Raw genomic sequence first — 72089 nt, 5'->3', positions numbered from 1 at the left:
TATATGTTGACCCAGGGGGAGGCACAAAGAGATGGATTACTAGCATATCTAAGCAACAATTAGTCGTATTGGTATTCATTATTGTAGATTACAAAATATCAGGATTGTTATCAGTCAGCAAGACCTCATTTACAGTTTTTTTTTTAATTTGTAGCACTATTATGACCTCTCTCTTAGGTAAGCAATGTCCTTTACAGAAAACTCAGAAATATCAATTCTCCCACCAAAGCGGTAATCTTCCATCCACCAACTATTTTGAACAGCAACAATGTAAACACTCATTAGAAAAATGACTCGATGACCCATGATCTAAACAAAATGGTTGTACCAGCATGTTCCATAGAAGTAAACGTCAGTTTTGTTGCTTTTTATTAGGAGCATTTCAGAGGGTTTGATTCAAGTACAGAGGGTAACCAAGCCAAATGATCCTGATTGATATTTAAACTAATTTGAGGCATTTTACTGCCAGGTATCTCGCTATGTTAGTATTGCCACCTTTCAAATGAACTGTGAATGAATCTTAGAGGGGCCTTACACAATATTATTCTGATTTCTTATGAAACTTAGATTCCTGTAAATTCTTACACCTATTCATCTTCATCTCATAATATAACAATGTACAATCAAATCCCATTTTTACCATGTTCCAAAATTACTATGTAGTTTGTTAATGGCACTCACTTAAAATGTAGTCCTTTTGTTAAGATGACCCCCAAAATTCCAAATAGACCCAGAAGATTTAGAGTCAGTCCAATCCAGAATCAATTAAATAGTAGACAAAGTGGAAGGTAAACCTGAGCTTTATTATCGTCAAAACAAAGCCGGGGCAGCATACATGCATTCACATCTCTTTGCTCTCCATATGTTAATAAAAAAACATTGCTTAAGTGCTATCAAAATGTGTCATCGATGATGTCATAACATAATCTCAGTTTACAAAACCTACGAGGAATGGGGATAGGTTAGTGGGTTTGGCTACATACAGATTCCACAGGTGTTAAATATTTCATTGGGTTACACATAGCTGAGGGCTCCACCTGGAAACCCCCTATATTGATGAGACAAAAATGACATCATCTCTACGACCAGTTGTTGGTTGGCATACTACTTGATGGGCAACATGACATTAGCGATTCTGATATGATACGTTGGCTTCCTGCTAAAAAACCTTGGCCACTTGGCAGGTCATCAAGATATGAGCCAGATGGAGAAGGGGGGGGAGAGAGGTCCATGGGCTGTTGTTTATTCAATTAAAAAGCTACCATACCTCCTTCTAAGGCCATGTGACTGGGCAATCCCTTTGTATTTGGAATTATGGGGAAGCTTTCATCTATGTGCACATTTAGGGCATACTGCAGGTGTTTTATCTGTGTCGGCTTTTACTGAATAGTCAGTGCTCTCCAATTATGGTTCATGTGCTACAAAACTGAGTATGAAATTGAATGACCTCCTATTTATTGAGGTTTTAATAAATATCATTGTGTGTGTCCTTGTTTCTGTTGCCACCAGGAACATTTTTGATTTATTCTTCATGGAATCATTTGGCTTACTGTCTTACTGCGCCTGGCTAATAAAGACTGTTTATACTCTTGTAAAACCTTAATTAATCTGGGAGTATACTGCTTACATTTTAGGAATTGTTTATCTCGTGCCTTTGTTTCGCATTTCCAATCCTCCCTTATTCACTGTAATCTTGGCACTAGTTGTCGCATACTGTCTGAGTTCTGCCCGTATTTCAGTAGATTCAGCTTTTCAGGTTGTCTAGACGTCATGAGGCCTTTGCTCATTCAGAACCATGCTGTGGCAGTTTTAAGAAGCTGGCTGCCCAATTACATTCTCCATACTGTGTTAGCGAGCTATATTTGTGTCATTCAAGTTGTATCCACCTTATACATTGCTAATGTTAGTGTTCTTCATGTCTGTGGATGCTAAATTAATATTCTTCATGTGTAAATGCATATATTACCTACTGTACCTGTTCTTCAAGTGGAGTGCATATTTGCTCTGTTACAATGTTAGTTTGGATGCTTTTGCCATCTTTAGCTCACATTGTCCCGAAGTCCTGCTGTACCTGCAGGGGATAAGGGTGGTACAGTTATATCAGTTATATCAGTGAGTAACATCACTCATCTTTGCGATATTGATATGGGGAGGGGCAGAAGCTATGGATGACATATTTATCTGCTGCTCAACACTCCCCCTTCTGATTGAGTCCTTGATCACACTCATTCTTCTGCTCACCCCCAGATAGGGCTCTTTCGGTACCCATATTTTACTCACCCCCTCAAGCTATGACCACGTCTCACATGTTGTTCTGCACTCCACGGCATGTAGAAATATTCCCCAGTGAAGACTCAATGTACCCATTGCTCTGTATGATTATGGGGATCTTGAGGATATGTAAGTTTTGACCCTAGAGGTGCGATAGGGATTTACAATGTTTGGGTATGGGAGAAGTGATTCATTTGTGTATACTTGCAAGTGAGTATCCAGGTGTATTACTATTTTCATCCTTACTGCCTTTTAGCAGTCTTTTTGCATTTGTCTATTGCTATTCTCAAGACACAGAAAGCTAATAGTACTACTACCGATATGGCCACTAGTATTTTAATTGTGTTAGCCAATCAGTTGAGTAACTATGATAACAGGTAGGTAAACCAGTCATCATCTGCAATATCTTCCACCTGTTCCACCATATGTGTGTGCATTTCAGTCAAGGTGGCTATTGCCTCTGTGAGGGTCCCATGTTCCTCATCATGAGCAGATCTGCATGTGCGGCAATATGGGCCAATGTTTGCACACACACCACCTTCCATGGCCATGATAAGGTCAGGGGCATACCTGTTTTGGAGAGTCATGTGCCTGACTGCTCTGAGCTCTTCATTATGGCATTGAAGCCTTTCACAGTTGTATCTATGGACAGCAACAGTTCCCATTAGGTTATTTGCTACTGTTAGGCATTTGCATGTGCATTCAACCCATCAGTAAACGAGATGTAAAGAACATTTCTGTTCTACTGAACAATGTATGCTCATCTGATATGTTGTCATACACCTTTGCTGCTTTTGCCGAGTTATAGTTATCTCTCTTTGTGCGTTTAAGGGTGAGGGACCTTTAATTTCTTAATTGTGCGGTCATCTCGGAAAAATCACCAATCTACACCTCGCTCTGGGGCACTACTAGGGACAGTGCACTTATTACCACTAGGGAGCACAGGCCTCCCCAGTTCAGTGGGAGCTGCTTGTCCGCTCTGGAAGCACAGGCCCAATAATGGTCCATCATTACAGCCAAACCTACTTTCATTCCAGGCACATTGAACATGCATTTGCACGCTTTGTATTCTTCTATTTTTACTGTGCCCATATTTCTAATGCATCAGGTGGCATTCTTCAAGGGTACTATGTGTAGAGGGCCTGATTCATCCTCTACCCACGTTAGCATTTTAGTGTATTTTGTCCATACTGTGAGGCACTCCTTATTTACCTTTTGCACATTCACTTGCAGTTGCCCTACAAGCACCTCTGCTTTACAGCCAATCAGTCCTTCGACCCAGCCTTCTGTGGTGAAAACCTGTCCTTCTATTTGTTACTGGCCCATCTGCCGGCATTCCAGATTTTGTCCCCCCGTTTGTCAGTGTATTGCAGAAATGGGTGGTCTTCTGTTATAATGTCCCCTCTTTTCGGACCTAACAGTATGTAACGTATTACTTCATGCTGTGTGACATAATTGACGCTTCTTTTATGAAATTCTCCTCACATGGAGAACCTTTCTTTGTTACTGAGTGCATGGAGGCACTTCTGCCCTTAAATTGCCCCCTGGTCATGCATGCTGTGAGGTGTGTCAGGCAGTGTGCTACTTGTGCAGATAATTTGGTGGCTATGAATATTCTGGAGGCATTTATGGGGGATGAGGGAACACACAAAACAGCTCTCATCAGACGTCGCTCTCCCCACTCTGCTCATATGTCTTGACCACATGATATTCGAGACATGCACAGTATTATCAAAATGTTGTTCCATAAAGCATTGATCATTAAGGACATGTCTTTTTTCCCTCCTCCCTGTAGAGATATGTTCAGGATACTTCCCAGGGGTTGTTACATTTGGTATTGCTGTACGTATTATACTAGCATTAACATCATAGAGAACATGAAAGGTTTTTACTGCCAGGATGTTTGTGCTGTAGTGCTGCACCTCAAAACAGTAAATAAAATATAAACACACAAATTAGGATAATATTGCTCCATTCACAATAGCTATTGATTCAGAGTTCAGAGTTAACGTTGGTTGGGGCATTCATCTGGGCAATACAAGGTAAACTTTTACATTACTAAACAGTAAACCAAAACACATAAATAAAAAGTCTCTTCTTATACACTCTGAATGCTTTTCCCAAAAATATTTAGTAAGATGAACCATTCATATATGTTTAGACATATAAGGACCAAGGCATAAGGCACTTATTTTAAAGAAAAATGTTTTTGGATGTTTTGCGAACACAGTTTCTGGGACAACACTAGTACAGAATAGTTTCTATGCTTATGTTCCTTCAGACTGCTAATCTGATCTGTAATCAATCTTTTCTGGGGTCTTTGCACATCTTCTTATTAGTGGACAGGAAGATCTCACCTCTATGTAGTTTGATGTCACTGAGAGGGAGCCACGTTTGTCTGCCTTCAACCGTGACCCCAGATGGAGTGGCAGCTTCCTTGATGGAAGGTCCTTGAAAATGGGGCTTGGGTCAATTTTTCGAACAATGTTAGGGCACAGCACCTAGTTACAGGGGTACAACAAACAGGGTTTCAACAAATTTTCTGGGTCCGTTTGTTCATGAGCTTAATCTGTGTTTTTGTTAGCCCCCTACCGTGTCTGCACCTGTCGAGACATACATCTGAGAGAGTCCGTCATAGCTGTCAAATAATCATGCATTTCCTTCCCTTACACAGCTGCAGCATTCTCAGTGCAAGAGCAAGCCGTGTCAGAAGAGCAATGGGAGTATGCATTCTGCATACCGTCACTAGCTCATGTGGAGTCAGGTGATGGTCAGAGCCTGGCTGGTTATATAAGGCAAATATGGCTAAAGTAAGACAATCTAACCAACTCTTTTTCAGGGTGTCTTTTAGTTTGGCAACCCATTCTTTTAAGAGTATGTTTAGGAGCTCATAAATGCCATTTGCTTGTAGATAATAGGTCAATGAGAATGTGTGCTTTATCCCCAAGAGGATAGTGATGTGCTCAAACACCCATTTACAAAATGTGGTCCATTGTCAGAAAGAAGCACTTTGCACACTTCTCCCTTTGGAAATACCCCAAGTTACCAGGACATTTGTGCAGATGTGGCATCTGTATGTGTACATGGACTGACTTTGATACAGTGAAAATCAAGGCCTGCAACTACTATCATATGTCTGTAGCCATTACAAATTTGGATCATATCCATGCAGTCAATATGCAAATGCTGAAATGGTCCAGTAGGAAGGGGTTTTGCTCCTCTCACCATTCTCAAACTATGGGCAGAAGTGACTATTAGAGAGACTAGACAGTTTATAACAAAATGTGCAATGTGCTCATTTAAATAAGGGACACACCACTCCTCTGAAATCAGTACTGCAAGACATTCCCCAGTCATGTGTGCTGAATAATGCAACTGTTCTAGTGCTATAGTAAGCAGCCCTAGGGGCATAACATGTTTCCCAGTGCTGTCCTGTGAACACATTGCTTCTGTGGGGCAGAATGAGCACCCTCTCCTCTTCCAAAACTCCGGCTCTTCTAGTGGTGCTCTCCCCAGCAACTCAGTAATTTGCTCTTTGCGTAGCGCATTAAACCTCCGTTCATCACTATTTTGCATGTGTGTGTATATTTATTATGCACAGTTGCAATGTCTGATACTTCTGGGAAATATGCTTCCCTTTTTGCTTCTAGTTCAGTGGCCTCATTGCCACAGGAGATCATGTCTGCACCTCTGGCGTGCGCCACGCACTTCACTGCGGCGATAGCTGATGGAAGTCAAGTGCATCTATGACCCTGTCTAGTGTTGGTGCATGCTGTACTGGTGTGCTGTCTACATGCAGGAAGCCCCTCCTTTCCCATTGTGACAGTCCTGCGTGTACTGTTGAGGTCACACAGGTGGAGTCAGAATACACTGTTTCCGCCACATCCTCATGCACCTCAAGCACCAAAATCAATGCTACCAACTCTGCTGCTTGTGCTTAAAAATGTACTGGCAATTGTGTGTGTGTTACTATCTCAAAGCTGTCATTCTCTCCTGCCTTTAACACTGCTGTTCCACTATGTCTCTTGCCCTTGCTCTGATCTATTGATGATGAGCCATCAATGGAGTGAATTACCCCCCCCCCCCAGGGCATCTTCCATGGGGTACACCATCATAATAATTAGTATAGGTAATACACTCATGTACATAATCTCCCACATAATCTCCCTCCTTCACTGGTTCTGCTGTGAATTTGGCTGGGTTTACTACTAGACACCTAACAATTTTGATCAATGGATTTGTTATAATCACATCATGGCCTGAAGCTCTCTGTATAGTCAATGTACTTTTGTGTTTTTCAAGGATGGTGAAAAGAGCATGTTCAATATATAATGTACAGCCCATAGTTTTGCTTGTAGATTTCTTAATTGCAAATGCCGCTGCAGCCAATGCTTGCTCACATGGGTAATGACATCTCAGTACTGGATCTAAGATCCCACTGAATATTGCTAATGGTTTGTATCCCATAGTAGTTTCCTGTGCATGGACAGCCATCATCACTACTTTGTTAGAATCAGAAAACAGAAAGTCTTCATTGTAATCAGTTATCCCTAACACTGGTGCTGTGCTAATTGCTAGCTTCAACTCATCAAAGGCATCTATCATCTCACCTGTCCTTACTAAGTCACTTTTGTCTTTCTGTGCTTCGTTCAGTCCTTTTAAGAGCAGCTTGTGACTGTTACAATGATAGTTTGAATGCTTTTGCCATCTTCAGTCTCATTGTCTCCAAGTCCTACTGTACCTGCGGGCGATAAGGGTGGTACGGTTGTCTCCATGACTATTGTCTCTCGCCTTTGCAGTATTTGGAGGATGGGAGGGACAGAAGCTATGGATGACATATTCATCTGCCCCCCAACACTTTGCTTATTGTTTTATAATATGTCAAAAATTGCCATGTCATCTGTGTATATTTAATACAACTGAGGAACCATGTGAAACAAATCCAGTATTTTAGATCCATTAAATATAATGGTTGTGTCAATAATGCTGAATATTTTAATAATTAAACTATCAACAAAATCATTTTGCATATATAACACATGTTCATTGCTTTGTTGTGCAGAATTGACAGTTAAATCCTCAAGGGCTGCAACTACATTAAGTTTGGTATCCACAAATTCAGGTTCCTAATTGAACTCCAATACCTGTGACCTTTCATCCTGCTCTTGAAAGAAGGATTATTCACATTGTGTTTCAAGCTGTGCACTACATTCATATAGACCTACTGCTTCCAAAACATGTGTTTGGTTCTACTTCATATCATCCGTTGCCTGCACGACTCAAAGATCACTTGATACAATCTTGGGATGACCCCTATTTTCAAAAGTACGCTACACGTTTTCTTGTTCTTCTTCACGCCAGGTGCTCATTGTATAAGATCACATTTACCTTCTTTGTTTAAATGAGCACAACATTGGGGATGTCTTTTAGGACCTGTAGAAAAAGAACAAAATCCGGGACTCAGCGCCACCAGTTTAACAGTCATTTAATTGTGTTGTATTGTGACACATTAAATGATGAGGTAAAGCCCATGAATGATAACATGTTTCGGCTCGCTCAGAGCCTTTTTCAAATCTGGGCCGAATTTCGATTAAACAATCCGAAAGACTAAACGTCAATGTGGTAGTACCGGGGTCAGATCCCCACAACTAAATCTTAGATAAGCGAGCAAAGACAATCACACGCTTGCCGACACGATTGTCTTTGCTCGCTGATCTAAGATTTAGTTGTGGGGATCTGACCCCGTTACTACCACATTGACATTTAGTCTTTCTGAATGTCTAATCAAAATTCGGCCCAGATTTGAAAAAGGCTCTGAGCAAGCCGAAACATGTTATCATTCATGGGCTTTACCTCATCATTTAATGTGTGACAATACAACACAATTAAATGACTGTTAAACTGGTGGCGCTGAGTCCCGGATTTTTTCTTTTTCTACACTACATGTGGTGACGGTTAGGCTTTATTACCGTCTGAGTCCAGAGACCTGCGACACCCATTTACTCACAGATGCAATTGTATCAACATCAGTTTCTCTATTGTCTAAAATTGGGATTGTAAGGTTTCGCCCCACAGAGCAGCTTTCTCTAAAGCCAGACTTCCCTTTTTCGTCTTTTAGGACCTGTCTTTTGTGCATTTGATTCACATGTTTTCTACATCCTTTGCTTTTAAACTGCCTGTATTTCCTTTGAAAAAACTATTTTTTGAGTGTTCCCAACATATAGTTTTGTCTAATTGGTTGTTTCCATTTGAGCTAAATTGGACCTAACAATAGTAATAAAACGTGTTATCACACCCTTGCCAATGGATGCTTTGACAAAGTGATATACCCAATCAAAGCACCTGGTGCTCTGGCCACATTAATGTGGTCAAAGTGAGACCTTGTTATTGAAGATGATTTAGACAAGTCCACATTCACTTTATTTTCTACCTCTACAACAGAGTTCTTGCTTTTGTCTAGATATTTTTTTTTGTCAATATACTGGGCTAAACATTACTAAGGATTTCCTCTAGGTAAGTAGTGTGCTTCATAAAAAAGGTAGAGACTGCTTTACAATATTCTATCAAAGTGGTAAACACAAAGTCCAAAGCTCTCAGCTGTGAAAGTGTGTTGTAATTTTCTCCTTCTTTACAACCTACTTTTGGGTGTAGTTTGCCATCAGCCACCAAGCTTGAATATACTAAGCCCTCGAGTGTTCAGCAGTAAGAGAGAAATAGAGTCAATATGAGTAGCATTCATTTGTGCTAAGTGATGTTTAGTTACTACATTTTTCCTACCAATGTCACCTTCTGAGTGGTGTATTCAGATGTTGAGTGCTTAATTTTGACACCTCCACCTCCTCTCTCTTGTTTTGGCTTTTCTCTTTATTGTGCATCCTGTTTACAAGCCAATTTAGTCCATGCTAGATGTATAAGTGGGAGATCTTGTCCTTACATTGCTTTTGACTAACATAAATACAAGAGGCAATCACCTGGTCTGTTATGGTAGAAATGTCCTGCCCTTTGTCGGGGAATGTAGACATTTCTAGAGTGGAATTATCAGTGGCAATTAGGTATTGATTGATTTGAACTACCATTTTAGTTCTTGAACACGTAATTGCAGAAATGTTTGTTTTCATCATGCCGCAGTTGGGCAACACAGTCAATTTTTCTTTAATGTAGTTGGTAATTGTCCCAGGCATGATGCCCCCAAGATTATCAGGGAATTGATTGTTCATGCTTGTCCCCAGTTACACTTGTTGACTTCATAAAGTATGTGATGGTGCTTGAAGTATCAGAGATGTAGTGCCAGCAACCTCAGAGCCATGTGGATCTTCAGGTTCATTCAAAGAAGAGGTATGCATGATCTTCTTAACCTTATCATCACACAAAGACATGCCTGCATCCTGTTGATCCTCGCAGCAGGGGTGCTCTCTGCCCATCAATGGTGTTTCAGCAACATGTTTTGTTCAATGCGCACACCGCTACTGCATGCCTACTGCATCCCAGCCTCACCAATTCAATGTACCATGCAAATATGTAGGTTGGTTGGCTAAGCCATCGGACAAAGCAGACAAACGGTCACGTGTCTACCCCACAGTCTCTGGTAGTCAGCAGCCTCAATGTTCATGTCATCCGAATTCAGTTCAAAAAGCCTTATTAAGAGGATATTTTCCACAAGATTAGCAATCCATTCCCCTATGTATATTCACTGACAATGGAAGCAGGAGCTTACACCAGGTACATCAAAATAATATAGGCAACTCCTTGAAAGGTTCAGCTATAAAAGGAAGGTGCTTATACTACAGGGATGCGGTCAGACTTTCCTTTAGATGTGAGGTCCCCTGGACAAGCTTCGTGGATCTCTTCTGATGTCTAAAGACCACATTGTCTTTCCATTCTATTCTTTCCGTGATTTCCGGATTCTTCAAATCCACTTTCTGCTTAGTAATGTCTATTGTTTGGAGTCTGTGATCAGTACAGATAAATGTGTTACTATTCGGAATGTCGCTTTTCTGCACTCAAACCACCCTGTGTTCTCACTTTTTAACATTAACATTTGGGAATGTATCTTTATAACTGAATTGAGATGACCACCATAGAAAGTTTACTTTAATTGGCTCTTTTTCACTGATGGACAACCATGTTTTGGAAATTCTATTAAGAAAATATTTTAAAATCCTCTTTGGCAAGCACTCAGCGCTTGACATTGTAAGGTGTTTAATCTCTAGAGTTTTATGGTAACTTATCTTTTTAGCTTTGGCTGCTGTGGTGTTTTTGCAGCACTTAGAGCACATCAATGCAGTGAGATAAATAAGTGCTGTTAGACATACAGACTGAATGTATTTCTCTTTGAATTAATTTCGATGCATGTAGGGCGATTAAATGTTAGAGCATTAGCAAAGGCCATGATGCCATATAGTTGGTGAAAAATGTTAAGAGGGTCCATGTCCAGCAAAAAAAGTCTATGATTGAGACACGCACTTGTATTTACACAAGTGCATCATCTATTTTCGGATTATGCCCTGTTGCTGACATCAACTACGGCCACCATGGACTGCATGCAGGCGATGGAATTTAGATGAAGATGCCTATTGCCCATTTTGTTCAGGATTGATTGGCACTCCAGACCAAATAAACATGACTAATAGTGTGCACGATGTTGCACACTTCCCAAAGTCAAGTGTTCATCATGCAATCCACACAATAGGATTTTTAAATGTGTTTTAAGTATCCAGGTTCTGCAATTGTGGGAGAAACAGTGCAGAGAAAATATTGCATTTCTCACTGCAACTGCAGTCACCACAAAGAAGGTGGGCTAGCTTAATGGTTAGTAATTTAACTTTCCCACCTTTGAAGTTTGTGCCGAGAACAATTCCCAAAAAACCCTTATTACTAACATTTTATTCTTGAAAATCATGAACAGTTACCTCCGTATCTAAAGAATAAAAGAGACGACCATGCCATGAACTGCAGTCAGTCAAGTAGGGGCCGGCGAGACAGGACACAACTTTCACTTCCTGTTTTTCTCTTGTGACTGCTTGGCTAGGGAATGATGGCCTGAAGTGCATCACTGTGACTGGTTGAATTTAAATGCAACCCTTGATCTGCTGTCTGATCCCCCAATGTTTTTCTGCTAAAAACAAACAATGAATTACTAATTCGTTTTTGGAGAATAGTTTTTTCTGTTTTTTGGAGGTTGGAGTGAGGCAGGCACCACAGAAATGTTTCTGTGATCGGGGTTATATGTATTTTTATTCTCAACACAACTGTCTTTTTGTGAACTTCACACACATGATTGTGACGATTTTTTTATTTTAAAAAAAGGCCATTTACAGGAAATCAAATAGGCTAAATCAATGACTCGGCCATACACCTTTGCTGTTGGCATTACTTGAACATTAGTGGAAACTTTGCAGCTTCACTGTAACCGTGTAGTTGGGAACTTGGCATCATTACATGGGCTGAAAAAAGCAAACTTTTGCACACCTCAAATAGAAATTGCTTTAGTTTAAAGTGTTGGAATGGATTCTGGTTCAGTGCTTAACTATTAAAATGAAAAAAAGACAGATAATAGAAACTGGGCCACTCTAATACATAGCACAATAGCAGAATCGAGAGACATCAAATGTAGTCTAGATGCACAGATGTTTGGTGTTGGCAGTGGTATTAGTGTAGCTTGCTCCATACCACTTCAAACTGTTCGCAAAATAGAACTCTTCATGATATTGCTGCGGTCGAATCAGCAGAAGTCTGCATCACAATCAGAGTTTTGCCTCTCACCACTGTGCATAGTTGTGTATCTCACCACTGCTTAGTGCTCCAACCCGGTGCTGTGGTGCTGTACATCATTCACATGCAGAGCAAAACAAGAAACAGTGCCTTGCATATATCACTTCAGAGCGCTGTTCAAAAGAGAGACACCGTTTTTCAGAAGTCTGTGGAATACAAATGCATCACTTATCCTGTGCTCCTGCCAGCTGCTGAGAGCGATGCACAGCAATGAAAGGCAGGTGCTGGGGGAAAGGCAGAGTCTAGCCATTTGTTTTGAGAATATATAGGTATGTTTGCTATATTAAGATTGCTTGGCCAAATTATGGAAATATAGTATGTTATGTCTGCTAGATTTGAAAAGTGAACATTCACCCAAGGGCACCATGGCACTACAAACACACACAGGAAAGCTGCACAGCATCCAGACCTAAAAGAGCAACGTCTTCAATAGGTGTCTAAAATCCGGGTGCTTTTGAATATGACTAAGAGTGAGGGGCAGAGTATTCACAATTTGCCAGCAGCAATTGAGAATGCATGCCAACACCCACCCTAGAAAGGCAGAATTTGGCAACCAGTACTGGGCAAGCACTGCCAGATAAAAGAGTCTGACCTAGGAGAATAGTCAACAAATATATCTTGAAGATACTCCGCCCCCTGGCGATAAGAAGCCATATGAACCAGGCAAAGAGCTTTAAACTTAACTCATCTCGTCACTGGCAACCAGTGGTGAGAGTGCAGGACAGGAGTAATATGGGTGCTGCAATGTGACTTCGTAGCCAACCGGGCAGCAAGATTTTGCAAAACCTGTAGCTAATGGATGAGACCCCCAGGTTGGGCCAAGACCAGGATGCTGCAGTAATCTATTCAGCCTAGAGCTAGTGAGGCCACTACTATAGGTCGCAGGTGACTAGGTAGAAATTGTAAGACCTTGCGCAGTATCCTAAGGTGAAAGTGACCCCTTTTACAAACCGCACAGACCTGAGTCTGTTAGGCAGAATCATATGCAGTAACCACACACATTAGGACTGCAAGTGACAGTTCAAATTCACCTTTTGTACAAGCCTGTACTACACAGTAAAGTGGTAGCGATGGCTGAGCAGCCATACTTATCTCAAGGGTAAAGTGAGCAGTATCAGAAGTTACACAAATGACAGCAATTGCTATGGTTCAAACAAACACTGACTCAAGGTTTCTGAGTAAAAGAATATACATTTATTTACACAATCATTTGTAAAACAGTTCACTAATGTAAAGCAGCGAAAAATCACAATCTTAATACACTACACACCATCCAATGAATTCTGGACAAGTTAGGCTCAAAATGAAGTGTGAGCAAAATGGCACTCCAGCAATTTAAAAAGGGAGGGAAAGACAAGGTTATTCAAAATCAAGCAGCACCAACAAGTAAGTAGGTAGGGCAAACTAGAAAAGGCTTACTACAATGAGGATTCAAATCAATAGGCATGGGCCAATGTTAATGGTTCAGAGTCTTTGCAGAGGATCACACAGTTCAGAGTAGTTCACGGTTAAGTCTTTGCCAAGAATTCGAAACGAAGTTGGTTGGAAGAAAAGTTACTTAAAAGAGTAGAGAAGGACAAGCCCTCGGATTGGCGAAAGATTTAAAACACTTTCCCCGCGGTCGGACAAAACAAACAACCGGGTTTGAACAGTACCTTTAGAAGAAGAAGAATGCTGTAGCTGAGGCAGAAGTTCCTGGCAGATCCTGCAGGCTCACGGTTCCTGAAGCGATTGTTGGACTGACACGAAGGAGGAAGACTGGAGGGTCCTGCACTGTCGAGGGAAGAAACCAGCAGCAGAGCAAAGCAACAAATACAATGTGCTCTCCTTAAAACCCAAACAGGGTCCAGTCCTCCAAGCTATCTGGTTCACTGCAGCGATGCACAGCAAATTTGACCAGGGGACGGAGGCCTTGCTTGGTGTTTGGCAAACTGGTTGGTCCCACCAGCTCAAGGGAAGAAGATTCCTTGCAGATCTTCTCTGTCGTCAAAGTTTAGGAGATTCGGACCCGCAGCAAGGCTTCACCGGGAGGTTCAGTAGTTTCAGCAGTCCTCTTCCTTCAGCTTATCTTCGGTTCTCTCGATCCAGTGGCGACTCTGCTTTCCAAGTCTCAGAGACCTGCTTTTTATGCAGTTTTCCCCCATTCACACAGCCTGACTGTCAATCACACAGCAGGGTGGCTTGCCTGGTAGGACAGTCACCTAGCCAATCAAACAAGAGTGTAACTTGGGTCTCCAAGGAGACCGTGTGCAGGGGGCCTAAAACCCCTCCCTCACATCCTGTCAACCTAGACTCTCAGGCGCCTAAGGAGGGCTTCTCGGCAGAAGCCCGCCAAAGGACGGCAAAGAAACGAACCAAAACCTTGTTTAGCGCACACAAAAAAACACGAGAAAGACCTTTACAAAAAGAAATGACGAATAAACACAGCCGGAACCAAATAAAATTGAATGGGGTACAGCGGATTAAAGTTCGAGGCTATTTACTAGCCTAAAACAATACCAAGGCTACGGTACAAAAAATAACAGTAGATACCACTGCCACCTGCCAAATCTTAAAGAAAGGGGAACAAAATAATGTTCCATGAGAAACAGACAAAAAGGGATAACTATTAACCCTTTCCAGTACTCTATGGATAATAGTTTGTATTGGGTGTGTGAATTTTAAAAGAATTATATAGTCAATGGCAACTTTACATGGTCTGGGAGACAGTAGTCAGTCCCAGAAAATTGAGTTTAGAGTAGGAAGTCTGACAAAGACAACCCTGTGTCACTGCACTAAAGGTGACACACAGTAAAACGATGATGCCTATGGAGTAGGTGAGGCTCCACAGTCTATGAACACAAAAATGTAAAACACACAGCAGTAAGAGTAGGAAAAAAAAGGCTCAAACTCTTACCAGGTGAAAAAAGAAACCCTAGAAATCCAGCAAAGCTGCTGAGGGACTCAGTAGGTAAGGGAAATTAGCCATTCTGGAGAAATTCTCCCTAACACTCGCACCCCTCACCCCCAGACTAAGGGACAGGAGGATTTAATCCACTCCTGGATAAATCTCTTCACTCACTCTAGTTGGTTATAAACATCCTAGAGAGACCATCAGCATTTTGGTGGTGACTTCCTGACATGTGTTCAATGGTGAAATCAAACCCTTGCAGGCAGATTGACCGTTTTAGTAGTTTTGGGTTCTCCCCTTTCATTTGCATTAACCATCTCAAGGGTTGGTGGTCTGTCTGAATTACAAAAGTAGATCCATACAAGTATGGTCTAAACTTCTTCAGAGACCACAAAATGGCAAAACGCTCACGCTCGATGGTTGCCCACCTTGTTTCTGGTTCCTTCAGCTTCCTGCTGATGAAGCAAATGGGGTGCATCCTACCTTTCTCATCCAGTTGAGTAAGGACAGCACCTATACCTGTATTGGATGCATCTGTCTACACAATGTAGGGTTGATGATAATCAGGAGCTCTAAGGACTGGAGCTTGACAAAGGGCTTTCTTCAGGTTTTCAAAGGCTTGAGTGCACTCCTCATGCCATCTAACCTTTTTAGGGAATTCTGGAGAGGAGATTACATTCAAAGGAGAAGCTATGGTCCCATACTTCTCAATGAAATTCCTGTAGGACCCAGTGAGACCTAGGAAGGCTCTCACTTGGGTTTGAGCAGTAGGGGTGGCCCAGTTTTGTACAGCTTGTACTTTGCTAGGCAATTGCCTTATTTCATTCCTCCTAACTCATGACCAAGGTAGACCACTTTGCTCTGACCAATTTGACATTTGCTTACCTTTATGGTCAGGTGGACCTACTCAAGAACCTGCAAAACATATCCTAAGTGATCAACATCTTCTTTCCAAGTAGGGCTGAACACTGCAATGTCATCCAAGTATGCAATGCAGAAGTCCTCCATCCCATTCAGAACTTGATTGACCAACCTTTGGAATGTAGCAGGCGCATTCTTTAATCCGAAAGGCATAACCTTAAACTGGTAGAGACCTACTGGGATTGAAAATGCAGTTTTTCTCCTTGGCATGGTCTGTCAGGGCTATTAGCCAATAGCCTGACATCAGATCAAATGTACTGAGGTACTTGGCTGCACCACGTTTATCCACCAGTTCATCTGTGCTTGGTAAAGGATGGCCATCAGTCTTAGTGACTGCATTTAGAGCTCTATAGTCCACACAGAATCTCAACTCCTTGGATCCTACCTTTGGTACTAGAACAACTGGACTAGACCATGGACTTGTAGATGGCTCTATAACCCAGAGAACAAGCATATTTTTGACCTCTTCCTTTATTTGGGATCTTACATGTTCTGACATTCTGTAACCTCTGATTTTCACAGGTAAACAGTCACCAGTTAGAATATCATGCTGGCCCCAAGGGGTCAAACCTGTTGAAAGTGAAAACAGGGAGGCAAACTGATTTAAAAGAAACATGCCTTCATCCTGTTGTTCAAGTGTCAGATGAGAAGAGAGATGAACTCCTTCTATGTTCTCATCCAAAGGTTGGCCTCTGAGTAGGTCAGGTAGAGGTTCACTCTCCTCCTCCTCTTGAGCTGAATCTAGAAGCAAAGCTCCCACTTTTGGTATGGAGACATATACCTTCAAACGGTTGGTGTGAAAGACTCTGGGAGCCTCCTTAGGTCTGCCTAAGTCCACCAGATAGTTCACCTCTCCAAGTTTGCCCACAACCTAGAATGGTCCTATCCATTTGTCCTGCAAGGCCCTCTGCCTTGTTGGTACCATAACTAGTACAAGCTGGTCTTGAGTAAACTCAACCATGTTGGCCTTCTGGTCATGCCAATGTTTGACCAGAGCCAGACCTGCGTTCAAGTTATGACTAGCTTCTGCCCTCATGTGTGATATTCTCCTCTGGAGGCCTATCACATAGTCAGTCACTCTAACTGGCTTGAGGAAAGGAGCAATCTCGAAACCCTCCTTAATCAGAGCCAAAGGACCTCTGACTGGATGGCCATAAAGAAGTTCAAAGAGACTATATCCAACTCCCTCCTGAGGGACTTCTCTTTAAGCAAAGAGAAGGCATGGCTGTAGAAGTTCCCACTTTCTTTTAAGGGGTTCTTCTAAAGCACCTATCATGCTCTTCATAGTATGATTAAACCTCTCTACCAGTCCATTTGTCTGTGGATGGTAGGCTGTAGAGAACTTGTCAGTGACACCACCATTTTTCCACATGGCTTGTATGTAGTGGGACATAAAATTGGATCCCCCGTCGGATATCACTTCCTTATGAAACCCTACTCTGCTAAAAATACCAAGTAGAGCCTTAACCACAGGCTGAACCGCAACAGTCCTCATAGGTATTGCTTTAGGCTACCTAGTTGTGTAGTCTACTACAACCAGGATGAACCTGTTTCCTGAAGATGTGGGAGGGTCAAGGGGACCAACAATGTTGATGCCCACCCTCTCAAAAGGAACTCCCACCACTGGGAGAGGCACCAAGTTTGAACATTCCTGACTCCACTCTTGCCAGAGGTTTGGCAAGAATGACAGCTCCTACAGAATGTGTCAACTTCTGAACCCATTTTAGGGCAGTAGATGTATAAGGAGTGCCTTTCCTTCATCTTTTTGGAACTCAAATGACCAGCCAAAGGTAGCTCATGTGCCAACTGTAGGAATTGGAGTCTGTATTCTAGGGGCACTACAAGTCTTTTGCAGTGCCCAGGGATAGACTCAGTCGGTTCACTGTAGAAGAGGCCATCTTCCCAGTGCAACCTATGCTTCCCAGGTGCTTGTCCATCAAGCTGAGAAGCTGCCTGTAGGCGAAGACCTTCAAGAGTAGGACACTCTCTTTGTCCTCTGCTGAAGTCTGCCCTGTTGGGTCCACCTTCTGCCGGTAAACACTGCAGCTAAGGATGGTCAACAGGATCCAGATCTCCAGCTAGAGTTATATATTCTTCCAGATCTGACTCTTCAGAAGCTGGCTCAACCACACAGGGCTGTACCTCACACTCAGCCTCAGCAGGTGGAGGAGTCACAGGTGTGACTTTGGACAATCTTGTGGATGTCCTCATTGGTAGCACAGGGGTGCTATCTGCTTTCTTCTTGGAGGTCTTAGGTTTCCCCTTTGCCTCTTTTTTTCCTGAAATAGTAGTGAGCAATTCCTGTGGACTGGAGTGATAGTTTCCTTTATCAATTCCTCTGGAGAGCCTCTCAAGGTCCTCTCCCTTGCAGACCTAGTGAGCTCCTATTTCCTTTTTTTCCCCGCGAGGCCTGAGGGTAGTGGACACAACTCCAAGAGTTTTCAGATAATTACCCAACAGGACTCTCCAAGGCACTTCACTCTGCACACTAACAGGTGTCTTGAAAGTCATGTCATTGAACTGGATGAGAGCTGGTAACTTTGGAAGTGTTTGCACAGAGCCTCCAGTTAACTTGGTTAGTTGTTTGGGTGCCTTAGCAACATCCTCTACCTTGAAAAATAATTCATCAACCACAGTTATGCTGGCTCCAGTGTCTCTGATGGCAGGGGTCTCCTGTCCATTCACAAAAACCCTATCTTTATAATAATATTTAGTATTATCTGGGATGAAATTATAGACATCTAAATTATGTTGTTCCCACAAACCCAGGGACACTAAAGAAACACTGGCTGAGACTCTCATGGGTTCATCAGCCAGTAGGTTAAAGTTTCCACTTGCCATAGGTACTTGTTCCTCTGGGGAGAAGGCTAAGGAAACAGTGTGGACCCCTGAAGGTTTACCCTTACATCTGGGATCTCCTTTCATAGGGTCAGTTGACCCACAAAAATAACATTTCCCAAAGGTTTTGATGAATGGGGGTTTGTTCTGACCTCCATCTGGTTTGGGTCCAGATGGTGCACTAGCCGTATTCGGTTTCCCTTCTGGTTTACCCTTATGTTGCTCTTTGGGGCCCTTTTTGGATTGGAGGTATTAGAATTCTCATTGCTATCTTTCTTTGGCTGCTTTCCCTCATCATTCTTCTGAGTTGCCCCAAAATCCTTGTGAGTAGCCCTGCTGGCAACCCACAAGTCAGCCGCCTTAGCTAACTTCTTTGGATCTATCTCCTTAGAATCAGCCAAGTGCTGTCTGAGCTCAGGAGAGCAGGAATCATAAATTGACTCCAACATAACAAGATTTCTCATACCTTCATAAGTGTTTACTCTGTAACCCTTAACCCAACCATCTAAGTTTTTCAAACATTCACATACCCAGGTAGCCCAAGGGGGTACCGTCATGCTTTTTGAGGTTCCTAAACCTCTTAAGGTACTGGGAAGGGGTCTTCCCAAACTAACAATTAAAGCTAGTTTCACACATTCATAATCCATCCTATCCACCTCCCCCAACTCCATTACAACATCAGATGCAACAGTAGTTAGCCTAGAGAAGAGCCAAGGAAGCAACTGATTCCCTGTAATGTCTTGAATCCCATGGTTATACTCAAACATTGCCACACAATCCAAAATATCAAGCTTAGCCTCACACATACCAACAATTTCTTTAGGCATACAGGATATCTTAGGAATGGAAGACCTAGAAGATTCTGGGAGAGAAGCATTTTCAATAGACAACTTTTTCATTTCTAAGGCATGGTTCATCTCCATTTCTCTGAGCTTAAGTTCTTGATGCTTTTGTTCAGTTTGAGCATTAATACATTTGAATTCCAATTCAAGCCTCATCTTTTCTAGAGCAATGAATTCAAGAATGAGTGTAGGACCTGCTGGGGTCCAAGTGGACAAAGGTTGACCGTGTTGAGCAGGTAGAGGAGCAATAAGGCCTATATTGTGAGACACATCTGCTTCATCTAACTCATCCATAATAACTGACACATTATCATCCTCATCATTTTCCACATTTGCTGGAGGGTTAGGTATTTCAGACCCACTCTCCAGACTTTCTTTCTCTAACAACCTTTCAATTAATTCTGACTTTTAGCCTTTAACAGTGAGATTCCTTTCTCTACACAGATCTTTCAGATAATCAACAGTGTAACTGAGGAGGGTCTCCCGACTGTAGCTTTCCATATCAGCCATGTTTAAATTTTGCTTTTTAGTGATGTTTAGCCTTGTGGTTAGTTGATCCAAGGTAATAGCAACACTCTAAGTGTAATCATTGTACTTGATCCTCACCGATGTATACCAGTATTAGGCAGAATCATATGCAGTACCCTTTGGGAACATCATACACAATTAAGACAAGTGACAGTACACATTCACCTTTGGTACAAGCCTGTACTACACAGTAAAGCGGTAGTGATGGCTGAGCACCCAGACGTATCTCAAGAGTAAAGTGAGCAGTATCAGAAGTTACTCAAAGGACAGCAATTGCTATGTTTCAAACATACACTGACTCAAGGTTTCTGAGTAAAAGAATATACATTTATTTACACAATCATTTGTAAAACAGTTCACTAAAGTAAAGCAGCAGAAAATCACAATCTTAATACACTAGTTAAGCTCAAAATGAAGTGTGAGCAAAATGGCACTCCAGCAATTTAAAAAGGGAGGAAAGGACAAGGTTATTCAAAATCAAGCAGCACCAACAAGTAAGTAGGCAGGGCAATCTAGAAAAGGCTTTCTACAATGAGGATTCAGATCAATAGGCCTGGGCCAATGTTAATGGTTCAGAGTCTTTGCAACTGATTACACAGTTCAGAGTAGTTCACGGTTAAGTCTCTGACAAGAGTTTGAAATGAAGTTGGTCAGAAGAAAAAATACTTAAAAGAGTAGAGAAGGACAAGCCCTCGGACTGGCGAAAGATTTAAAACACTTTCCCCGCGGTCGGATGAAACGAACAACCAGGTTTGAACAGTACCTTTAGAAGGAGAAGAATGCTGTAGCTGAGGCAGAGGTTCCTGGCAGATACTGCAGGCTCACGGTTCCTGAAGCGACTGTCGGACTGACACAAAAGAGGAAGACTAGAGGGTCCTGCACTGCCCAGGGAAGAAGCCAGCAGTAGAGCAAAGCAATGAATAAAAGGTGCGCTCTTTAAAACCCAAATAGGGTCTGGTCCTCCTGGCTATCCGGTTCACTGCAGCGATGCACAGCAAATTCAACCAGGGGAAGGACGCCTTGCTTGGTGTTTGGTGAACTGGTTGGTCCCACCAGCGCAAGGGAACAAGATTTCTTGCAGATCTTCTCTGTCATCGAAGTTTAGGAGTTTCGGACGTGCAGCAGGGCTTCACCGGGAGGTTCAGTAGTTGCAGCAGTCCTCTTCCTTCAACTTCTCTTCGGTTCTCTCGATCCAGTGGCGACTCTGCCTTCCAAGTCCCAGAGACCTGCTTTTTATACAGTTTTCTCCCATTCACACAGCCTGCTGTCAATCACACAGCAGGGTGGCTGTCCTGGCAGGACAGTCACCTAACCAATCAATTAAGAGTGTGAAGTGGGTCTCCAAGGAGACCCTGTGTAGGGGGCCTAAAACCCCTCCCTCACATTCTGTCTACCTAGACTCTCAGGCGCCTAAGGAGGGCTTCTGGGCAGAAGCCCGCCAAAGGACGGCAAACAAAGGAACCAAACCTGGTTTGGTGCACAGAGTAAAACACTTGAAAGACCTTTACAAAAAGAAATGGCGAATAAACCCAGCTAGCACCAAATAAAATTAAATGAGGTCCAGCGGATTAAAGTTCGAGCCTACTAACTTAGCCTAAAACAGTAGCACGGCTATTTTCATAGACTGCGGTAGGAAAAATACCGTAGATACTACTGCCACCAGCCAAATCTTAAAGAAAGGGGAACAAAATAATGTTCCATGAGAAACAGACAAAAAGGGATAAGTATTAACCCTTTCCAGTACTCTATGGAAGATAGTTTGTACTGGGTCTGTGAATTTTAAAAGACTAACAAAGTCAATGGCAACTTTACATGGTCTGGGAGAGAGTAGTCAGTCCCAGAAAATGGAGTTTAGAGTGGGAAGTCTGAAAAAAGACAACCCTGTGTCACTGCACTAAAGGTGCTGTGTGACACATAGTAAAACGATGATGCCTATGGAGGAGGAGAGGCTCCACAGTCTATGAACACAAAAATGTAAAGCACACAGCAAAACACATGTAAGATCGGAAAAAAGGCTCACACTTTTACCAGGTGAAAAAATAAACCCTAGAAATCCAGCAAAGCTGCTGGGAGACTCCGCAGGTAAGGGACATTAGACATTCTGGAGAATTCTCCTTAACAGAGGCCATAGAAAGTATCGAAGATAAGGCAACCCTTCTTAACCACTGTCACTGTTATAGGAAAGTCACCTAGTGCAGAAGGCTAACAAGTAGGGGTCCAACGTGTAGTATTGGGAGGAGAATCCACCACCAAAACCTTTGTCTTGTCCCCATTCAGCTCCAGCCAGTTGCTGTTCATCCACCTTCCCACGGCTGTCAGGCACCAACACAGACACAACAACACCTACACCTGGTTAAGATCTAAATAGACCAGGATGTCATTGGCATATGAATAGCACCGGAGGAAGAAGGAGCAGACGAGACAAACAAGAGGCAGGGTATAGCTGTTACAAAGCATAGGCGACAAGGCGAGAGCCCTGTGGAACCCTACTAGACAGTGAATGAGATGGAGAAGGAAAGAGGGGATGAGAGAGAGGTTGGCCCCTATCAGCCAAGAAGGAATTAAACCAAGCCAGGGCGGGCCCAGAGAGACTTGCCGAGGCCAGGCGGACAGCAGGATAGAGTGGTGAGCATTGTTGAAAAATGCTGAACTGTCAAGCAATATTAGGGCTCCCACTTGCCCATTGTCCACAGGCTTGGCCATGTCATCAACAACAGGCACAAGGACACTCTCCGTGCCATGCCCCAGATGAAAGCCTGACTGAAAGGGGTGAAACTGAAAGGGGTCAAATAACTCTGGAGACTCCAGAAAAGAGGAAGGAAGAGGGGATACCAACATTCCTAACCGTTTCATAAAGAACAGCAAGAGGGAGATACAGTGAAAATTAGCAATGACACATGAGTCCAGTGGCATATTTTTAAGAAGGGGGATAACAATGGCCTGTTTAAGCTCCACTGGAATGCAGCATGAATGACATTACAGGTTAACTGACTTGGATATCCATATAATTATGCCAGGCATGATATCTTTAAGAACATCCAAAGGGACTGAATCAAGAGGAGCAGCCAATTTAAGCTACATAAAAGTATTACCTATGGCTTCTAAAGAGAATAAAGGGAGATCTGCTTTTACCTCAACAGTATCCGCACTGACAGTACACTGGTGTGCCAGGTGAATATTGGCATGCATATTGTATATTTTAGTAATACAATATTTAGCCACTGAGTTGCAGAGCAGTTGCATAGGGGCAACAGTGGGTATGATATGATATGATATGATATGGTATTTGTAACGCGCCTATACACAAGTGTTTCAAGGCGCGACGAGGCAGGGCGGGAGGGAAACAAGGGGAAAGACAGACAAACGATCCTACTAGGCCAGGTGTCATTCAGATCGCGCAAGTGCAGAGGTAAGGGGAAAAGGAGAAAGTGCAGGGGGAGGAGGTGGGGGGGAAAGTGCAGTACACGGTAAGTAGCGTAATAAAATAGTAATTAATAAATAATAAATAAAAGGGCCAGCTGGTGGCAAGTACGAGGTAAGTGCAGAGCAAGTGCTGGGAAGGGGGGCTGTAGGGATACAGTGACAGTCCCACAGTGCAGGGGGAGCCAGGGAGGCAGTGCAAGTGGAGAGTGGCTGGGCCCTGGACCGAGGTCGCTGAGAGTGGCCAAGATGCAGGTTTAGTGCAGAATTCAGAGGGGAGTTAAGCAGGTTTAGCAGGGGAGAGGGAGAGAGCAGGCAGAAGCGAAGAGGAAGGTTTTGAGGTGCTTCCGGAACCGGAGATGGTTCTCCTCCAGTTTCAGGGAGGCAGGAAGGCTGTTCCAGAGGGAGGCCCCTGCTGCGGAGAGAGATCTACCCCCAGCTCGTTGCTTCGAGAAGCGGCTGACCATGAGGGAGTTGGAGACGGATGAGCGAAGGGCTCGTGAAGGAAGATATTTAGGAAGAGAGAGTTGAAGGTATTTAGGCCCCAGGCCCCAGAAGGTTGATGGTAGAAGAAAGATTTAACCACCGAAAACAGCTCCCTAGGCTGATTCAAGACATTGTCAATATTATGAGCAAAGTGTTGCTTGGTTTCATGAATGGCTGCATGGTAATAATGAGTTAGTTGATGGTAGACAGCCTTCTCAACCTCCTCCCCCCCCCAAAGGAGGGGCGCCACTTGTGGTCAGCCTGTCTCAAATTGAGGTGGGCCACTTTGAACTCGTCCGAGAACCAAGGCTCTGAATGATACCTCTGAAGTTGAATGAGCTTCGAGGGTGCAACTACATCTGCCACAACCATCAGCCACTCAGACAATGAGGACAGATCAACTGTAGTACTAGTAGTACACTGTTTTTTAATTATAGACAGTAGGGTGCTACGGTCCGATGAGCACTAGTTCTGCCACACAGACATAGGAGGGGAAATTGTAGGGAGAGGTGCAGGGAGCAGCAGTACAAAAGGTACAAAGTGATGGTCTGGTCATCCACTTGCTTTACAGGAAGAACACTGATCCGGGAATCACCAGAAAACATAAAATCAAGAATGCTACCTAGGACATGCTTAGGGTCAGAAACAAATTGGTGCAAGCCCAAGTCAGATAGAACTTTAAAGAATTGGGTTAAAATAGGGGTAAAGGGAAGGTTAAACTTAATATTAAAATCACCCAGAACAACCAGATGTGAATACTACACTTGAAGTTCTGCAACAAATCTAAAAAAGGATTGAAAAACCTGGTATGTGGGCTAGGTGGCCTATACACAATCAGGAAATATAGAGTAAATGTTGCCAATACAGTAAAATACGCTAATATAGCTTCCATATCTACATTATGTGGTAGTGGAATGTATGACAGTTGAAATTTGGATTTCAAAATAATTGCAACCCCTCCTCCTGGATGAAGCAACGCCCGATCAAGATGGATTATTTTACAGTGGCCTGAAAGCACCTGTATAAACACGGGCACAGATACATCCATGAGCCACGTCTTGGGAAGGCAGATAGAGGTATAAAAGACGAATCTACCTCCTTCACATGGACCAAGAGGTTCCCGGGGGCAGGTTTCCAAATGGTAGCGAATACTGTATCAGGAGGAGCTAAATCCAGTATTGCTTTCCAGGTGAGAATCGTGCCAATAGCCAACTCAAACACGGCCTCGGCCTGGACAGGCACTGAAAGGCTCACCTTTAGCGTGCCTTTGACGCACTGCAGGCGTGCCCGCTGTACTCGTCCGTTGCGCCCGTTGGCTGCCCAGGCAGTCCCTCCAGTACATACATGCTGTGAATAGGATGCTGCCACGCCGAGGGGCATGTTACAGTAAAAACAATAGACAGACCACCCTGCTCATACGGTATATGAGCAGGACAGATTGCTACAAACAAACTGACCCTCAATAAAGAAACTTTCCCTGCATCAAACGTACACAGCAAATTATGTAAAACCAAATGGTTACCTTTTTTAAAAGCACACCAAATGCAGTTTAAACTACGGTTCAAGTATATTTTAAATGTATATGAACAAAAGCAATCAGGTTAGGAGTAAATGTGGTCTCACTGCTGCTTCAGTGGCGGGTAATCCCTCCGGCGCATAAATGCTGTGAAGGGGGTGATGCTGTCGCTGCGTCGAGGGGCATGTTACAGTAAAAACAAAACACAGGCCATCCTGCTCATAAGGTATCTGAGCAGGACAGATCCCTACAGATACTTTGACCCTCAATAAAGAAACTTTCCCTCCATCAAACGTGCACAGCAAATTATGTAACACCAACTGCCCGACTCATGGAATTGTGCGCAGAGATCTTACAAATCCTGTGCGTCGAGAATGACTCTGTGCGAGTCTGCATGCAGAAGTTTTTCTGGGCACTCTGCGTATTCATGGAATTGTTCACACAAAGTAACTGTATATGCAAGTAGGGTCCAGAATGCCCCAGACACCCCCCCACACAAAGTAAAAATAGACAGAAAGAGCTAACTTTGTTTGCTGCCCAGGTGCATATACATGCACCCTTAAAACTGGGCGGTGGTTCTCCCGCAAGCAGGCTTTCTTCTTGGGGACCATGCGCAGGGTCCCCGCAACTGTTACCGGCACCCCAACAACATGCGTAAGATTTATCGTAACTCGGATGAAACTATTAAAATCTGTGTGCGAACCCGCGTAAACCGTTCCTGCACCCCACTACACTGCATACGTGCTCCCCTAAGTTACATCGTGCCCCCGGCCGTGTTCACTCACCCTTAAATCCAACACCCGATCTTACCTCTGCACAGTGAATATTATGTGCAAGTGTCTGTACACCTGCCTTCGGGTGGCAGATCGAATAAGAGCTTTACGTGGCCATTTCCCTGCCGAGAGGTTGCACGGTCAGATCCATGAATACATATCGTTCTACATAATAGTGGGCATGTGATGAACTGCCTGCAGGCCGTCCTTCGTAACGCCCACATTTTCCCTTGTTCTTCCTCATTTTTCTGAGTTCCACCCCTTCCCTCTGTGAAAGCCACGCCCATGCTGTGTGTGGTGGCTTGTACAAGGCACTCGGCTACTCGTAGAGACATGCGCAAAGTCCCTGCAAAGTATGAAAAAGTTCTGCACAGTTGATTCCATGAATTGACCAACAGGATTTTGCATGCAGTTTGGAGTGCAAAATCCCTATTTACCCGGCAAGTAATTCCATGAATTGTGCTCCAAATAGTTACTTTTTTGAAAAGCACACCAACTGCAGTTTAAATTACAGTTCAGGTATATTTAACATTTATAAGAACAAAAGCAATCAGGCTAGGAGTAAATGCGGTCTCACCACTGTTTCAGTCGTGGCCGATCCATTCGGCACATAAATGATGTGAAGGGAATGACGCTGCCGCCGTGCCAAAGGACATGTTACAATAAAAACAAAATTCTACCCTCACATACAATGTAATGGGTTATTTATAACGCGCTCAATACCCAGAGGTTTCTAAGCGCAGACTTGGGGATTGAACCTGTGTTGCTCAGCGCCGTCTTTGCTTCCAAGGCGAGCACGTTGTCCCTGAGCTATCCTCCCGGAATTGTGCTTTATTTGAATAGGACATATCCCTACAAACACACTGACCCTCAATAATGAGACGTTTCCTCCATCAAATGTACACAGAAAATTATGTATAACCAAATGGTTACATTTTTTTCAAAACCGCGCCAAATGCATTTTATTCTATGGTTCAAGTATATTTCCAATGTATAGGAACAAAAGCAATCAGGCTAGGAATGAATGCGGTCTCATATAGCACATGATTATTTGGCAAAATATTACTATGCTGTGCGTTTTTTTTGTTTACATGACTGTATCAGGGTATTTTATTTGTGGGTGTCTGCATGCTTGCTTTTTGAGAGTCCAGGGGTTACAAGGTGCATGTAGCCTTTGTGTGCATGAGGTCCTGTTTCTTTGTTGTATGTGAGTGTGCACTGGTGCCTGGATTGCTGTTGTCTATGTCTGCATTGAAGCTTTGATATCAATTATTTGTAGTTTCCTGTAAACTGATGTTAGGCCTTTGTCATCTAACCCATCCTCACTCTTTCTAGCACCATTTCAGTGTACCTCACACTAGTGTTCCAACATCTAATTATTGGTCCAGCATTTCTGATTGTGCAATATGAAAAGGAGAAAACAGTTTCGTCCCATACTCCCAAAATAAGACACAACTATTTTTGCACTAAGGCAAACAGTGCCCAGTCTGATTTGTAGGTCCTTCTAGATTGAGCTTTGTTCCTCCCAGAGCTCATGACGATACATATTAAAGAGGGACTGGGGTGGCAGTAAGCTGCTCCATCATGCATAACAAGGGCATCTTTGTGCAATCTCTGTTACAGCACTGGCCATTTTGTAGGGCCAAGCAGGCCTGTCTATGTTGGGCAGCGATGTGTTTAACATTGCCTAAATTGTATCTCGACTGCTTGGTAAATGTTTATGTTCTTCACTTGTGTGCTGCATTTCATTGATATTTTTATATTTAGGTTTAAGGCACATATATCCCAGGACAGAAGGGTGCACCTCAGACGGATTGAAATTCAAAATAGTACAGCAAATTGCCAGGAGCCTTGTCCATGGAACACACTTCCTGTTTGTTTATATCAGTCTGACCTGAACTCTAAATGTGTTATTAATTAGGTTCTTCCAACATAGGAATATTTCAAACTGTTATATCCTTTACTAGATTCCCAGCAAAGACACAGCTATAAGTGTGAGGAACGGATGCTGCTTTAAACATGAGCCAAAGAGAGGGGGTACAGAAATTGAAGGTATCAACGTGTCACAACATTGTGTTGCTCCCACTGCTGTGGCAGGAACCTTCAGAGCCCTGAGCATTGTTTTAGACCGAAAATTGCACGACAGGGGCGGTTTGCCTAATCAAGATATGGCAGGTTATATAACTATATGACACTAAATAAAATGTAAAAAAAATAAAAAAGATGTGGCAGCTCTTTTTCTTTGGTCCATCCCAAGGTGCTCTTTTAACGGGGGTTCTGTTCTTTACAACGGAGAGAGCTTATTACAGGAGTTTGGCATTGGTGTATGCCTGGCTTTGTTCTGTATTGTGTTAGGTTAACGTTGTGTAGTTGGCGACCACAACTACTAAAGGTGGCTCAGCACTGAAACCAGCATGATTTGGTGATTTTGCCGTACTTCTGTGTCTATGGCTGTTTTAAGACCAACCTCCCAGGTATGTATTGCGCTGAACTCGGCCCTAAGTACCCACAGTGCCCCTTATAAGTAGTGGAGTGGTTGATATTGCATTTGCTGTCTTTGAAATGTCAGTGTCCAAGAGCTTTGTTTGAGTTATTGCAGAGTGTGAAAAATCCTTACATTCAAAATTTCAAACAGCCCCTCCTTTCTGAACTCGATGAGGATACCCCAGTAGCAGTATAGTTGTTTTTATTGTGACTGGATGTCTGTAATGGTTTTTTTTAGCTCTCTGTTGGAGCTCTTGAAGGTAGATAAAAGGAGTGTCGTCACCTGCTCTGTTATGCATAATGAGATCAGACTGTTGAAAGCTCTACTATAGCAGCAGCCATTTTGTAGGAGAAAGATATTTGTTATAATGGTTCGTATGTTTTTCACTTTTGTACTACTAGATGACATTGTTATTGTTATGTCTCTTGTTCTAAAGCCTCCCCTGCACTAAAAGACAAAGAGAATCTACGTTTACAAAGCTAGACCTACTGGCTTTACCAATGCTTGCTGTAATGTGCTTGATGTGTGACATAACCAGAAACAGAGTTCGCCTCAAGATCTCATCTGACAAATTTGTAAAGTGTAGAAAACGTTATTTTTGTTTCTTATTCCATTAACAGAAAAATGAAAACTCGTTGTATGTGCCTAGTCTTCTTTCCTTGGTTCAAAAAGGTATGTCCTGTAGTTTTAGCTAAATTTGCAGCAACCCATAGTGTCTCGATTCACGCTGGCAGACAAAATAAGCAAAAACAATTTACAACATTCCAAAAAATCTTATGTAATAATGTGCTAAATGCATTTGCAATTTCAGCACAGGTGCAAACCTTGTGTAATCTTACCCCATTATGGGTTTAGGGACACTCTTCGCCCCATTGGCCGAGGATCGCCCTTCTTCACTCCTGCACGGCTTACTATAAGCGCGATATCCCCTTCATTTTTTAAAAAATAAATGTATCGATGAATTCGCAAATTAGAAGTGGCAGGCGCGTGTTTATGGGGTAATTTTACTGTGCTTCAAATTAACCCCTCTCGGTAGTTTAAATAAATGAAACCAAGAGAGAAGGTGAAGACTTCAAATCATCGTAAAAACAATACACAAACATGTCGCCTTCAAATCTTTGATCTGGTGCTGCTCGCTCGCAGCAGCTAGACAGTGCACAAATAGACAAAACACAATATTAGGGTGGGTTTGTGTCAAGGCTCATATGTGAACACTCCCAAAACTCCCACGTTGCCTTTGAGGTGCACCGGCGCAATCTTGGGAGGCAGACATGACGTAAGCATTGGGGCACGAGACTTCTTCACATGTCCCTTTCTCAACTCGCGCCATGACCGGATTTCTATTTTATTATTACTTTACATATAATACAAAGCTGTACTTAATTTTAAAATATGCCAATCACACAAATACTAAAAGGCCCTGCAAAGAAAGACTGCTGCTGGAAACGTCAGATCGCAGCTGAAATTGGCGCGCAGTGCGTGGTGATCATTCTCTAGAGTAATTATCGTTTTCCCACATGAAACGCTGTCAAAAATATAACGTATTGTTTTCCTCTGATAAGGAGCTTTTGAAATCTAAAGCTCAATCATACGTTTAGCTTGGACCTGTTACCACAGGAGAAAGCTGTACAACAGCCGCAGCCGCAGCACAATGGCGCAGCTTGCCGGTTTTCTTCCTTTCCCGAGGCTCATTTTTCAGCCCTTATTGTTAAGCGTCGTCGCCGCCATTGATTCCGTAGTAATGGTTCCCACACAGCGGTGCTGTCCAGTGAGAGGCTCATTAGAGGAGCTCGTTTTACCGTCCTCCCCACCCTGCTAGGTAACGGACTCCAGTGGCACGCAGTCATTTTCTCTGCAGGTTTATTGCTTGTCTAATAAAGTGTCTGCCACTGAAAGTCTCCATAATAACCACGATGATAACGATAATTGCAATAATTAGGCAAGCTCACAGCAACTTTATTCCAAGTGCCCCACAGACATTTACATGCTGCCGCTCCTATTGCTCGGCTACAGCTGACAGCCTTTTTGTTGTGCTGTTTTGGACCTGAACTTTCAACGTGGAGGTGGGTGTTTAATTGAAGTCATTGTGGAGCAATATCTTCGGGATCAATGATGTAATGCATATATGCCACTCTGGTCATACAAGTGCAGAGTTGCTGAAGCGAAGTGGCGGGCATCAGTCACATCCTCTGACAGACTGGCCTGCTGCCTGCTCCAAAGGCAATATCGCCTCTCCAGCCGCTTGAAGAAGAGGGCCCATATCTGAGCCAGCATCTCAGGGTCCACAAAAAACGGGGGCAAACTGTTTAAAATCTGCAAGGAACTCGCCAATCCTACTGCAGTCTCCACTTCTCCCCTGTCATCGCTGACTCCCTGTACTTCATTGACCTCCCATTTCGTAACCAAAACTCAGGCCATCCTCTTCTCACTCTCCTCTACTCCCCTCCGTCCTCCCTCCAAAACTATCAGGCCTCCCTTGGCCCACATCTCCCCTTCCCTCCTACTCTCCTCTTTCTCACCCATAGCACTGGATAAGATCTGTAGATAATTCCTCCCTATAAAAGTCTCCTCAAAACAGATGCTTCCCTGCTCTCCAGAACTATCAAGGACAGCATTGCCTCCCTTGGCCGATTGCTGTAATCACACCTTTGCCACTAGTTCCTTCCCACAGCCCCTCAAGTACTCCCTTGTACATCCTCTCGTCAAAAAGTCCTGTGCCGACCCATCCTGCTCTGCTAACTACCGCCCTATCTCCATTACCCCCTTCCTAGGCAAACCCGTGTAGAAGCTGTCATCTCCCAACTGTTCCAACACAATGAATCTGTTAGTTGTCTCCACAACCACCAGTCTGGCTTCATAGCAGCCAGAGGCATAGAAACTGCTCTACTGAACACCCGTGAAGACTTACTCTCAAATCTCGATTACAACTCTCCATCCGTTCTTATCCTTCTGGATCTTTCCTCTGCCTTCAACATAGTCAATCATGCCACACTGACAAATCGTCTCTGTGACACCCTTGGGTTCACAGGCCTGGCACTGGACTCTTCCCAAAAGTCAGTTTTTGCCTTTGGTGCACAAATCATGTTTTAGACGTTTTTCAGAAAAAAAACATTGAGTGAATTTGAGAAGCACTCATTTAAGAACAAAAGTAGAGGCAACTTCACAAAACATGAAAGAGAATTATTATCTTGCTTGTGGGAAAATACTGACATTATACTGTAAGCAGCAAACAAGGGCTGTGCCCTAGTAATAATGGATTGTGTGAAATACAAGAATGAAGTGGAGCTTCAATTACTAGACCAAGAAACATACTTGTAAGTCTTTCAAGACCCGACTGATCAAGTCAAACAAGTAATGCATTCATTTCTGAATGAAGCAGAGCAGAACGAGTGGATATGAGACAAAACAAAATTATTTTTGTCTATACATCATCCAGTTATGCTGGTACTATACAGTTTGCCTTAAGTCCACAAAAATGTATTAGATCCCCCTGGAAGACCGATTATAGCAGCATCAGATAATCTTTTGGAACCCCTTGCTCAATATATTGATAAAGTAATTCAACCTTTGGTACAATCCACACAAACGTATTTGAAGCACACAACAGACTTTCTATTGAAGATTTACAGATTTATTGATGACGTGTTTGGGGTGTGGCGAGGCACTCAAGGAGAATTGTTGGACTTTTTCAACACATGACCATTTAGCAACAAGGATCACATTCAAGACTCAAAGTAGTACTACTCGAATTCAATTCCTGGATGTTGAAGTGTATGTCAAAATGGACAAACTGGAGACAACAATTTACAACAAACCAACTGACAAAACAGTATTTTATTAGCATCTAGCTTTCATTCGAAGACAATAATAGAAAGCATAACCTACAGTCAATTTCTTCGATATAAGAGAATTATATCAGAAGGCAGGGAGTTTGGAGAACAATCATTGAAATTGCAGGACAAATTCTTAAAGGGAGGGTACTCTAAAGAGGCAGTGGCTGTGGCACAGATGAAAGCATCAGCGTTACCGAGATCACAGACTTTGCAATAATCGACAAAAACCAAGTTAGATACATTAGTATATGTTATTACTGATTCGGAGCAAAGCTTTAGAATAAAAAAAAAATCATAAAAAAGAACTGGGAAATGTTATAAATTAATCCAATCCCTGCTCAATTGTTTGTAAATACTCAAACCTTTGCTTACAGAAAGAGCAAATCTGTGAAGGATCACCTGGCTCGAGCTGACTACTTTCAAACTAAACAAGAGAACATTTTATATAAAGGAACTCTTCTGTGTAACAACTGTCAGCATCGCAACAATGTCATTAAAGGAATCAGCATCAATCACCCACACACATAAAAAGCAATTAAATTACGGCATACTAGCACTTGTGACTCCACCAATGTGATTTATGGGATTAGATGCCCTTGTGGTATGTTCTACGTTGGATTGACAACCAGGAAAGCAAAAACAAGATGGACAAAGCACAAGTCAAATATCCATACAGGATCAGTGCATTCACCGGTAGCGCAATACTTTAAGTCACATAGACATGCAATAGCCCAAATGAAACTGATTTTACTAGAACAGGTGAAATGTCCAAACAGAGGGGGTGACATAAATGTTCTATTGAGAAAAAAGGAAATCCAATGGATTGACAGGTTGGACTCTCTGGACCCCAAGGGAATGAACATTGAATTCGATTTGAGTTGCTTTATTTGAATATACTTTTTTATGAGAAGAAAACACTGTTAACTGTATGCATTACAACAGCAAGTGAGATTAAGGTGTTGGACTGAATTTGCTAATAATGTGCTTCATCTTAATATCAAGTATACAACAAATGCAAATGCATTATGATTGAATATGTGTGTACCATTGTAGCTGTTACCACACCATCAAAACTGAATATAATTGACCAGTATATAATACTCATCAGAATCGTGACTCCTTTGTTGCCGTAAAATGTAATGTAGTAGTATACACATATAACATCAATTTCAGTTATCCGCAAGGATTTATTGGTGAATAATTAGAGTATGATGGTCAGACCATACATGCAGTAGTGATCATTACAATATGGCTGATCGATTTTCAATAAAATAACACAACATAGCTAGATCATTTCTCTTACATTGGTGAGTATAGTAACGAGAGATGGTTTATAACATCATCATCATCATAGTTATTGCCTTGATTATTAACAACTAAGTACTAAGTTAGCAACTATATTAACAAAATACATTGTACCGCAACACTGGCGGTCACGTGACCATTTCTCTTACATTGGCAAGTATAGTATTGAGAGACAGTTGAGAGTATTATCAGCATCATAGTCATTGCTGCGATTATAAACAACCAAGTACTAAGTTAGTTACTAAAATAACAAAATACATTGTACCACCGTACTGGCGGTCACGTGATCAGGAGGTGATCACAAGGTAAGCAAATATATAATAGATAGTGTATAGTGTCACTAACATTACAGCAACCTTTTTAAATGATTGACATATCAAACAATAAGTAAGCAATTAGCCATTAGAAAATGTGACGCAGTATAAATATTTAGGGTTAAATGTTAATACATACAAGGCTGATTGCCCCTACTGGGAGGAACTAAAAAATAAAGTCAATACGTCAATCTCCCAGGCTTCCATTATTAAATACAAATACTGTTCTTTCTCCATGAAACCTACCATCTTGTTTTATTCTCAGAAAGTAGTACCGACAATTCTTTACGGTGCTGAAACTAGATCGTGGAGAAATGAACTGGCCTGGTCAAAAATGGAAGGCAAATTTTGGAAAAAGATCTTGAATGTTCCCAAATCTTTGCAGATATGCCTGTTGAGATATAAACTGGGATTATCTTCTCTTTACTGCATGTACATGTGGAAACTATGTAGTCTATATCGTAAATGTTTAATGACTCATCAAGACAATTCTCTTTTGCATGTCCTGTCTGTTTATATGGAAAAAAGCGATCACAAAGTAATGGCCAAATGGCGTCTGCAAGTTGAGCAATTTTTATTAATAACTGAGCTTTCTGAGGAAATGTTGACATCTAACCCATGCAGAGCGAAACAGAAGATCATAATGTGAGACTGGACATATACTAATACTAATGAACAGTGCCAAAAGACCAAACATGCATTTACTCATAGGATAATTGTTAAAAAAATCAGAACAACTGAGAGTTATTTGTTGAAGTTCCCTGATGCTAAAGCTAGACTTTCCTTTTTAAGATTCAGAATGAATTGCTGGCATACAAGGAATATTTTGGCCAAACAGAACCTTATATCTAAGGAAGAGGACGTTTGTCGATTTTGCAAAATTCCTAATGTATCTGAAACCTTATTTCACTTAGTCGCTGAGTGTCCCTCGTTACTGTACATGAGAATTGAACACTTTAGGAAACACTTTTGTACCTATACATATGTATCTACTGAACTCTTTTGGTATAGAATTTTCAATACTCAGCTAACTACTGTGAGAATAGCAATTTTAAATTACATGAAGGCTTTGAAGTTGAAGGAAAATATGTGCGAATCTGACTTGAATTGAGTATACGATACTAAAAGACATTGGGCCTCATTACGACCCTGGCGGAGGACCATGGTGCAATTTGCACCATGGTCCATGGCGCAAAGCTGCCAACTCCGCCATGGGGTTGGCGGACTTACCGCCCCATTCCGACCTTGGCGGGGCGGTAAGTCCCCAATCCCCATTTACCCTTCCCCATTCCCATTTTTGCCCCATAGGGTATAATGGGAGTGGGGAAGGCGTTAATTACGCCACCGTAAATTACGGTGGCGTAATTAACAACAAGTCCCGTAGCGCCATGGAGTTTTCCGCCTGCAAAAAGCAGGCGTAAAAATCACCATGGCGCTACGGGATCTCGTAGTCGGGCGGAAAGGTACGCCATGGTTTACGCCGGCGTAAACCCCTTTCCGCCAGGGTCGTAATGAGGGCCATTGTTTCATTTTATCTTTATTTATTGCAATTATTATGTTTTAGTATGTTTTAGTGTTTATATATATTTTTTGGAGTATTGTCTTAAATGTGTTAAAACAAAATTGTGATACTTTTATAGATGCGAAAATGCTGTTAATCTTGTGTTTTATATTTCTTGTTTTTTTTTAAAAAGTTGATTTTTTCAACTGTCAATAAAAAAAAATAAAAAAAAAAATAAGTAAGCAATAGGATTGTAATATACTGTATCGTCGCACTGGCAGTCACGTGATCGGATAGTGATCACATGACCGCACCTGGAAGATATTTACATACGTGATGTGGGACAGGAGGCTGTTTCAGCAGCCGTGCCTTTGTTGCTGCATCGCCGTGCCTTTGTTGCTGCATCGCGTCTTAATAAACAGAACAAGAGGTAAGATATAGAGGTAACGGGCTCAGAGACTAGCTGTAATCAGCGTTATAGAACATACTCAACATGGGACAGAAATGCCTTTAGACATGAGTTTTCTATTTCTTTCAGATTGCAAAGGGGAAACGTTAATGAAGTACATTCAGACCGGAGCGTTACCTTCTGTTTCTACTTCCATCAATATACAAGCAGCCATTTTTTGACTACTACTTGAATGTTTTGTTCACATCTCGCTTTAACTCATTATAATTAAATATTTTTTTTTAAACTGAAAGAAAAACATTAGACGTAGGTTTTGTTTTCGTTGCAGTTTGCAAAGGGGAAACATTAACGAAGCACATACAGACACAGAGTGTTACCTTCTGTTTCTACTTACATCGATATACAAGTAGGCACATTTGACTACTACTTGAATGTCTTATTCACACCTCGATCTAACTTATTAGAATTAAATTATTATTTAATATTTAAAGAAAAACCTTATACTTTTTATAGACCTGACCACGAGGGTCAATTAAGATAACACCAAAGGAAGATGTAGAGACAACCAGACCACACAGGTTGAAATATATATTTACATAATATTTAGTATTGATTCAGGAACATATCAATCAGTTTATTGATGGACTTTTTTTCATTTTCTTGATAGCCCACAGAACGGCAGCAGTTTAATGTGAAGAAGTTGCTTTCAGCACCAAAACGTGCAGTGTGGTGTTGACTTTGACCACTGCACTTAAACAAAACCTTGTTTTGCTGTTGTGGTGTAGCCATCAACACAAAACTGTGACTGTATTATGTATAGTGTGATTATGAACTAGTCTCTTCTGTGGAGGATAACAAAGGAGAGTACTAAGAACCCTTTTTTCTTGGGTCATGATAACAAAAATGTTTTTAAAATATGCTGATTTAAAAGTTTTCTTTGAACTGTGAATATATAACACGAATGAATGGTATCAAATACGTTGTTTTGACTTAAACAATTCTAATGAATGAATAAAAAACATATATATTTTTGTTAACAAATGAAGAGGTTATCGTGATACCTCAATAGGAGTAGAGTACGTTCATCAGTGGTTCTGATGGATCAAGTTGATACTGGACTAGTTGGCCTCATTCCCCTCCGACCAGCCTTTCCAGGTTCAACTGGGCCATTATCTTTCCCCTATCTCACTCTCCACCTGCAATGTCCCTCAAGGTTCTATCCTCTCGCTGTGGCTCTTCAACATCTACATTTCCCCTCTGGCCAACCTGATCGCCTTTATACTCACTTTTAGTGTTATGCAGACAACATGCAGCAATGGTGTGCTGCCAATGATCTCTGACATAATGCCAGTAAAACTGAGATCCTTCTCATTGCAACCCCCAGCTCCCTCCTCCCCTCCAACCCTCTGACGTTACTCCATGGATCCACTCCCCACACCGTCTTGTGAGGCAAAATAACTCTGTGTCATCTTTGACTCCTCTCTCCTCTTCTCTCCTCACATTACGGACCTTGCATAGAAGTCCCACTATCAGCTGCACCTCCTCAGAGGCATTCTCCCTTTCCTCACCTTCCCCTAGAACCTCAATGTCTCCAGTGCTCTGGTCCCCTCTTGGCTGGACTACTGTAACAGTCTCTTCCTCAATCTTACCTTAATCCTCCCTTCGCCACCCTTCAACTAATCCAGAATAGGACTGCAAAACTTACCTTTCACCTCAAGCACAGGAACCACATCTCTCCAGCCCTTAAATCTCTCCACTGGCTCCCAGTTGCTGCTAGGATCAAGTTCAAGACTCTCTGCATCACCCACAAGGCTTTCTGTGGCCTGGGACCCCGCTACATCCAACTCTCTCTGCCTAAATACCTCCCGGCTAGAGCCCTTCAGTCTTGTAGCTCCAACTCTCTCCAGGTCAGATGCTTCTCTAAGGAGAGAGTGGGTGTACATCTCTCTCCTCTGCAGGAGCTTCCCTCTGGAATGGTCTCCCTGTCCCTCTCAGGCTTCAGTTGGATTTCATTTAGTTCCGGAAGCTCCTCAAAACCCTCCTTTTCTCTCCTTTCTTCCCTCTCCCCTCCCCTGCTAATACCCCATCTCCCTCAGTGCCTGGCTGCCTGGATCCCTCTGAATTCTACCTTGCACCAGGCCCCCACACTGAGTTCACACCCCTCCTCACCCTTAGCACGTGGACCCTCACCTGCAACTCATACATTCCCTGGCACTCTCCCTCCTGGCCTGCCCTTAGCACTCACCTAGCCCCTGTACCTCCCCTCCTCCACCCCCTCCTTTCACCTGCACTCTCTGCTCTTTACCCTAAACTTCCCTTCCCACCCTAGCACTTTACATTTCATGCAGACAAGCACTCCTCCCTCACCCTTCTTGTTACTGCACTTGCACGATCCGAATGTCACAAGGCCTAGTAGGACCGTTGTTGTTATCTTTCTCCCTTGTTTTCCCCCTTTTTTTGTCTTGTGGCACCTTGAAAAACCATTTGTTGTATAGGCATGATACACATATCCAATAAATAAAAAAATAACAAAATAACACTGTGGGTCTTTTCTTCCCACACAGGCTTCGACAAGAACATGAAATGTCTGCCCGGGCTACCAAAGCGAAATTGGCAACAACAATAGGCAACCGGGGCTAACAGCAGACTGCATAATACTGTAGAGAGGCAGATGTACATGTCATTTATAGAGCCCATCCCCTCACCTCTGCCATACAGGAAGAACAACAAGAAAATACTCTGCCTGACAACTGGTATAATCCCAATACCACATTGAAGATATGAGAGACGCTATGCGCTCAGACAACTGTATCGTATGCAGCCCTGAACTGATATGGGAGACATAAGCCTGTCGGCACCACTAGACATAGAAGAGCGATAAGTAAAATCTAACAAATGTAAGGTAACACCACTAATGAGAGAAGATACATGGACGCACTGAAAACCAATTATGGATATCTAAAGAATGAAGATATGACTGAAGTGACAAGTTAAACATACATGAAAACATGAATAGAATCATATGCACTGAGAAGATGAATAATAAGAGACATAATAGATGTATATACGTAGACGCGCAAGGCAGATAAGACATATAAAAGATTGAATTGAATTGAATTGAATTGAATTGATGTTTTATAGTATTTCAGAGCGCGATTCTTGAAGTTGGAAATAGAACATGAGTAAAGCAGCCATGTTGAGAAAATGGATGTCTGCATCGTATAATAGTACACGAGAAGCCTTGAGAAGCGAAACCAATGATGCACTGCGGACAGGCTCTAGAAACAAATTCATGCAAGAAAAAAGAATACTTTGTTGGCTTTGAACTGAGGATGCCACAGCAAGAGCAACTACATTGTTCAACTGGGAGTCGAAGCGCATAAGCTATGTGCGTAGGACACATTTCTCTTAGATTAGGTAAAGGAGTGAACCGTTGTGAATGCCAAGTATTCTACAGTTAAAGACAGGGAAAACACATGCAGGACGCATGCACATGCATTTTAAGATGTTATATTCCTGCGCCGGCATGCACAGGGCTCATTTAAAGACACAGGGAGCAAGTTGGATTCAGTATCAGCACTAGGTGAGATAATTCCCCAAATTAGAGCATGCGTGTATTACCTAATGCCTTAGATACATGCCAGACATTAATGCTCATAATAATCCCTCTATATCTTTCTACGTAGCTCTCGTGACATAACCAGTGAAGTAACTGTGGAAAGGCAAGTCTGCCACATTTGAATACAGCGCAATGACAGTACCAGTTAACCGGCCAGGTGATTTACCAAACCTCTGATGATATATATTGTGTACAGAACATGACAACACTGCTAATTGTTGAAATAATGTAACAGCATGTCTATATGTTCTTTGATATATTACACGTTTTTAAAAATTGTTTTTCTATCATTATATTACAGTTTGTAGTCAACACATAAGATCAGACCCCCTGATGAAGAGTGTTCTGTTTTGAAATGCGTCGGGTCTCCAATTAAAAGAAAAATTGTTTGAAGAACAAAGGAATCTAAAACTTAAGTTTATCTATGAATACCTACCCTGTTGAAAACTTGATGCGTTGCATTCATTAACTATCATTATTTAGATACACTTCCCACATCTAGGAAACTTTACCTTTTTGCACTACACACATTTTCGGCCCATGTGCCAGGGTCGTTGTCAGGTGTATCGACCCACGTTCAAGTTATTATGCTGCAACATTTGGTGGTGTGGGCTTAGAAAATCCAAGATGGCCGAAAAACCCACAATTGCGCAAGAATCCAGGAAAACCGCACAGTTTTTGCGCACACCAAAATGGTCGCCTGACCCGCCACCCACCAGTGCGAGCGTGATGGGCCAGAAGCGCCATGAGTGAAACGTGGTGCCAAAGAAAAAACAGCAGTACCTGTTAGCTCAAAAAGCGCTTTGAAATCACCTTTGTTTCTCTGAATGCAAGCTCAAAATGCCTATTTGAAACATTGCAAGATATTCAAAAATCATACTGAATACCAGCAGACGTCTGGTAGAAGGAAGTCTTGTGTGCATGCCAAATCTGGAAAGATGAAGAGCCTCAAATAATGTTCACAACAAAACTGGCTGAGCTGTGGATGTCAACAGCTTAAGTGGAATGGGATTTAAGTCCACTAAAATAGAAATGTTTAAAATAAATGAGTGACCTACTTTTGAGTGTCACATAGGTTGCAACTGCTTAAATGTCTTGGTTTTGAACTTAGAATCAGCGTTCTAGCTGCAGGTGTCAAAATTGTAAGTTTGATTTGAATGAAGAAAAATGGGAACAAAAGTGACCTTTGGCTGAAGCCTGGCTTAAGGAGATTGAATTCTGCCCGGCAACTACCCCCGACAGGAGTTGAAACTTGCCCAGCAACTGCATTCACAGGCCTGGCCTGGCCAAAAGGAGATTACACCTCTCTGATTGAATCAGGGGAGGGGTACCTGGGACTGCAGGGAAACAGAACAATGAGCTTCCCTTTGCTCCAAGCAATTGCTAAATCAGGGGGTCGTAAATGGCTTCCTCTTGGAAGGAACTGGGAGGGGCAATGTCTCTGTGAGCCAGCTGAGCTTGGAGGAAGTGGACAAACCAGAAATTCCCCATGTGCTTTGGGCACTTAACCACACCATTTGGACCAGAGCATAATTTTAAAAAGATGGATAATTCATAGTACAAAGTTGTCAAACTCATATCAATAATATCATTATTCCTGTGATTTTTCTGTGCACATTTTAAGAGGTGTTAGGACTCTGTGGTATGTTCTGGGGGGTAGTAGCGGAAAATAGGGTATTACTCCAAATGTCTGTGGCCCTCATTACGACCCTGGCGGAAAGTGACTGACCGGACCGCCACAGAGTAAATAGCGTTTCCGCTATTGCACGATGGAGCAAAGTGCGGCCCATTCCGACCCATCGGGCACGAGCACCACGGCATGGCGGAAGTGCAAAGTCCGCGATGGCGGAAATGACCCCAAAACGGCCCACACCGCCGCCGTACGGCGCCCTAGGTGCAATACCGCCACCCATCATAGCGGACACTGCAGTGAGCGCCAACCGGAAAGTACGGTGACCGTAAATATACGGAAACGGAAGTAAAAACATGGGCCCGGAACGGGAAACAACACGCCGTACACCTATAAAACCACAAAATACACACAACCACTAAAAACACCACCCTGAGACACATCCCAACCCGTCATCCACCCTAGTGAAACCAAGAAAAATGGGAAAAGTAGCGAAGAAAGCGTGCGACCGCAAGCGGCAAGTCCACTTCTCCCGTGAGGAACTCACCGTGCTAACAGAGACCCTCCAGGAGAATGCCGCCGCCGTCTTCTCCACGCAAATGACCAGGACGGCACTTGCGAACAAGAAGGCCATATGGGCCCTGGTGGCACAGCGGGTAAGTGCGGTGGGGACCGCACCCCGCAACCCACAGCAATGCAGGAAGCGGTGGGACGACCTGCGGATACGCGTCCGTAGCATACTTTCTGCCAACCGCAACATTGCCACAGCCACCGGGGGAGGATCGGAATCACCCATCAAGTTGACCCCCTGGGAAGAAATCTGTGCCTCCATTGGAATGGAGAGCATAGAGGGAGTCGGAGGGATGGAGAAAGGAGTGCAGACATCCGGAGAATCAGGTAGGTGGCCCAAATAAAACCATGCCAAATCCACAATGTCCAATCATGTGATCCACATATGTCCACATAGCGCAACAGCAACACATGGCCAGGAGAACGTCCACACACATTGGCCTGATAGCGCACTTTAAAACCACAATAAATACATAAATAAGTAAAAACCCCAAAAACACCCACTACACGTGCAGCAGGCACACCCTAACTGCAGGCTGCCAAACAACTGCACCCTCACTCCACACACAAATGAAACCACCTCCAAGGCCCCGACCCAAATCACCCACAGGTACCACCCCAATGCATGTGATACATTGCCATTCCAATTCCCACAGACCCATTAATAACGCTCGCCCTCCTTTACTCCACCACAGGGTCCAATCCAAACGACGAGCTCCAGGACACCCCTACCAGCAAACCTGCAAAGAGGGCCAAGACCGACGGCCAAAGACCCTCCACCTCAGCTGCACGCATCAAGACACGGCAGCAGCACATATCAAGTGGCAGCACACAGGAGGGAACATCAACAGGCACCCCAGCAGCCAGCATGCCCACAACAGCACCACCACAGGTCCCCCCAATGGATGCCACAGAAGGTACTGCCTCTGGTGGCAGCAGCACCATAGGTGACACCCCATTAATGGCAGCATGCTCCGACACAGAAGACGGGGATGTCGAAGTCAGATCCATCCATGACCTGTCCCAATCCCCCTGTCTGTTCCATCCCGTACACCATGAGGATACCACGCAGGGGCACCCACAAGACGACGACTGGCCATCCCCCACAAGCACTGTGGCAGGGCAACATGAGGCGAACAGCCCCTCTGTGACACCACCGCAAATGGCCATTGCACAGCACAGGCAACAGTCCCTCGACCAGTTAATCGTGCAACAGCAGCAACTGGCCACGCTCCTCAAGGACCATGCCGATGGATGTGGGGGCACTAAGGCAGACATAGAAACATCAACTGAGACACTTAGGGCACAAATGGAGAGTAGCACCGAGAGCCTGAGAGTCCAAATGGAGAGTAGCACCGAGAGACTGAGAGTCCAAATGGAGAGTAGCACTGAGAGCCTGAGAGTCCAAATGGAGAGAAGCACCGAGAGCCTGAGGGGGGAACTGCATGCGACGTCCAAAGACGTATGTGCCGAACTTGCCGCAGTGCGCCGTGTGCTCACTGAGCTCTCACAAACCCTTAGGGACATGCATGGACGTGAGCAGGCAGAGACATCATCCGTTGCAAGTTCCGTCCAGGGCAGCCCCCAACGTAGATCTGGGAGGAACCTGCGCTCCACAGGCAGGGGTGCCCCTGATACCCGCAGAGGGGGCTTGCAATAGCGACTGCCCACTGACAATGAGCATCTTTGGACACTGGTGTTCGGGGGGGAGGTAGGAGGGTGGAGGGGGTGTGTTGGGCTCACTTGGGTGGCGGGTCGATAGGGTGTTCAACATGATATCACATATGCCATAAACAATGCACGATCAACCAATGAGATGTGTGGACAATGATCTTTGTGTACTAGGCCATCATAGGCGTACAGTCCATATTGTGCATGTACCAGACACACACAGTGCCACGAGTCCCGTGTCCATGTATCAGCCACCAGGCGTGAGTGCTAGAAGCATGCATCTATGAGATGCTGATGAATTTCACGGCCCTCCTGTGCCTCGCAGACTCCTTGAGGTGCTGCCACATCCCCACCCTCATCATGACCATCTTCAGGTGCTTGCAGTTCTGCGTCAGGGGGCATGGGCACATTTCTACGTACGCACATGTTGTGTAGCATGACACATGCCATCACCATCTTTGCAACCTTCTCATGGCGGTACAGGAGTGCCCCGCCAGACCTGCTGAGGCACCGGAAACGGGTCTTCAGTAGGCCGAATGCCTGTTCAATGACTACACGGGTACGTGAGTGGGCATGGTTGTAGTCCTCCTCATGCTGGTCCCGTGGGTTCCGGACTGGTGTGAGGAGCCATCTCTTCAGTGGATATCCGGCATCACCTGTATGTGGACGATAAACGAATAATGTGGAATGCCATTGCTACGTACGCACCCCCCCCTTCCTGCCAGGTCATTGCCGCATCACATACCCCACATCATCATGCATGAAATGAGACTCACCGAGTAGCCAGGATCTGTTCCCTGCGTGTCGCTCCATGTAGCGTGGTATTGTTGAGTTCCTCAAGACCATAGAATCATGGGTTGATCCAGGGAATCGGGCACAACAATGTGTAATGATCCTGTTGGAGTCACACACCATTTGTACATTCAGAGAATGAAATTGTTTTCGGTTGCGGTACTGGGCCTCCATGGCATGTGGGACGACCAATTCCACATGGGTGCAGTCGATGGCACCAATGCAACCCGGTATGCCGCCAAGTGCATGGAATCCCACTTTTGTGTTGGTAATTTCCTGCTCCGAGCGTGGTAGAGAGATGTAGTCGTCTGCGTGCTGCAGGAGGGCATCGAGCACTTGCAATAGTGTCCATGAGAACAGTGGCTGAGAAATGCCATGCAACTGTCCGACTGTGTGCTGGTAGGTGCCTGTGGCCAGGAAGTGGAGTACAGACACCACCTTCAGTAGGGGTGGGATGGCGGTTGGGCTATCTATCATGCTGACAAGGTCAGCCTGTGTCATGTCCACAATGGCGGCTATGGTGTCCCGGTCCAAACGGTAGAGGGTGTGGATCTGCTCATCAGTGAGGTTGAACGGATGTGCTCGGAGGCGTGGGATTGCGGGCTGCCTGCGTGGTGGTAGTGGCTGTGCTGGCAGCCCTTGCTGGCCCTGCCTTGCCCTCCTCCTCCTCCTGCGTCTCCTCCGTGCGGCCGGTTGTAGTTGGTGTTTGTCTTCTTCTTGGAGTTGGAGTACTTGCAGTGCTATCAGGTCCCCCAGGGCCAACATCGCGAGTCCTGCCGGTAGCATTTTGGAGTGGGTGTGGTTGTGGGAGGAGACTGGGTGTGCAATTTATGTGTTTCCAGGCTGTATGGCCTCCACCTGTGGTGATTCATTCCACCTGTGCAAGCTGCTCTCCCCTTTGGGCGAGCACGTCCCGCACACAACGCTGCAATTCGAGGAATGGCATCTTGCTATTACAATCATGTATTAGTACCCGATGGCCGTGTGACATTGGTTGATATGTTCATTCGGCTATGGTCCCATTGTTTCACATGCATTCTTTGCAGTCGCGAACAGACTTGTGAAGGGTCAGTGGAACGTAGTACTCGAGTAACGGTGGACCCTCATGCATCACTGTACCGAGGTTCACCGACGGGCGGGGCATGCCATTTGTGAGTGAAGGCTGTTGCCATTTTCACACACAGCCGCACTAGATGGATTAATTTGTGATTTCAAGCGGCCACAGATGCCTTTTCGACGTGATGTTGCAAATGAGGAATTCGAAGGGCGGCGCTTTCGGTCTTCAGCTAGCGGCGAGGAGATGCCCACAGGTCTGACTGCAAATATAACGTTCTATTGTTCAGTGTCCTTGGGACAGGGGCCATGGCGAGGATGCAATGATTGATATGAATAGTTTGGGATGCGCAATAGCGAAGTGGATGATGAGGCCGGACGTTCCCAAATACATGTTACTTCACAACACTGGAATTACGGGCTGGGGCACAGTGGATTTTGCAGGCTGCATAACGCACAGACTCAATGGAATTCTCACATGTTATGTGAGTATGGAAACAGGCGTTATCATTACGGGATGAGGGTATGATGAATGGATGCATGGACAGATGATTTGATACGGTGTTTGCCATGTACAGGTCTTCTTGGAATCTGTCCGCCTCCCCTGCGCTATGTGATGCAGGGCTGCCATAGTGGGACCATCGTCTATCTGGCCTTGTTGAGCCCTCCCTGTCTCGACGCGCCTTCAGACACTTGTGTCCATGCACGTTACCAATCCCATCTGATGGATTCTGTTTTCACAGACGCATGCACAGGTACACTCGTTTGTGATGGTGTTTTCACCTCGATATGGATAGTTATGAGTCGCAAGTGGTTTTGGGGTGGTGATGATCCTTTGGAGTGGGCTAGCATGCATATGGCTGTGGATTTAGTGTGATCATTGAAGTGAGTTGTTCGAATGTAGTTCTGATGGCCATTCTATTCTTTTTCTTTTCTTTTGGTTGACAGGTATCTCCTCCCCTTTTGCCACTGCCATCTGTATGCCACTCCTGCAGATGGGTTTTACTCCCGACACCTGCTGCTTCGTGTTAATCAGTGGAGCAGCATTACGATCTTATGGGACGATCGCCAATGGGCCACATGCCCTTACGCAGTACTAGTGGCTCAGAGCAACATTTCGGCCTTTCAGCTGGACTAGTGCCTCCCTATTGGGACGGCCCTGCGGTTCTAGGCGCTTCCATGTTTCCTTTTCGTACGGGAATGTAGCCCCTGTGTACCATGAAGGAACAGGGCGTCACACAAGAAGTAGCTGGTCATTTATTGCGGATGCAGCCCACAATGGTGAAATGTGTTTTGGAGTTCATGGCCTAATGGCTGTATGGGCTTGGTGAATTTGTTGTGCATTAAATTTCTATTCTGATATGGGCCGTGTAGCGTTCTTCTTTGCAAGTGATGTGGCATATTCCTATTTGGGGGGCGATGTATTGTGAGGAGATCTGCATTGGGTTCCAGCTTCGGAGTATAGTTGCGTGGTACTGTGCTGGGCGCGTTTGCCTTCGAAGCCCAGTGAGGTCAGGGGTGAGGGCTGCCAATATGACTGTTTGAATGATGTCATGCTCAGGGGCAGGGGATTAGGTTTTGTGTAACAGATGCCGGTCAGCCAGGTGGATTGGTGGAATGATGTGATTATCGGAATATTGCTGGTCACAGGTGCCTGTGTTTGCGTGCGTTTCTTGGTGGGAGACTGAGGTCATGTCCATTGGTATGGCTTCTGTATTCGTGCCATCTGTGCCCTGCAGCTCCCATTGGCCCCTCTTGTGATTCTTTTGTTCGTTGGCATGCATGGGTGACTTGTACATTTCACTGGTTGCATTGTGACTTCGTTGCACCTACGGGGAGTTGTACTATGTGGCCAGGGAGCGGTGTACAGGCACTCAGTGGGGCCGTTTACGGTTGATTCGCGATGCCGTACTTCTCACCATGGCGGAATGGTACTTTCCGCCGTGCTTGATGGCGTTAAGTACATGTCCGCTAGGGTCGGAATTCGCGTACCCTTGCGCCATGGTGCTAATTACGGTTTGGCATGGCGCGCGCGCGCGTACTTGGTGCAGTTAGCGTTGGCGTTCACTACGGTGTCGCTAATGGCATCTTACTTTACGGTGACGGGTCATAATCGCACCGAGCGCTATTCGATGGCGGTATTGCATTTCCGCCATCGTTTTTCGATTTCCGCCAGGGTCGTAATGAGGCCCTGTATGTTAAAAATCTGACACTTCATCATCTGATGCCCATATCCCTTGCGCACATTTGTGTAAATTCTGGAAAAGTTTAGCAGTTGTGTTCTGGATGAAAAGGGCAGAATTCTGTCAGAAGTGAACACAATATCTTACAAAGACAGGGATTGGATGTTTTGGCGCTACAGAAAATATGTTAACTGGACATATAATATTAGAAATATTGTACATAGATAAATATGCATTGGAATCAAAAATAGATGTGTGTGCAAAGTGACAAGGGGAGTGTTATTTCTGTATGCCATAAAAATGATGCCTGATGACACAGGATGACTCACAATTCAGTTCCCCAGTCAGGCGACAGAGAATCCTCTAGCCTATCAGGATCCTTAGAGGGTTGGGCATAGAAAGTCAGCCTTCCCACCATTTTCAAAAGATATAAAAAGAGCCACTGAGACCCAGGTAGAGACATTCACTTTCCATTTTCTTGCGAAGCACTTTGACGGACGACTTCCAAATTCGGGCAATATCCAGAGACCAGAACTTAGAAAACCAGACTCCAGACTCCAGAACTTTGACGCAAAAGGCCTACTGCAAGCTAAAAGTATTCTCAGCTGGCCTTACAATTTTGCAAACTGATTTACCCCAGATTTCCAAGGGGCACATCAGAATAAAACAGCCGGGCTGTGCTGTTTGATTCTAGCCAAGAACTTTTGCCAGAACCAGACCCAGAGAGCAGTGCTGTATCCAGAACCGCAAACCAGAGACCAGACCAGACCACTGTACAGTGCCAGAACTTTTGCCAGAACCAGAGATCCAGACCAGCAGAGCAGAGAGAACCGCAGCTAAACCTGTTGACCAGATCTGTGACGAGGCCCATTACTTCCAAAATTAGGAGTGAGTATCCAGCCAGAGCTGTGCAAAACCAACCTCTTAGTTTAAAATAATCTAATCCAAACCATTTTTCACCTATTTAGAACTGCATAGAAATCGTGTGTCCATTCTGTGATTTTTAATTTGAGAAATTACCTCCACTAAATCGTCCGTATCTTTTGAACCATACGTGCTGGGAACGAGATTTAACTTTCATCTGCTCCTTATAGTTTTTCCGTAATCGCGATCGACGCACTCGGAAAAAAGTGCTGCGAATTGCAATTTGACTCAACTTCTTCACCTGTCAGAAATAGCTGTCTTTTGCTTCCATTGCTGAAATTCGTTTTCAACCTGATAATCCCTCATGAATCATTGCTAGTGTTGACCTGAACTAATTCAAGGTAGCTGTCACCCACTCCGAATCTCCTATAGGGAATTAAAATCATTTTTAGCATATTTTCACTTCATTGCAAATCACATTAAAAGTATTTCTGCATGTTTTAAAAGCATACCAGTTGCTCTAAGCTTGCTAGGGGGGACTAGAATTTGTATTGCATTTGATTATATTCCTGAAAATTGTGTGCACCCCCCCCATCTCTTTATATTGCATAGGGGGAGTGAATTGCCACAAGGGGAAAAGTGATTATATTATCTCTTGTTTAAACCATATCAGTTTATCCCTGTGCTGCATTCTTTTCCATCATTGCATTTCCTTGAAATCATAAAGTATTCTCAGCTACCTTATCCTTTCTATACCAACTCCTAAGTGATTAAAACAAGTGTGCTAGTGTAATATTATCCATTGTTGATCACTGTCATATTTATAAGTGTGCTATCAAATATTAATTTATTTATAAAAGTGTGATATATATATATATTGTTTAATTTGTAAAATAAATCTTTTAATTTGCAAAACAAACCTACTTCTTGGCTCAGTGAGGTCAAAGAGAGGGGCGTTATACAAGGGTTTATCATCCAGATCTATGAACTTGTCATAAAAATATATAAATAAGGGCTTCCCTTGGGCATCCCAGACTAGGCATTGACTTAGTTGGAGTGCTGAATTGAAGTCACTTAACATCGTCATTCCTCCCCTGAACCTCGAATCACAATATGCATGATTAAAGGCCTTTTCTAGTCCCAATTATCTCCATTAGCTTCAGGAGTTCAGGGCACACCCCAACTTTAGATTATGTATTTACCCCTCGGGTTTGGCACAAAACCCACAACGGCACCCACCTACACAAGTAAGTCATTTTCAAAAATGTGCTCCTTTACCAACAAAGCAGCTACTACCTTGGCATTTAGTGAAAAAAACCGACTTGAATATTAGCTTTAATATCAGATGGTGAATTAGAGAATACCTCAATGGAGAATCCAGATAGACTTGCCCAATATTATAAAAGGAGAGTCTACTTAAAACCCACACTTTGTAAAGAGAGCCAAGAGTTTGTTAAGGGGTGGGATAAGATTTTGAATAAATGCTCATTGGACCTCATACTCCTCACCATTGAAGAGCTGTCCAAATCACTAACAACTACACTTCAAGAAATAGTAGAAGTCAAAGAACAACTACTCACACTCCAGTCTGAAGCAGAACTCAACAAATCATTAGAGGATGTGAATAGGAAGCATGATGGATACAAGAATGACATTGACCAAAGAGAAATCCGTAAGTTCTGGAGGGATACAATAGACAACACCAGATACATTGTTTATACCTGGCAGGAATTTTAAAATTCCTCCAGACAGGTACCTCCAAAATCACAACAACCACTGACACCTAACAGTGACACAACGGAGAGCAGTGAAGTGAACAGTGGAGAGGGTGAACATCGACACAAGGCACCAACTGTTCAAGAAAATCACAACAGAGATCAAGTCCCCACGCAACCGGGTACAAGTGCAAGCACACCATCAGTTCCTTTTTTAGAAGAAGCAAGACCAGAAGAGGGCAGAAGAAAACCAAGGACGCAGAACAAATAAAAGAATCCCTTGTGGTAAACATTTAGTCTAAGGCATTCAGTAAATCCCAGATCCTTCAACTTGGGTATATCATATATTCCAGGAGGGAATAGCTCCTGCTTCAAAGAAGAAATTCAACTCTTCAGATTAGTCAGAAAAATGGTACTGAAATTTTTTTTGACTCCTTACCTGAACTAGAGATACAACGAGACAAGAGTGAGTTCTTGGAAAAAAAACCTAATAGTTCCTTCCATCTACTAGTCAATAATCCCATTATTTACATGTTTAAGCTCACAACGATTAAGGACTGGTGGAAAATTGCATACAAACCACAGGTGCGCATCAAGTTACGTAGACATCAAATTTGCCTATTTAGAGAACTAACAGAAGACCCCTCAATTATTCTGAAACCTGCGGATAAAGGCCGAGCTCTTGTGATAATGGGCACCAACTTTTACAACCAAAGTTGTCTAGAACTACTACAAGACTCTAGAACCTATCTTGAACTAACCATAACGATAATGTCCTTGATCTCGGACACCATTGAAAAAGCAGAGGATATGGAGTAGATAACACCACGCACGGGAGACTATCTAACTAACAAACACCCTATTATACTTGTCTTCTATGCACTGCCAAAGATTCACAAGAATCTGAGTGCCCCACCTTTCAGAACAATAGTGGCAGAGACAGACAGCACCTTTTATCTACTAGCAACATATCTTGATGCTGCACTGCAACCATTGGTCCAATCGACCTCCACATACCTAAAGGATACCTCCCACTTCCTACAATTACTTGGCGACCTAAAAATATCAGGACCAGAGCTGATTCTATTCTCATTAGATGTCACCAGTCAATACACCCCAATCCCACATGCAGAGGGCATCAAAGCATTCGAGTGGTTTTTGCCCATCCATGAAGATGTTAGTATCAACAAAATACTTGCCATCAAATTTATCAACATCATCCTCTATAAGAACTACTTTCAATATGTGGGCAAATATTTCTTTCAGAACGCAGGAACTTCCATGGGCTCACCTGTGGCAGCAGCGTACGCCAACATCTACATGTCCCACTTCGAGACAACCCACATCCTTAACAACGCACTCTGGGGTCCCAGGATATTTTTCTGGAAATGTTATATTGACGATATCTTTGCCATTTGCAAAGGCACCAAAGAAGAATTGCAGCAGTTTTTCTAATACCTCAACCTGTGTCATGAGCGGATCAAGTTCAAATTAGAAGTCATCGAACCATCCCTACACTTTCTGGACATGATAGTATCCTGCACCAACAGTGAACTGAGTACCATCATGTATCGTAAACCAACAGATGTGAATAACACCTTACACTTGAGGGCTTCCATCCGAAACACCATAAGAAGAGTCTCCCGTACAGCCAATTCCTGAGACTCAAGAGAATAGTATCCAACACGGATACATTACAAGGAGAGTACGAAATGATATGATATATGATATGATATGATAGTTTATTTATATTGCACTCATACACCAATGTTTCAGGGCGTGATGGCTGACAGATTCAAGAAAAGATGTTACCCTCGAGACATCTTAGAGAAGGCCATCGAAAGAGTGGAGAACCATTTGAGAGCAGAAATTTTGCAAATCAAACCTAAGAGGGAGAATAAGAGATTGATCCATACACTGAAATGTTCAGCACAGAGTCATCAGGTAGCACGGGTCATTTCTTAACAAACTATTTCCAGAACCACTCATACTAGCATACAAAAGAGGGAGGAACCTTAGAGATTCACTCGTAAAGGCAGAAACAGGAAAGAAACCAATAAAAACTGTACTACACAAACAGAAATGGGGCACATTCCCATGTGTCAACTGTAAGCATTGTTCCAGCATCATAAAGGGGACAGCATTTGCCATCCCCACACAGGCAAAAAAATAAGATTACGTCACTATGCCACATGCAATACTAAAAACATGATTTACGCTCTAAATTGCCCATGTGGCTTATACTATGTGGGACAGACCAGCAGACGAGCAAATAATTGATGGACAGAGCACAAGTCCAACATCAGAACAACAAATCCTAAATCAGAGGTCTTCAAAAACTTTAAGGAGGCTAGGCACATAGTGGGTCAGATGAGATACGTGATCCTTGAGGTGCTTCACCCTCTACGAAAGGGAGGGGATGTTATGAAAAAGCTCACTCAGAGAGTCATATATTGGATCTACAATTTAAACTCTATTAACCCATTGGGATGAATGAAGCATTTTACTTAGGCCCTTACCTCTAAGGTTTATTTTTTGCCAACAAGTGGCCCTCTTAATAGACAGTTAGTAGTAGACAGAGACAGAATTTGACTCAGACAACACATAGCGCATTACAAGGTGACTATAAACTATGTAATTCCATTAGGTACATTGCAGGACATACCCTTCAGAAACAACGTTAGGCGACACCATTGTTTTGATTCATCGTTAACATGTATACATCCAGTCTTCTAGATAGGCTGCACACTTCAGCGACTATTTATACTCCATGTGAATGCATAACTAGTATTTCAAGATGTACTGACAGTATGCAATTTGATGCTCTGTAATCTCATAAGCTTGGTCAATCTGTCTCCTCATTGAGGAGGTGGGAAGATGTTCTAGATCAGCTGTGACGTGGTTTTGATCATTCCTGGGCCCCTGGAGATCAAGGGTTGTTTGGTGGGATTTTAAGTCTAGGGAATCTATTCTCGACTGTGGAGTTCCTCAGGGCTCCAGTACTTTCCCTCTGCTCTACAACCTGTACTCAAAGATCTGCTTTGATGTGTTGGACGATCTGGGTATCAGTTTTGCTTACTATGCAGATGACACCCAGATCATCCTGGAATGTACGGGCTCATATGAGGCAGATGCACTCTTGGTCACTACATTTTTTGACTCCATAAAAATCTGGATGCAGGACAATTTCCTGGGCTTTAATGAAAAAAAAATTCAATCTTGCCTGTCGGTAGCACAGTTAAACTGAAGGCTCTCGACTCACAATATGAGTCCTTTGTAGTGGGGGGAGCTACTATTCTGGTTGCTAGCTCTGTTAAAACCTTGGGGGGGGTGTTTTTGGCAAGTATTTAAACTTTGATAAACAAGTTGCCAGTATTAGTGCAAGTTGTAATTATACTACGCATCTCCTCTGGAAAATCCGTCCTTACCTTTCAGAAGAAAACAGAGCCATGATAGCGACAATGACCATCAATTCAAAAATTGACTATTGTAATAGTCTATTGGTTGGTACCACAGAAGCTAATATAAAAAAGTTCCAGACCGCACAAAATGGTGCAGTTCGTGCAGTGTGCCGTCTGAGACGCAGACAGCATCTTACGCTTCCACGGCAAAAGCTGCATTGGATCCATGACAGGATTCAGTGTAAGGCCTCATGTTTTGTGTATAATTGCCTTTCAGGCATTGCACCAAGATATCTTGCATCTTGAATTTTGAAACAACCACATAGATGCACTCTATGATCTAACAATATGGATATGTTACATCAACCTTGCTTCAAACTAAAGGCATATGGGGTCCTAAAATGTGATGCTTGGGGGCCTAGAATCTGGAATGGCCTCCCTCTGCCTATTCACCAAATGCCCTCTCTATCACAATTTAAGAAAGCTCTCAAGACCCTCCTATTTGATGGAGGCGGCCTGTAAACAGCTTGTATATTGCCTATCTCTAGACCTTAGCTTCCAGATACCATATGCCTTTGCCCATTCTGTTGTATGTTGTATTGTATGTCTAGCACTCTGAGGCCTGTGGGTTAGTTGGTGCTACATCAAAATAAATTAGAATAGAATAGAATAGCCCTACCTGTAGGGACCTCCCTCTTCATTTGAGACAATTATGAAGTTACTAATTCTGCATTTGAATCTATTTGGACTATGCTTATGAGAATTCATATTTGTCATTTATTTTGACTTTTTATTCTCCCAACATATGTTCCAATCAGAGCACCACATTGGACCAATTCAGGTGACGGGTCCCGCGTGGTATTCCATTGAGACATACTGAACTTGTACATTTAATTAGGGGCTGAGTGCACTATTTACTCATTACCTTTATATCCGGGATGCTTCTCGCATATTTGTTAGAACAATTTGGAGGCTGTCCCATTGCTGTCCCACTGACAAGCCTCCTGGTCTAGCTCACACTGATTGGAAAACTGCTTTACCCATGCACGTTGTGATGTCATTATGCCAGATGCATCACCAGCCTTTAGCTACCAGTTACCCTAGCAATACGGCTAGCGAAATTCACAAAGATGAAATCTCCATGCCAGATGGCAATAAGCAGGCATAACCTTTTCCTTTATAACATTTTATTCACAAATTACCCCTGTGACTTACAGACACTTTCATTACAGGTCGCTATCCAACCACAATCATTAAGTACAGATAGATGATCTTGATCAACTTTTGAGAAATGGCAGATGCCGGACTTCATTTCAGACCATATGTTTCCCTTTACTTATCACTAACATGCCAGCAGTCTGTTGTAGACCCTCAGACCACACTTTCCGATCTCTTGGCCCTACTTACACCAAAAACATTTATCTGTATTGATTTTAGGACATTAGCTTCCTGATACGGCATGCACGGGACTAATTTCAAGACACAGGGAGCAAGTTGGATTCAGTATCAGGACTAGTTGTGAGAAATCCCGAAATTAGAGCATGCTTATTTTACCTCATGCCTTAGACACATGCCAAATATTTATGCTCATAGGATTCCCTCTATATTTTTCTTTGTAGGTCTTGTGACATAACCAGTGAAGTAACTGTGAAAATGCAAGTCCACCACATTTGAGTACAATGCCAGTACCTGTGAACCTGCAAGGTTATTTACCAAGCTTCTGATGATTATTATTGTGTACAGATCATGACAGCACAGCTAACTGTTGAAATAATGTAACAGCATGTCTATATTTTCTTTGATATATTACGAGTTTATTGAAATCGTTTTTCTATCATTATATCACAGTTTGTACTCAACACATAAAATCAGAACCCTTGATGAAGAACATTCTAGCTTGAAACATTTCAGGTCTCCCACTAAAACAAACATTGGTTTGAAGAACAAAAGAATCTAAACCTTAAGTTTATTTATGAATACCTACCCTGTTGAAAACTTGTTTTTGTTGTATTCATTAACTATCATTATTTACATACACTAAACTTAGGAAGTCCTATTTTTCAAGCACACTAATTAATGGTTTGTCTTTATATCAGCACAAGATGTGTGCAGGGGATGGGAGATCCCACATCTAGGGAACTTTACCTTTTTGCACAATAATTAAAATCGGTCCAAAGGAAATTAATGTATTCTATTCTCCTTTCTCTTGTTGTCAATTATACTTTCTTTTCTTATTTCAGTCAGTCAGTCCATCCCAGTCAGTGAGTGGGCAAGTGCGACCACAGAATCTGTTGGTTTGGACATTTGAGTGATTAGAAATCCCTCCTTTTAGAGGTGGGTATAATTTCTGTAATCTAATTGATCAATGTATGTGAATGTATGGTGTTCCAAAAATGACATCACACTAAACCACTCCCTCTGTAATCCTCGGGCATATTATCAAAGAAGGCAGCCTAATGGGTGTGATTTCTTAACCCAGTGTCTGTCACGTTTAATATCATGTCATCTTGCAGATTTATAAATTCAACAATTGTACCTTTCTAAAACATCACATTCCTCACATGATTTCTAATACTAATTGGTTCATCAGAGTACTCTCACTTAAGCACTTCATATAACGTGATTTTTAAATTGGCACAGCACATGGTTGGTGTGTTATAGTTTTCTTGTTTTACCCCCTGATATTTTCATACAGAAATTCCATATGCAGCTCAGAATAATGGTCTCACTGACAGGTATATATGAATCACTGGCCTGTACCATTGCTGCGCAAACATGCCCACATTCACCTCTAATTTAAATAATGAAACACACATCAAAAGAATATAATTTAATTTATATTCCGCTAATAGAGATGTTCACACTGAGCATTTAAAAAAAACATACGTCTCCATGACATTTACTTCAAAGGTTACAAGTGGAGATGTGATTCATACATCACTCACAAAAGGAAGACTTTTTCTACTTTACAAAATATTAAATAGCATCTTCACTTCCTCTGCCTAATACCCGAAGATCTTGTATAATATACTGTTGGTTCTTTTGAAACTGAGAGCTGGTCATTTTGGACTGCTGAGAATTCTGGTTGTCATGGCAAATGAACTCCAATTGCTGTCAAGGCCATTTGTGTACTATGCTGCCCACAAGAGTGCTTCTAACATCTGCCTGTCTCTTCTGGCAGGCAGCATGTTTCCAAAGGACCAAACTTCCTTCTCCTGGCTAATAGGGACATTTGCATTTTTGAGAGGCGACCACTGCAGAACACTTCACAGAGCAAAACAATTGTATTTTTAACAGTTTCAGCCTAAGCTCAGAGACAGATGGAAGTTGTAAATAGGGAGCATTTGTTTTTATTGCCTAGGCCTGTTACTGAGAACAAGGCAACAATCAGCGTCATAAAAAGTAGGATTGGGCTTCAAAGACAATGTTCACACTTTTATCATGGGAAACCAATCCATCTCACGTCCTGCTGCAGTGTGCTGTTGCTAAGGGGAGCAATGCCATTGGGCTCTCCAGGTCTAGTTTGGTTGCATTCACAAAAGCAGCCTTCTCAGTCATTTTCTCCATTGTAATTGTCACATTAAATAGAGCCACACTATAACATCTTTACAATCAAACCCCTATAAAAACTTATATCATAAATATTGCTGTATATTTCTTAATATAAAGCTGATTCTCAGTCATGTGAAGGAAAATAAACACAATGCAGGCCCTAATTAATTTTTTTGCGTTCCTATTAAATGATCTGCTTTTAGAAAACAAAACTGTCTGTTCTCCAATTAACAGAAGGTTCCTAGTTTTTTCCATATAACTGAAGAGCTGTATTTGTGTGCTTTTTGATATGCTTTGGATATATACTCTTGTTGTAGATGGGCTGCTAACATCACATATTTCCCTGCACATGTCTTTGCACATTTTTGTCCAGGATGCACCTCACTTTTAGATTTTGAAATGTAAAGTTTTGCTTCGCATCCTTTTCATTTGCATATATCTCATTACATCCATCAGCATTGACCATGCTTCCTTGGGCTGATGGGAGTTGTAGTTCAAAACATCTGGTGAGCCAAGGGTTTTCAGGCCTCTGATATTATGTATGCCTGTGTCCCCTACAGATGTTTAGCACTCTGTAGCTTCCTGAAGCTTGGTTCACGCTCAATGAATACATAAAATATAGTTACAAACATTAAATAAACAACTGTACCTTAAAGGAGTATGGATGGGTTTGCGTGTACTTCTAAATGCCATTAGCTAGATAGCGTCCATAAATGAACTTATAGTTCTGTGATGGAGTAGCTGGGGTGGGATTGCCCTCTGTAGAGCTTTGCATAATTCCAAGGATGGACCAGCAACTGCCCACACATAAATACATGCACTACTTTCTATCCCAAGTCTCTTATTAATAATCCGAGCTAGAGCAATTGAGAAAATGCCAGTTCGGAGAAAGACATAGCTTAAAGTTGCGCTGATGTATTGAGATTTCCAGAAGATGGGATTGTGGTTTATGCATGTCGTTAAGATGGGGTAGTTGGCTGTTAATCAGACCTCCCTGATGTAATTCCTGCTCCAGATCTAAGTGATTGGTCCCAGCAGGACTGCAATGAACTTCAAACCCAGGTATATATTCTATGTGGATCACCTTCAACCAATTCTTTACTTTAGCAAATGTTGACTACCTTGAAATCACTAGTACTTAAACCTGTGACATGAAGTCTGTTGCAGCGATGGGTTAAGCGATTGGGCCAAATTCTGGCCTGAGAAGAAACACCAACACAAGCAGTGAGCAGCAGTCAACTTCCCATCTAGACTCACTTCTCCAACAGCAGAGGGTAGGAATCAGCACATTGTCAATGTGATCAAGTGCCCCATTTTCTGAACATGACATTTTTTATAATAATGTTTAATCAACAGCACTACTGTGCTTCATTGCACTAACTACATCCTTATCAGAGCAGTGCAGCCTTCAAGGTCAAATATTCAAGTGGAGGAACTCACACTGCAGTCATTAATCATTTGCAAAGCATCAGTGCCCAAATGTAACACCACAACCACATTCCTGCAGCAGAAAGAACTTAACCCATGAAAATCGGGCCCTAAGGGAATGTTACTGAACTTTCCGACATAGATGGTGTCAGAACTGGCGAGGGCAGCCCAGAGTGGTAAAATACACTGAAGAATATGTAGGGGTAGGAGGCTGTTCCTTTAAGTACGTTTGGTAGAGCAACAATTGATTTGAGTGGTGTAACAGCCCCTGTTGCACACAGTATCAAATGGATAGAAAAGTTAAATGCATAAAGAATAGAAATGATACATATACTTCTTGTTGGATTTTAGTTAGCAGTGGTTATCGATGTAGTTAAAAATTCCTTAAGTAAATAATCACTCAAAGCTGCCTGGGACTGGATTTGAGATGGCTGCCTCCATTGGAGTGTCTAATCAGCGAAGACATCGAAGTGCATGGAGAAGGCTAACCGCATTTCAACTAACAGTCTTCCTTTTTGACCCGCCAGTGAAGATGGCAAAGCATCAAAAGAAGTATAACTGCAATTTTGACATTATTCTCTGCTGGCATAGACATTATTTGCAGTCAGAGTGCATGCTCATGGAAAGGACATGTGTCTTCAAACTCTGGAGGAGTCATGTATTATGACTGCATTTCAACTTACTTAGGGGGGCACACATAGAGTAGTATGGTGTTACACATTCAGGGATATGTACAGGTTTGTGGTTCCGAAATGCAGGCAGCACAAGATTATTTGGTCCTAGTTAGTATGTTCTAATATCTAATAACATTTTAGGTTTTAGTAAGAAGAAGAGTTAAAAAGTAGTTCTAATATCACTGAACAGGTGTTTATTGAGTGTGTACAGACTTTAGAAACAATCAACACCCTTCTTAGGGGGGGTCCTTCCGAGTTTGGAGGTAAGTAACGGTCCTTAGCGGCATGGCGTAAATAGCGTGTCCGGGCAGTCATTAGTCCACTAATATAGGACTATTTTGACTTGCGGGCACAAGCTTTGCGCCATGCCGGTAAATGCACGAAAAATGCCATTAGCGGCATCATGCATAGCGCAAACAGCACTACCGGCATGGCCCAATGCGGCATTAGCGGTCACCATTATTAGCGGTGACCGCTAATAACGGTCACCGCTAATAAGCGGAACCGGAAGTAGCGTCATCGCACAGGAATGGGAAGGAGCATGGCCGCCATCTTTAAAAACACAATCCATTGCCATCCTTACCACACAGGACCTGTGGGACTTTGCTGTTTTACTGAAAATATTCTCCAAACACACCACTATGCCCAAGGCCCTTAAGAAGGGAGCTTCCTGCCAGCGCAAGGAGAGATTCAATGAGGATGAGTTGGAGATGCTGGCCGGGACACTGCAGGAGCATGATGGTATTGTCTTTTCAAACAGCATGAAAAGGGAGGCCATATTAAAAAAGGAGATCTGGGCACTTGTGGCACAGAAAGTCAGTGCTGTGTGAAACACCCCACGAACCACCAAAGACTGCTGTAAGTGCTGGGACGACTTGCGACTCAGAGTGAGAAATATTCTCTCAATCAACAGGAGCCAGGCAATGGCAACAGGAGGAGGACCCAGCTGACCCATCAAGCTGACCCCATGGGAGGATATCTGCGCCAGAATGATCGGAATGGAGGGGATTGAAGGTGCTGGCGAGATGGAGTGTGGTGCCACCGATGGAGGTGAGCGTCCTAAAAAAGCACTGTAATGCCGAGTCTGCTGAAAGTTAACCAATATGTCGGTCCAAAGAGTCAAGCCATGGTCCAACACACACACGCTCCCAGCAAAGTAGGCGGTTGCATCACAGACACATGCAGATGCCTGCAGCAAGGCAATGCCTTACCTGACACATACCACACAAAGATGCAAATGCCATGTGGCACACAGCATGCAGGCCCCAACAAATATGCATGTCAGATAGCATAACTCTTGGCCAACGTGAGTGACGCCGACATATGCCTGCATAACCCACCCATGTATCAAACAACTTGCTGATCCAAACTCAAATGCTTATTACCCCCAATTGTGCAGATGATCAATTGTCCTAATGTATGTATGATGCCTATCAAAACATCACTCATGCCGTCCATCTCTTCGACCTCCACAGGCTCTGACCATGACAGCGATGGGCAGAACGCAAACTCTGCAAAGACCACACCCTGGAAGAGGTCCCGGGATGACTCCAAACACCCTTCGACCTCGAAGGGACAACCCAGGGGCCTCCGTGCACCACCAGGCAAGGCACCCCAGGTTGCCAGTACACCGGTGCTGCCAAGGGCCATAGAGGCCGCAGCAGCACCACCCATTGGCCATCCTGAGGAATCAAGTGAGGCACCACACTCTGAGGAGTCCAGTTTGGCTGGGGAGGTGGCAGCCACAGCACCCCTGGCTGTGGAGGACCCACAGGATGACATATGAGTGCCGGTTGAGGATGATGCATCAGAAGTGGTCCGCACGCCCAGTCCACCGGCATCCCCCCAAATATCATCCCTCGAAACTGACCCCGCCACCACCCCGGAACAGTCTGGCCATGAGCAAATGGAAGGGCACTTCAGTCCCATATTGCCGACTATAGAGACTGAGCAGGCTGAGCAGGACAGCCATGGACCATCAACCTCCACAGGTGCACCCGCAGGGCCGCAGTGGTCAGAACAGCTGACTGCCCTTGTGCGGCAGTTTATTGAGGACAACACAGTGGCCAGACAGGAGTGGCGGGAGAACATCGCCTCCCTAGGCAGGTCCATCATGGAGAACATCGCCTCCATGGCCAAAATATGTTCCGATAACACCAGCCGCCTCTGCGAGGAGGTCTCCACCCTCCGCCAGGTACTAGGCCGCATAGTCGATGCCATGGAGGCAGGGCATCCGGCCACCCAAACCGAGCAGGAGGCCATACCGTCATCATCTAGCTTGACCCAGACAAGCCCGCTCCGCAGGTCAGCACGTACCCTGCGCTGGCAAGACATGCCACCACTTGGACCAGGGAGTGCTAATTGATAGTCAGGGCAGCCTATTGTAGGTATTGGAGACTTGATGGGACATGTGTGGGGGAGTTGTGAGGGGAGTGGGAGTGGGGTGAGGGTGTGTGGGGGAGTTGTGGAGGGACGGGGGTGAGGATGTGTGGGGGAGTTGTGGGGGGAGCGGGAGGGGCGTGATGGTGTGTGGGGGAGTTGTGGGGGGAGTGGGAGGGGGGTGAGGGTGGTAGAGGGTTTTTGCACTTTCGTTATCATTGTTATATTTAATACACCCCTTGTGTGAAAAGCAAGACCTGAGTGGACATTCATCATTGAACATGTGTCATGTATTCATATACAGTGCATAGTGTATATGTACCCCCACACCCAGTGCCCTCTGTCCAACTATCATGTCATCCGCTGCAGCCATGTGTGTCAGAAATATTGTGCAATCACTGACTGGCACACAGCATGCCCCTCCTGTGCATCGGCACCGTGATGATGTCCAGCCACATCTTCTTCATCCCCATCATCATCACCAGGTGGTAGCAGTTCAATGTCAGGGTGCAGAGGCATGTTCCGGCGGATACACATATTGTGCAGCATGACACATGCCATGATGATCTTGGCCACCTTCTCATGGCTGTAGAGGAGTGCCCCACACGACCGGCTAAGGCAGCGAAATCGTGCCTTCAACAGGCCAAAGGTCTGCTCTTTGACCACACGTGTACGGGTATGGGAATGATTGTAGTCCTTCTCGTGCCTGTTCTGTGGGTTTCGGACAGGGGTGAGGAGCCACGGCTTCAAGGGATAGCCACTATCACCTGCAAGAGAGGCAATAAAAGGTATATGTTAGTCGATTCATGATGGACAGCTGTACTAGTCACACATGCCTGCAGATTATCTTTAGTCACATGCACATGTCCCTGGATGTATTTATGCCATTTTCAGGCCCTCAATGTGTCCTGTGCCATGGACTAATGGTGTGGGTTGCATCTTCAAGATGATACATGGTGTGCACTGACGTCTTGTTGCACATGCATCATGTACGCATACAGCTGTGTTTGTGTCAAATTTGTGATGTGTGTGTTCTGTGAGATTTACTTAGAGGGAGCCTTGGCAATAGTCTGTACCATATTAGGCAATCAGCGCTAATTATTCCCATGGTGACATGCAGCACTCCCGTGGGTGTGGTGGTTCTGTGACAGACAGTGGATTCCGTTGTTGGATCAGTTCAATGCACTCCCAGGATGCTTGTCCTGGGTGGTGATTTGCTTGAGACAGCAACATTGTGCATATGCACTGCATGTTGCTGGATGGCGTTACGGAGGGTGAGGTCCGCTGATGAGTGGTGCACGTGTTGTGGGATGTGGGGTGGTTTACTGTTAGTCATGTAGTGATAGGTCTCGACCTTACTTCATTCCTATGGGATTTGGATGTCATGTACCGTTTGTGATGCTTTGGGGCACAGTGTTCGGTGATGTGCACATCGTGCAGTCACATAAACATTCACAGCATTGTGGTTTGTGCATCTCTCCCCCCATTTCAATGCCATGTGCCAGTCATGCAACTTACCAAGCAGCCATGCATGTCGTCCAGCATGTCGCCCCATGAAGCGTGGTAGCATGGAGTTCCGCAGGACCATAGAGTCATGAGTTGATCCGGGATATCGGGCACAACAATGTGTCATGATCTTGCTGGCGTCACATACCATCTGCACATTGATGGAGTTGTATTGCTTGCAGTTGCGGTACACCACCTCCATGGCATGCGGGACCACCAACTCCACATGGGTGCAGTCAAGGGCACCTACACAATTTGGCATGCCTGCCTGTGCATGGAAGCCAACTCTTGTGTCAAAAATTTCCTTGGGAGTCGGTGGTAGGGATATATAGTCCTCCCTTGTGTGCTTGAGGAGGGCATCCAGCACTTGGTTCAGAATCCGAGAGGATAAGGGTTGTGATATGCCATGCATGTGCCCCACTGTGTGCTGGTAGGTGCCTGTGGCAAGGAAGTGGAGCACAGACACTACCTTCAGTAGAGGGGGGATTGTGTATTTCAGTGAGGCTGACAATGTCATCGTGTATCATGTCCACGATGGTGGTGATGGTGTCCCGGTCCAGACGGTACAGGATGTGGATCGGCTCAGGGGTTAGGTTGAAAGGACAGGCTCTGATGCGAGGGATTGGGAGCTGCCTGCGTGGTAAAGCTGGCTGCACTGGTGGGGCATGCTGGGCCTGTCTCACCCTCCTTCTCCTCCTGTGTCTCCTCTGTGGTGCTGGCTGTTGTTGTTGTTGCTGGTGTGGCAATGCAAGCATGTACTCCAGCTTCAGTAATGCTACTACTATTGGAATCATCTTGGTGTGGGAGGGGGTGCGGTGTGTGGGTGTGCTCCTTTTGTACTGGGCCAGACTCCATTGCCTCCACCTGTGCAGATCGTATGCACCTGTGGCAGTTGTGAACACTGCACATGCCATTTTACGGTTGGTCAGAGATGCCGGTATTTATGGCATGCCGGTAACCACTTTTAACGTCTTCATGATGCCAGTATTTGCATGTCTGCTTCACTTGTGATCTCCTCCAGTTTACGGCATGCCGCTATTGTCAGCATGATGGCCCGCGTGCCCGCACCCATGTCGCTATTAGAGGCACCGTACTTTACGATGCCGCTAATAGCGGTTTGGCTGGTCAGAATAGCCTGTAGCGGTAAGCGATGCTGGTAATCCTTTACCGGCATCATTTTTCCCTTTCCTCCAAACTCGGAATGACCCCTTAGAGTATTTTACTAGAAGGAGTCATATTTATAGAAAAGATGATTCCTGGTCCATAGTAGATAATGGGCCTCATTAGAAGTTGGGAGGCAGCTAACTCCAAACGTGCAAACAAATCTGGCACCCACGAATGGGCAATTACCAGGTCATGCCAAGTTTGGTGGACCTGGTAATTGCCCATTCGCAGGTGCCGGTAATAAGGGACTCCCCATCCCCATTCGGCCCCATAGGGCTGAATGGGAATGGGGAGCTCGGATGCACCGGCACTGTTCATAACGGTGCCGGTGCATCCACGAGTTGTGCTCGCAGGAGCCACACTGGACCCCAGGTCCGACCTGGTGGGCAGAGTGACACCCGCAAGCACAACGCGTAGTATGGCGGTACAGTAGCAACGGCGCCTGTAACACTACCAGCACCATTGTTGCCTTACCGCCATACTTAAATGAGGCCCAATGTGACTTAGGTTTCTTTTCCTATTAACTAGACCTTATAAGTTACAATGGGAGGAAGATTATTATCTGTTCTATTTAGTACCCAATACAGTACAGAAGGCAGTCAAACTCCTACCACAAAGTCCAATACTTTAGCAGTTCTACAGTAGAACAGAGTTTGTGCTGAGAGGAAGGAAATTGTTTTCACTACTTAATAGCTTGGTTAGTCAAGAAGAGATGTCCGGAATATATTAGTTGGCTAGAGATTGTAGTATAAGTCAGAAGAGACCTTGGAAGGAGTGAGAACTGCTTCTTAAATGTCTACTTTGTGTCTGCAACTATACACTGGAGTTCCATGGCAGTGCTCTGCACAATTTATTCTGATACAGATTTTCATTCGTCAAGTGGCAGAGTGGATTCTGCTAAATAGTCTCCCCTTCAAAAGGGAGGGTTTATTCTGAAACAGAGTCTCCACTTTAAGGAGGAGAGTTTATTCTACTATAGAGCCTACCCTTCAATGGGGAGATTGTATTCTGATACAGAGTGTCCTCCTTCAAGGGGGAGAGTTTATTCTGATACAGAGTCTCCCCTTCAATGGAATGAGTTTATTCTGGTATAGAATCGTCCCCATCAAGTGGGAGAGAGTATTCTGCTACCAAATCGCCCCATAAGGGGGGGGGGATTATTCAGCAACCAAGTCTCCCCATCAAATGGGAGAGTTTATTCTGATACACATTCTTCACTTCAAGGGGGAGAGTTTATTCTGCTACAGAGTCTAACCCTTCAATGAGAAGAGTTTATTATGATACAGAGTCTACCCCTTCGAGGGGAGGGTTTAATCTGATACAGGGCCTCATTACACGGTAGGCGGTAAACCATGGCGCTATTAGCGCCATGGTTCATGCCAGTAATTTACCGGTACCGCCTTGGAGGAAAGGGGAATTACCGCCCTATTCCAAGGTTGGGAAGGCGGTAATTCCTCCTTCCTCCATTGCCCTTCCCCATTCCAATTTTTGCCCCATAGGGCATAATGGGAATGGGGAAGGCGCTAATTACGGCAGCGCAAATTGCGGTACCGTAATTAGCTCCCTAGGTCCCTTAGCGGGTTGGTTTTTAACGCCTGCAAAAAGCAGGCGTAAAATTCCCCAACCCGCAAAGGGACCTCGTAGTAAGGCGGTAAGGATTTACCGGTACCGGTAAAATACCAGTACCGGTAAACCCTTACCGCCTACTGTGTAATGAGGCCCACAGAGTCTCTCCCTTCAAGTGGGAGAGAGTATTATGCTACAAAGTCTCCCCATCGAGGCAGAGAGCTTGTCCAGCTACCAAGTCTCACCTTCAAATGCGAGAGTTTATTCTGCTATGGAGTCTTTCCTTCAAAGGGGATAGTTTCTTCTAATACACAGTCTCCCACTTCAAGCTAGAGAGTTTACTATGATACAGCGTCTCCCCTTCAATTGGGAAAATGATTTCTGATAGAGTCTCCCCCTTCAAAGGGGAGAGTTTATTATTATACAGAGTCTCCCCTGAAATGGGAATAATTTTTTCTGATGCAGAGTTTCCCCATCAACTGGGAGAGTGTATGCTGCTAAAGAGTATCCCCATCAAGGGGAGAGTTTATTCAGCTACCAAGTCTACCTTTCAAATGGGAGAGTTCATTCTCATAGAGAGTCTCCCCTTTCAAGGTGGAGAGTGTACTCTGATACATAGGGCCTATGATATCCTGGTGGTAATTCTGCCAGAATACTGGCAAATGTTAACACTGTTAACAGCACTCAGTCCCGTGGCATTACTGCTGTATTCCGAGGGAAGGTAAGGGTTGTATATCCCCATGCCATGGAGTCCCATAGGGCTTCATGGGGGTATTTTCCTGTATTACCGGAACTGGTAATACCATTTCTTTTGCCAGTAGGGTGGTGGAATTTCCTCCAGCTCCTAGAGTTTACTCTTATACATAGCCTCCACCTCAAGGGGGAGAGTTTATTCTTAAACCAAGTCTCCCCCATCAAGTGGGAGCGTTTATTCAGCTGACACATTTCCCCTTCAATTGGGAGAGTTAATTCTGGTAACCCTCCACTTCAAGAGGGAGAGTTTATTCTGATACAGAGTTCCAAGCTCGAGGGGGGGTGTTTATTCTGCTATGGAGTGTCCCCTTCGAAGAGAAGCGTTTATTCTGAGACACAGTCTCCCCCTTCAAGTGGGAGTGTTTATTCTGATAAGGAGTTCCCACCATCAAGTGGGAGAGTGAATTGTACTACAGAGCCTCCCCACCAAAGGCTGTAATCGATATATAAATGCTGAAATGGTCCAGTAGGCTACGGTATTGCTCCTTTCACAGTTCTTAATGTATAGCCAGCAGTGACTTTTTTGAAATATTATGCAGTTAACAATGAAATTGACCACATGCTAATTAAGTTTTGGGATGAACCCATCATCCAAAATACATGAGGCAATACTCCTTGTCGTATGTGCTGGGTAGTGTAATTGTTCCAGCATTGCTGTAAATAACTCAACAGGCATGCCAAGTTTACCAGTGGTATCGGGTACCCAAATAAGTTCTGCAGGGGATAATGAGCATCCCCTTTTCCTCCACAAATCATGCTCTTCTTATGGCACCCATCCCTGCATTTTTTCAATTTATGTTACTGCCAGTGTATTAAATAATGTTTTCATCACCATGTTATGTGTGTATTTATTTGGGAAATTGCAATATCTGATATCTCGGGGAAATACGCTACCCTTTTCTCTTCTTCGCCTGTGTCATTGTTGCTTTGGGAAATCATGTCTGCACCTTTCGTATGTGCTGCACACTTCACAACAGCGACTGCTGAGGGACATTCAAGCTCCTTTATCGTTCTTTCTAAAAATGGTGCGTGCTGTTATGGTGTGCCTTCTAAATGCTTGAAGCCCCACCTTTTACAATGTGACAGACCTGAGTGAACTATTGTCGTCATGTAGAGAGAGTCAGAGTGCAATTTTACCACCTCATCCGGAAGTGCTAAAATCATGGCAGCCAATACTGCTGCTTGTACTGAAAAATGTGCTGATAATCTTGCACTGTCCACCACCTCAAACTCTACATTTTTGTTTGCACTTACTACTGCACCCCACTATGTCTCAATCCAGAACTCTGTCCAATTCTTTGCATGGGGCACGTCATCATAATAATCGGTGTAGGTACTTGTCACGATCCATGCCCCTGACCCACTCAGGCCCACCATGGCAGGAGTGGGGCTAAAGCCCTTCACACTGGCCCCAAGGGCCTTCGAACGCCTTCTGGAATTTACATGGAGTCAGTCCTTGCGCCTTTGGCACCAGGCTCATTAATAGGAATAAAGCAATACCAGTTTTGGACCTTAATCCAACATGGAGGCCTATTACACAGCTCAGTTCTTTAGAACCAAGCCATGCGGTCTAGTGTTTTGGGTGTGGCTGGGCCTGGAACTACTTTATCTGGGCTATTTAAACCAGACCCAAACAGCAGAACACGCTTTGCGTTATTCTGCACTCATGCAGCATAACGCTCACCATGTCCAGCTCCTGCTCATCTGCTTCTCCGGCGGCCCGATCCTGAAGCCCTAGATCCAGATTCCATTAATAACCTGGAAGAACAAGAACAGCATTAGCAAGCAAGAACACTTACCTGTGAAGTAACCAGTCTTGAATCCATCCAGCGCTTCGCTTACCTCGCCCATCTCCAGAGTTCGCCGCAACCTGCAAAGGAGAAGTAAAAAGGTCAGCATTAACAAAGCACTTACCTGGGCAAGCAGTGCTTCGATCGCTCATCACTCCAGAACATCACTGCAACCTGTACAAAGAAGAGAAGAGAACACAGGTTAGCAATTAACACCAATAAACTGCACATCGCTCCGCGCATCAATAACTCACCGTGGTCTTCGCCATCAGCACGGCAACTCCGAGATCGCAACCATCCCTGTGAAAACAAAAAGAGACATTGTGAAAATAAAATCAAAATATCGAGGCTGAGTACCCCAAAAGGAAATACACAGAACACAGGTTACAAAGGAACATACAAAGTACTTTATTTTATACTGAATCCAGTTACAAAGAGCAAAACAAAAGAATCAGATAGCTATCGGCCCTCAGTGCAACACAACGAATTCTAGCATGGTTCAGTGTGTTCAGTGAGAGACGCTGTACATTGGAATGCATTGGCTTTTTATACTTTTTGTGAGCACGATGTCCAGCCCCACTTCGGGTTAATATTCCACTAATACATCACCGATCTAGGGTTCATGCCAAGTCTCCCACATCCTCATATAACTGGTTTGCTTTTAATACATATATCAACAAGCCTATACGGCAACTGTGTATTCTGGGATTTCCCATGCAGGTCTTCTCAAACATTAGTACAATGTAGTTAAACAAGTGTTCTACGTTCAGTATTTGAATACATTGTTTTCAACGTATGTGCGTGGATTCGTTTCATTGCACGAGTAATCCTTTACACACAGGTCAACGAAAGACAAGGTCTCAGTTCACGACCTCAACAAGTAGCCTGCAGGCAAGTTATATATTAGCTACGTACAGAGGTCAAGACGGCCATGTTGTATTTTGGAATGACATCGTCCACCATTTTAACCCACAGGGTGACTTTACAAAGCGAACCTAGAATGGCAGATTGATCTAAAATGGCACCTTGCATTGATTTTAAGGCCAGGATCTTGCAACACGGATTCCTTCGCAAGCGACTTGTGAGCAGCTTGGCGTAGGGCAATATACATATATTTATTGCATTAGGAGGCACAATATTATTTCTCTTTTGCCAAACCCTCCTTTTGGCCTAAGCCAAGTGCTAAAACTACTTTGGATCTCCTTGCAAATAACTCCATGCATCATCATCGTCCATGCACCCTGAATCGCTGTCGGAAATATCTATTGCCATTAGGTCATTTGCAAAAATTTCTTTCAACACATATTCTTTACAAGTTTTATCTGGGGCATACCATTTATGTCCTATCGAACCTATTGCTTGTGCGCAACCTCCCCCTAGCATCGAACATATACCAGATAGACACTGAATACAGCAACAAAGAAACAACTGGATTCCCAAAATAATCAGCAAGACCGAAAGGACTTTCCAACCCCAAGATCGCAAGAAGACCCAGAACCAAGCTCTAAAATCCCAGTTTTGCTCGGGAACATGCACTTCTAAACTAAGAACGTGCAGATTCTTTATTCCCTTGAAAATGGTTGGGGAGGAATCTGGTACGAAAACACAGCAAGCAGACCCCATTAATTTACACACTCCACCACGTTTAGCCAGAATGACATCTAATGCCATCCGGTTTTGAAGTGCTACTAGTCTTATCGCCTTCTGTTCTAACGTCATATTATAGAACATGTCTGTGGTCCGGTTGATGGTTCTCTCCAGTACTCTCGCTAGTCTTCTGATATCCTCTGAATTCACTATCTGCCCCCAAAATGGCACAACAGATTATGCTATATCTCCCAAGATTTGTGCTGGGGTGTCATCATTCTTGTCCCGCCGTGGACAAGCCTTTGAAACTTCTTTTGTACTAGCTATAAACACCCCAGGTAACAGGATCCCTAAATAACAGGTTCCCTGCCAATCCCTGGGCAACCATGGGAATGCTACATTACCGCAGACAAAGTAGACAGGTTCGCCTACATACAAAGGTCTGTTTTCCCCAGTCAAATTTGCAACATTGGCACAAGCTAGGAAATCTCCCATTGACTGAGTTCCATTCCTCTGTATGCAAAAAGAAACTGAATCGGGGCTATGATTAACAGTGTAAGAAGGAGGCATGGCATCCTTATTGCCTATTGGAGCCATCTTAAAGGAAATCAAAGATTGGAAAGGACGAGACAGTTTATCAGAAGGCCTAATAGAAGCAATGTTAGGTTTACTCTTGTTTGCAAAAAGCGAGCATCCCAGGGGAGTCAAAACACGTTTCTCAAAACTATTCAAATTGGTGTCATCAAAGTTCCCTAAGATGCTATCATTCCAGCGGCCAAAGAACAGTGCTCTAAGAGAGGCATAGCAAGCAGTTGTCAAAGGAAAAGAATTAATGTACCAACCTAACCCCTTATCCCCGTGTTGCGGTAAATGTGAGCAGACCCAACAGTTAGACTTATTAAAAAAAGGCATGCATAGGATTCATGATAAGTAATAGAGTATTTTTGTGGTACCTTTGCCTATGCTGAGAGTCCCTAGGGGACAGGGTATGCAAATGTACAAAGGGAGTAGGAACAGCAGGTATACTTTCAGTGGGCAACAAGGATTCTAAAGGATGCATTTCCTCAAGGTACAACAATCCTAAACAGTGACTATTATAAACCCAAATATCATTATAAAAACACAGCAATACGTTTTCGGCGCCCAGGCATTTTGTCCATTGTCCCGGTTGGTCACCCCCACATTTACAAGTCCCACATGAGCGGTAGTGGTGGCAGGCATCGTAGTCTTCAGACGGATACCCCCAATGTTTGTTGCTGGCGACCTCCCGGTCGCGCGACTTCTTACTCCTTCCCCAACCCTAGCCAACAGAATCCCCTTTCTCAAATTTGGGCAAAAACAAGCCCTCGATGATCCTTTTCTTCCTCGAATGCACAGCCGAACCTTGACGTAAGTCCATCAGATGCACAGCAAAATCATGCCGTAAGTCTAATTTCTTGGACACAGGTTGTACCTTGCTTTTCCCGGTACTGATTGATCTGGAAACAATATGTCGTCACTTCCTGTTGGAAGCAACATGTCAGAAACAAGTGAAGATGCCGAATTTAAAACAGCAGTTTCCGGATGCAAAACCTTTGGAGAGTGTGGAGACAAAATGGCAGCTTCCCCAAGCCTCACGGGCTCAGAGAGATTCTCCAACACACTCTTGGCACTACTTACTGCTTTGAGATCGTTGGTTGCAGCATTAGCGAAGGGTTCTGTTTCTTCTGTAACGTGTGGCACTGGGTGAGGAAGTTTCTTGACGTGGATCCAGTTCTTTCTTCCAGAGACCCGCACCGCTGTTTGGGTGACCAACAGGACTTGAAACGGCTGACGCCAGCGAGGCGCAAGGCAGGAAGAGTGTTCAAATGCCTTGACGAGCACCCAACTCCCAGGCCGTATACTGTGGCCCGGGCCCTCGTATCGCACAGGTAAAGCTTCTCGTACCTGGTGATAAAACAAATACAGTTTTTTAGTCAACTGGCTGTAATAATCTGAAAGTAATACATTTTCAACATTTCTCAATGAATTACATTTCGGCAGGTTCCAAATATTGGCAGGTCTCCCCATTACCACCTCAAATGGAGAAAGCCCAGTCTTAGTTTGAGGG

The sequence above is a fragment of the Ambystoma mexicanum genome, chromosome 6p, assembly GCF_040938575.1.
Source record: "Ambystoma mexicanum isolate Mex_15411 chromosome 6p, UKY_AmexF1_1, whole genome shotgun sequence".
NCBI classification, from domain to species: domain Eukaryota; kingdom Metazoa; phylum Chordata; class Amphibia; order Caudata; family Ambystomatidae; genus Ambystoma; species Ambystoma mexicanum.
This window is presented reverse-complemented; position numbering follows the sequence as displayed.